The 72,089-nt window shown below is 39.8% G+C and overlaps 1 protein-coding gene and 1 pseudogene across 2 annotated transcripts; both read right to left on the bottom strand.

The window, feature by feature from the left end:
* Positions 1–27,734: 27,734 nt before the first annotated feature.
* On the bottom strand, positions 27,735–38,225 carry Gm14288 (predicted gene 14288). Of its 2 annotated transcripts, none has more exons than XM_017315404.1 (3): positions 29,925–29,952; positions 29,659–29,719; positions 27,735–28,505 (listed from the first exon to the last, which is right to left on the bottom strand). In XM_017315404.1, exons 2-3 carry the CDS (start codon positions 29,663–29,665, stop codon positions 27,994–27,996), a joined length of 519 nt encoding a protein of 172 aa, XP_017170893.1. In that variant the 5' UTR covers positions 29,666–29,719; positions 29,925–29,952; the 3' UTR covers positions 27,735–27,993. The 2 variants fall into 2 exon arrangements, with proteins under 2 accessions (XP_017170893.1, NP_001028295.2); NM_001033123.3 differs by lacking the exon at positions 27,735–28,505 and adding an exon at positions 38,146–38,225 and having other exon boundaries at positions 29,499–29,719; positions 29,925–30,051.
* Rps8-ps2 (ribosomal protein S8, pseudogene 2) lies at positions 42,132–42,819 on the bottom strand (annotated as a pseudogene).

Consider the following 72,089-nt stretch of genomic DNA (forward strand, 5'->3'; position numbering starts at 1 on the left):
AGGAAAATGCAAATAAACAGGAGAAGGAATTGAATAAAACCATCCAAGACCTAAAAATGGGAGTAGAAACAATAAAGAAAACCCAAAGGGAGACAGCTCTGGAGATAGAAATCATAGGAAAGAAATCATGAGTCATAGATTTGAGCATCACCAACAGAAAACAAGTGATGGAAGTGAGAATCTCAGGTGTAGAAGATTCCTTAGAAAACATGGATACAAAAATAAAAGGATGTGTAAAATGCAAAAAGATCCTAACCCAAAACATCCAGGAAATCCAGGACACAATTAAAAAACCAAACCTAAGGATAATAGGTATAGATGCGAATGAAGATTTTCAACTTAATGGGCCAGTAAACATCTTCAACAAAATTATAGAAGAAAACATCCCTAACCTGAAGAAAGAGATGCCCATGAACATACAAGAAGCCTACAGAACTCATAATACACTGGACCGGAAAAGAAATTCCTCCCTACACGTAATAATCAGAACAAATGCACTAAATAGAGACAGAATATTAAAAGCAGTAAGGGAAAAGTGTCAAGTAACATAAAGACAGACCTATTAGAATTACACCAGAGTTCTCAGCAGAGACTATGAAAGCAACAAGATCCTGGACAGATGTTATACAGACCATAAGAGAAAACATGTGCCAGCCCAGGCTACTATACCCAGCAAAACTCTCAATTACCATAGATGGAGAAATCAAAGTATTCCATGACAAAACCAAATTCACACAATATCTCTCCACAAATTCAGCCCTTCAAAGGATAATAAAGAGAAAACTCCAACACAAGGACAGAAACTACACCCTAGAAAAAGCAAGAAAGTAGTCCTTCAACAAACCTAAAAGAACATAGCCACAAGGACAGAATACCAATTCTAACAACAAAAATAACAGGAAAAAACAATTACTTTTCTTTAATATCTCTTAATACCTAACAGACAGGTTACATAAACAGGACCCAACGTATTGCTGCATACAGGAAACCCACCTCCAGGACAAAGACAGACACTACCTTAGAGTAAAAGGCTGCAAAAAAATTTTCCAAGCAAATGGTCCCAAGAAACAAGCTGGGACCATTTGAATAAAATTGACTTTTAACTTATAGTTCTCAAAAATGATAAGGAGGGACACTTCTAACTCATCAAAGGTAAAATTTACCAAGATGAACACTCAAGTATGAACATCTATGCTCCAAATGCAGGAGCATCCACATTCATTAAAGAAACTTTGCTAAAACTCAAAGCACACATCACACCTCACACAATAATAGTGGGAGACTTTAATACCCGACTCTCATCAATGAACAGATCCTGGAAATGGAAACTAAACAGAGAAACAGTGAAACTATCAGACGTTATGAACCAATTTTAACAATTGTCTGTAGAACATTTCATCCTAAAACAAAAGGATTTATCTTCTTCTCAGCACCTCATGGTACCTTCTCCAAAACTGTCCATAAACTTATCAAAACTGACTGGCCTGGTCACAAAACAGGCCTCAACAGAACAAAAATATTGAAATAATTCCATGCATCCTATCAGAACACCACAGATGAAGGCTGATCTTCAGTAACAACATAAATAATAGAAAGCCAACATTCATGTGGAACCTAAACAACACTCTACTCAATAACTTGGTCAAGGAAGAATTAAAGAAATTAAAGACGTTTTAGAGTTTAATGAAAATGAAGCCACAACATACCCAAACTTATGAGGCACAATGAAAGCAGTCCTAAGAGGAAATCTCACAGCTCTGAGTGCCAACAAAAAGAAACTAGAGAGAGCACACCCTAGCAGCTTGACTGCACATCTAAAAGCTCTAGAACAAAATGAAACAAATTCACCAAAGAGGAGTAGATGGCAGGAAATAATCAAACTCAGGGCTGAAATCAACCAAGTGGAAATGAAGAGAACTATACAAAGAATCAACCAAACCAGGAGCTGGTTCTTTGAGGGAATCATCAATATAGATAAACCCTTAGCCAGAATCCAAGAACATCAACATGATCATCCCTCATGATCAAGTAGACTTCACACCAGAGATGCAGGGATGGTTTAATATATGGAAATTCATCAACAAAATACACTATATAAACAAACTCAAAGACAAAAACCACATTATCATCTCATTAGATGCTGAGAAAGCAATTGACAAAATCCAACATCCATTCATGATAAAAGTCTTGGAAAGATCAAGAATTCAAGGCCCATACCTAAAGATAATAAAAGCAATATACAGCAAACCAGTAGCCAACATCAAACTAAATGGAGAGAAACTTGAAGCAATCTCACTGAAATCAGGGACTAGACAATGCTGCCCACTCTCTCCCTATCTATTCAACATAGTACGTGAAATCCTAGCTAGAGCAATTAGGCAACAAAAGGAGATTAAGGGGATTCATACTGGAAAGGAGGAAGTCACTTGATCTTTGACAAAGGAGCAAAAACCATCCAGTGGAAAAAGGAAAGCATTTTCAACAAATGGTGCTACCTCAAGTGGTGGGTAGAATGTAGAAGAATGCAAACTTATCCATTCTCATCTCCTTGTACAAAACTCAGGTGTAAGTGGATCAAGGAACTCCACATAACACCAGAGACACTGACACTTATAGAAAGGAACATGTGCAAGAGCCTCAAAGATATGGGCATAGGGGAAAAATTCCTGAACAGATCAGCAATGGCTTGTGCTGTGAGATCGCAAATCAACAAATGGGACCTCATAAAATTGCAAAGCTTCTGTAAGGCAAAGGACACTGTCAATAAGACAGAAAGGCTAACAACAGATTGAGAAAAGATATTTACCAATATTAAATCAGATAGGGGAATAATATCCAGTATATGTAAAGAACTCATGAAGGTGGACTCCAGAAAACTAAATAACCCTATTAAAAAATGGGGTACAAAGCTAAACAAAGAATTCTCAACTGAGGAATACAGAATATCTGATAAGCACCTGAAAAAGTGTTCAACATCCTTAATCATCAGGGAAATGCAAATCAAAACAACCCTGAGATTCCACCTCACACCGGTCAGAATGGCTAAGATCAAAAATTCAGGAGATAGCATATGCTTTTGAGGGTGTTGAGAAAGAGGAACACTCCTCCATTGCTGGTGGGCTATCAAGCATTTACAACCACTCTGGAAATCAGTTTGGTGGTTCCCCATAAAAGTGGACATAGTACTACCATAAGATCCAATAATACTACTCCTGGGCATATATCCAGAAGATGTTCCAATTTGTAATAAGGACACAAACTCCACTATGTTCATAGCAGTCTTATTTATAGTAACCAGAGCTGGAAAGAACCTAGATGTTCCTCAACAGTGAAATGGATACAGAAAATGTGGTGCATTTACACAACTGAGTACTACTCAGCTATTAAAAACAGTGACTTTATGAAATTCTTAGGCAAATGGATGGGTCTGGAGGATATCATCCTGAGTGAGGTAACCCAATCACAAAAGAACACACAGGATATGCACTCAATGATAAGTGGATATTAGCCCAGAATCTCAGAGTACCTAAGATACTATTTGCAAAACACTTAAAACTCAAGAAGAAGGAAGACCAAAGTGTGGATACTTCAATTGTTCTTAGAAGGGAGAACAAAATAACCGTGGAAGGATTTACAGACAAAGTTTGGAGCAGAGACTGAAGGATCCTGTCAGCAAACTCTTGTTGGCATCTACAGCAGTGTCTGATTTTGGTGGTTGTTTATGGGATGGATCCCTAGATTGGGCAGTCTTGGATGGTCATCCTTTCAGCCTCTGCTCCAAACTTTGTCTCTGTAAATACTTCCATTCAGGAGAACACAAGATGTCTTAGTCAGGGTTTTAATGCTATGAACAGACAACATGACCAAGGAAGTCTTATAAAAAAACAAACAAACAAACAAACAAAAGAACAACATTTAATTGGGGCTAGCTTATGGGTTAAGAGATTCAGTCCATTATCATCAAGGTGGGAGCATGGTGGCATCCAGGCAGTCATGGTGCAGGCAGAGCTGAGAGTTCTATGTCTTCATCCAACAGCTGCTAGTGGAAGACTGCCTTCCAGGCACATAGCTTGAGAGTATTAAGCCCACACCCAACGTGACACACATACTCCAAACAGGTCATACCTATTTTAACAAGGCCACACCTCCAAATGGTGCCACTCTGTGGTCCAAAAATATACAGACCATTACAATATTGCTTTAAAGAATGTCTTCCCTGTTAATATTAATGATTCCATTATGGCTACAAGACCAGGAGGCAAAGGGGTGGCTAATGTCTCAGTAAAATGGTAAATGCTGCAAACTTCAGGACAGCCCTTAGGGCTGTGGAAAAGACCTTTAAAGTCTTAGGTTCCAAATATGTAATTCCTCAAAAAAACAATGATGCAAATTGAATTATGAGGGGCTTCACAAATCTAAAGGAAAGAAAGTAGGTGTGCTGTGAGCCAACTTATCAGACAGATACTAAGGAAGGATATAGAAGATAATGAGACTTAGAGAGTGGTGATCACAAGAGATTTAACCAAGATAAGTTTTTGTTGTTATAGCTGTTTTTTATATTTACAAAGCCAAATAGATTCCTGAGTTCAATATCAGTCTGGAACAGATCAAGGTTAAGTCCAGGTGTTTTGGAAATGGAATTTCAGAACTGGGTTGCACTCAACTAGTTTAGTATCTGTGCTTAACAGAGAGGCATGAAGACCTCTAAATTCTTCTGCAATATTAAAAGAAAATGTGTACTTGCTTTCTGCTAAGAATCAGGTGTGTGCTCAGGGATGCACATTCTTAAGATAATCAAACGGAAACTTGGAGTAAATGACTGGATTGGTATGTAAAATAAAAGACTGGACTCTGATCTCCAAGAGATGACCTACTAAGAGAATTTTTTAGAATAGCAAAAGAGAATTTCTTGTAGAAGATTCTCATGGAGAGCTGCTTGAAGATCTCCAGAGAGGCAGATCAGACAAAATGAGCACAGAACAGAATGAACGCAGGGTAGAAGACTGTTTCCAGCAGAGCATAGGTTGTTACCCTGTAGTGATGATTCAACTGCCTTCCCTTTATTTTTGATGCTCCCAGATACCCCTTCTCTCAGAACACTCCTTTTAGCCCAGGATTGGAACTTGGCAACAGAGGAATATTTTTATGCCACTAAGTTTTTAATCTATATCAGGACTTATAGGAAAGGTCTCATTTATGTTAACATAAATGTTCCTTAGTATCTGTCTGATAAGTTGGCTCACAGCACACCTACTTTCTTTCCTTTAGATTTGTGAAGCCCCTCATAGTTCAATTTGCATCATTGTTTTTTGAGGAATTACATATTTGGAACCTAAGATTTTAAAGGTCTTTTCCAATGCCAATAGTAGCTTATACCCAACTATTTTGATTTATGGTTCTTATGGAAGTGTAATTAAAGACCATGTTGATCAGCTGTGTGAGACCTAGGAAAAGTAATGGGTTTGAACAGTGCTCTTAACCACTGAATGATCCCTGCGTGCCAAGTAACCCACTTTCAATAAAATAAAATAAAATAAAATAAAATAAAATAAAATAAAATAAAATAAAATAAAATACTGAACACGAGATATTAGATCTTCAAGGACCAGCTTTGAGGAAAGCTACAAATGGTTAATGGAGCTTGCTGAAAAGAAGCTATGTTTGCTGCAAGTGACAGAGCTGGAGAAGTGGGAGTACCTAAAACCTTGTGGTTAAGGCAATTTCACCATAATCCCAAGATGCTGAACTGGAAGTTATAAGTTTTGTTGTTTTCACTGTTAAATTTTGGTCTCATTTGGTCAGTTCATTTTTTCCTATGTTCTGATTATTTCTGCTAAGGATTGTTTCTTTTGTGACATTGGATTTATGAAAGATAACAATCTCTCTTAAGCATATGGTACAGTGTGGACAGAAAAAAGTAGTTTTGGCTTTTGAAAAAACATGTGACAGTTAAATGAGAATGGCTCCCATAGACTTATATGTTTCAATACTTATTTTTTAGTTGGTGGGACTGTTTTCAAAGAAGCATAGGTGTGGCCTTTTGGAAAGATGTGTCATATGGGTGCATATTCAGGTTTTAATATCTTCTGACCATGCTCACTTTGCTAGCTACCTCTTGTCTCAGGTTCAAAATATGAGCTCTCAGCTCTACTGGATGTCATGTGTTTACGCTGCCACTAGTGACTCTAATGCTTTGGAACTCTAAGCCCAAAATGATGCCTTCAATTATAATTTCTTTTTTCTGTGGTGTGTTTTATGATATCAATAGAAATAAATATACAAAAGAGTGCATGGAAAATCAGAACACAGAAAACAATCACTTCTAACTTCAGAAAACAGGGAGGAACACTATTCCAACTATCTCTAGGGCACTATGATCTGTTCCATGCCGTTGAAATTATCAGTGATTCCAAGATTGGCAATTATATATTTCTCTTAAAAAGCAACCATTTTAAGGACATTCTCCTTTACTTATAACTCAACCAATACCAAATAACGTCTCAACTCCATCTTGTGTTGAAGATTCATGTAAAGAATTGAGGTCCAAAAGCATAGGATTACATACATACTACTCCTTCTTTTTCTGACAGTTTCTTATTTTTTATTGAATATTTTCTTTATTTACATTTCAAATGTTATCCCCTCTCTCAGTTCTCTCCTCCCAATTCACTATTCCCTACCTCTACCCCTGCTTCTTTGAGGGTGTTCCGCCAACCACTCACTCCTGCCTCCCTGCCCTGGCACTCACTTACACTGGGGCATTATACTAATCTTTATTACACATACAATAAATGTTGTAAATTATGGTATATTTAGTGAATCAAGTTGGGATGACATTCTAAATAAGGCACTCTCTCAAGAACAACAACAACGATAAACATCACAATTATATTTTTAAGGGCCTGTAAAGAACTATTTTTTATTTTCTGTTCCAAATTAATCCTAAAGATAAAGTTTGATTAATTCTATATTGTTAATAATGGTGTTTTCTCTAATCATGTCCCAAGTTAAAGGCCAACTTGTCATTTTGACTTGTTTTTCCTCTATAATCTTGAGATTTACACAGTATAAATTGCTTCGACTGTTCATGGTATGTTTTTAAAACTTCAGATTTTAATTGTATTACTAACTGCAAAGCAATTCCAGTTTGTGATAATTAGTATGCATCTTACCCTTGAATTTGACTACAAAAAGTTTCTCTGTTTGTACTCTAGGCTGAATATCTCTCCTAATTCAGAGGAGAATCCAAGATTGACCTGGAAATAAAATACATTTTTACTTCACATCATTTTGGTCATTTCTTCCTGGTTCTTGACAGTGTAAACATATCTACCCTTTTAAAAACTAGGCCTTTTTGAAATGGGTTATATTATGGAAGTGACTATGGAAACCAGTGTGGCTGGAAATTCAGGAATATGAATTTGCCTCCAAACTTCTGGGATTGATAGCACATACTACCATGCTTGGCAATATTCATTTTGAACATGATTGTAAGGTACTGATTCTAAACACCTGAAATGATTGTAAGAATTATTGTATTGTCCCAATTCTTCAGTGCTTTCATTATCTAATTATTCATTTTGTTTTTCTTTTCCTCTTTATCTTCTCTCTTACCTCTACTCTCTTTATTCTCCTTCTTCTTTTCCTCCCCCCCTCTCCCTCCCTCTCCCTCCCTCCCGCTCTCTCTCTCTCTCTCTCTCCCTCTCTCTGTCTCTCAAAGAATTTTATTTGTATGGTTATTCTGCCTCTGTATTTTGGTTCTCGATCCATGCCTTATACACACGAAGACAAGGAAAGCGAGCAAAGCCACCGTGTCTGTTATATGCTTCCTGCTCTGTTCTGAAGCTTGCTCATAGCCTTCACGTGGAACATACATGCAGTGGACCTGAACCCAGTGGGAAGCCACAGAACAAAATCTTGTTTCCTAAAATCGCTCTTTAATTTCTTTAATTGCTAATATCCTGGCCAACTGTCCACTTGTGGGACAAATTGTTAACTCCAATGTAAGCTGACTGATGGGCTATGCAAGATATTCAGCTTGATTCTAGGAGGAAGAAGAAGTGCCTCCTATCTATCTATCTATCTATCTATCTATCTATCTATCTATCTATCTATGTATGTATGTATGTATGTATGTATATTAGTGTTTAAATCAAGCCTAGTAGAGTCATGCTGTAAAAGTGTCTCTACAGTCTCATATCACTTACCTATTGCAAAGGAACACAAAGTGATTAGGTGACACGTATATGTCTAAAATCTAGTAATAAGCAAATAATCCATAGTATATCTGAGCTTAATGAAATACTTGTAATAACATTGCTAAATTTAGTGAGATGGACAGTTTATAAGATTCAAGAATGGTTTTGTGGTAAAGCCTTTGCTCTGTACCACATCTCTGTGGCGAAAAAAGTCCGCTGTGTGAATATAAAATGGAACTTATTCACTTGTTATTCTCTTTTGATATGGATGTCATAGGTTAGGATGGATACAAGCCTTGTGAGCATTGGGGCATTGAAAGAAGCCACACACCTTTCACTTTTCCAGAACGATTAGAGGATATGCAGTATACCACACTTTGAGTAGACATTCTAAATGTGCTATAAGTTTATAAATAATTAGTTTTCCAACATTATTGGGGACAAATACCAACTCAAACTGCTGAAAATCACAATAAGAATTAGGGTAGTAGAAATTTTCTTCTGTTTGCAGTTGTTCATGTTCCAAATGTAGTATTACTCTCATTATAAAAAAATTTGTGAATGCAGAGTTCTTCCTGTTTTTTTCAAATATGTGAATAACCTTTTAAAAGTATGCTATAAATGTGAGCCAGATAATCAGTACTGTTCCCATTTCATGTATCCTCAAAGATGTAAAACAATCCATAATGAAGGAGAACACCTTTGAATGTAAAAGTCATATTATGATAACATTAGATAGCTCTTTTCAATGAAACCAAATTACAAAAGAATTCATACAGATAAAAAGACTCATCAGTACACTCAATGTGAGAAAGATTTCACGTGTGCTAATTGTATTTGCAGGCATGAAAGAAGTTGTATTGCAGTGCAACACTCTGAATTTATTCAATGTGGTAAAGCCTTTGCATATCATAGTCTTAGACAAAGGCATGAAAGAACACATAATGGGGAGAAAGACTATTACTGTAACCAATGTGGTAAAGCCTTTGTAATAAGCAGTCATCTCCGAATACATAAACGAAGAAATACAGGAGAGAAACCCTATGAATGTAACCAAAGTCTACATTCTTGAGTTCTTTATATATATTGGATATTAGTCCCCTATCTGATTTAGGATTGGTAAAGATTCTTTTCCAATCTGTTGTTGGCCTTTTTGTCTTTTTTACGGTGTCTTTGCCTTACAGAAGCTTTGCAATTTTATGAGGTCCCATTTGCAAATTCTCAACCTTACAGCACAAGCCATGGCTGTTCTATTCAGGAACTTTTCTCCATATCTTCAAGGCTTTTCCCCACTTTCTCCTAGATAAGTTTCAGTGTCTCTGGTTTTATGTGGAGTTCCTTGGTCCACTTAGGTTTGACCTTAGAACAAGGAGATGAGAATGAATCAATTCGCATTCTTCTACATGATAACTGCCAATTTTGCCAACACCATTTGATGAAAATGCTGTCTCTTTTCCACTGAATGGTTTTAGCTCCCTTGTCAAAGATCAAGTTACTATAGGTGTGTGGGTTCATTTCTGGGTCTTCAATTCTATTCCATTGGTCTACCTGACTGTCGCTATACCAGTACCATGCAGTTTTCATCACAATTGCTCTGTAGTACAGCTTTAGGTCAGGCATGGTGATTCCACCAGAGATTCTTTTATCATTGAAAAGAATTTTTCCTATCCTAGGTCTTTTGTTAATACAGATGAATTTGCAAATTGCCCTTTCTAATTCGATGAAGAATTGAGTTGGAATTTTGATGGGGATTGCATTGGATCTGTAGATTGCTTTTGGCAAGATAGCTAATTTCACTATATTGATCCTGCCAACCCATGTGCATCAGAGATCTTTCCATCTTCTGAGATTTTCTTTGATTTCTTTCTTCAGAGACTTGAGGTTCTTATCATACAGAGCTTTCACTTCCTTAGTGTCACTCCAAGGTATTTTATATTTTTTGTGACTATTGTGAAGGGTACTCTTTCCCTAATTTCTTTCTCAGCCTGTGTATCCTTTGTGTAGAGAAAGGCCAATGATTTGTTTGAGTTAATTTTATATGCAGCTAGTTCACTGAAGCTGTTTATCAGGTTTAGGAGTTCTCTGGTGGAATTTTTAGGATCACTTATATATACTATCATATCATTTGCAAATAGTGATATTTTGACTTCTTCCTTTCCAATTTTATCCCATTGACCTCCTTTTGTTGTCTAATTCTTCTGGCTAGGACTTTGAGTACTATATTGAATAGAAAGGGAGAAAGTGGGCAGCCTTGTGTAGTCCCTGATTTTAGTGGGATTGCTTCCAGCTTCTCTCCATTTACTTGGTTGTTGGCTACTGGTTTGATGTAGATTGATTTTATTATGTTTAGATATGGGCCTTGAATTCCTGCTCTTTCCAAGACTTTTATCATGAATGAGTGTTAGATTTTGTCAACTGCTTTCTGAGCATCTAACAAGATGATCATGTGAGTTTTGTCTTTGAGTTTGTTTATATAGTGGATTATGTTGATGGATTTCCGTATATTAAACCATCCCTGATTCCCTGGGATGAAGCCCTCTTGGTCATGATGGATGATCCTTTTGATGTGTTCTTGGATTCGGTTACCAAGCATTTTATGGAGTATTTTTGCATTGATATTCATGAGGTAAATTGGTCTGAATTTCTCTATTTTTTTCCTTTTTTTAATTACGTATTTTCTTCAATTACATTTCCAATGCTATCCCAAAAGTGTCCCCCCACTCCCCTACCCACCCATTCCCATTTTTTGGCCCTGGCATTCCCCTTTACTGGGGCATATAACGTTTTCCTGACCAATGGGCCTCTCTTTCCAGGGATGGCCTACTAGGTCATCTTTTGATACATATGCAGCTAGATTCAAGAGCTCTGGGGTACTGGTTAGTTCATAATATTGTTCCTCCGATAGGGTTGCAGATCTCTTTAGCTCCTTGGATACTTTCTCTAGCTCCTCCATTGGGGGCCCTGTGATCCATGCAATAGTTGACTGTGAGCATCCACTTCTGTGTTTGCTAGGCCCCGGCCTAGTCTCACAAGGGACAGCTATATCACTGTCCTTTTAACAAAGGCTTGCTAGTGTATGCAATGGTGTCATCGCTTGGAGGCTAATTATGGGATGGATCCCTGGATATGGCAGTCTCTAAATGGACCATCCTTTTGTCTCAGCTCCAAACTTTGTCTCTGTAACTCCTTCCATGGGTGATTGTTTCCAATTCTAAGAATGAGCAAAGTGTCCACACTTTTGTCTTCGTTCTTCTTCAGTTTCATATGTTTTACATATTGTACCTTATATCTCGCTATACTAAGTTTCTGGGTTAATATCCACTTATCAGTGAGTACATTTCATTTGAGTTCTTTTGTGATTGGGTTACCTCACTCAGGATGATGCCCTCCAGCTACCTGGAACCATTTGCCTAGGAATTTTGTGAATTCATTCTTTTTAATAGCTGAGTAGTACTCCATTGTGTAAATGTACCACATTTTTTATATCTATTCCTCTGTTGAGGGACATCTGGGTTCTTTCCAGCTTTTGGCTATTATAAATAAGGCTGCTATGAACATAGTGGAGCATGTGTCCTTACCGGTTGGGACATCTTCTGGATATATGCCCAGGAGAGGTATTGCGGGATCCTCCAGTAGTACTATGTCCAATTTTCGGGGGAACCGCCAGACTGATTTCCAGAGTGGTTGTACGAGCTTGCAATCCCACCAACAATGGAGGAGTGTTCCTCTTTCTCCACATCCTCGCCAGCATCTGCTGTCACCTGAATTTTTGATCTTAGCCATTCTGACTGGTGTGAGATGGAATCTCAGGGTTGTTTTGATTTGCATTTCTCTGATGATTAAGGATGTTGAACATTTTTTCAGGTGTTTCTCAGCCTTTCGGTATTCCTCAGGTGAGAATTCTTTGTTCAGCTTTGAGCCCCATCTTTTAAGGGGGCTATTTGATTTTCTGGAGTCCACCCTCTTGGGTTCTTTATATATATTGGATATTAGTCCCCTATGTGATTTAAGATAGGTAAAGATCCTTTCCCAATCTGTTGGTGGTCTTTTTGTCTTATTGACGGTGTCTTTTGCCTTGCAGAAGCTTTGCAGTTTCATGAGGTCCCATTTGTCAATCCTCGATCTTAAAGCACAAGCCATTGCTGTTCTATTCAGGAATGTTTTCCCTGTGCCCATATCTTTGAGACTTTTCCCCACTTTCTCCTCTTTAAGTTTCAGTGTCTCTGGTTTTATGTGGAGTTCCTTGATCCACTTAGATTTGACCTTAGTACAAGGAGAGAGGAATGGGTTGATTCGCATTCTTCTACATAACAACCAGTTGTGCCAGCACCATTTGTTGAAAATGCTGTCTTTTTTCCACTGGATGGTTTTAGCTCCCTTGTCGAAGATCAAGTGACCATAGGTGTGTGGGTTCATTTCTGGGTCTTCAATTCTATTCCATTGGTCTACTTGTCTGTCACTATACCAGTACCATGCAGTTTTTATCACAATTGCTCTGTAGTAAAGCTTTAGGTCAGACATGGTGATTCCACCAGAGGTACTTTTATCCTTTAGAAGAGCTTTTGCTTTCCTAGGTTTTTTGTTATTCCAGATGAATTTGCAGATTGCTCTTCCTAATTCGATGAAGAATTGAGTTGGAATTTTGATGGGGATTGCATTGAATCTGTAGATTGCTTTTGGAAAGATAGCCATTTTTACAACGTTGATCCTGCCAATCCATGAGCATGGGAGATCTTTCCATCTTCTAAGATCTTCTTTAATTTCTTTCTTCAGGGACTTGAAGTTTTTATCATACAGATTTTTCACTTCCTTAGTTAGAGTCACGCCAAGATATGTTATATTATTTGTGACTATTGAGAAGGGTGTTGTTTCCCTAATTTCTTTCTCAGCCTGTTTATTCTTTGTGTAGAGAAAGGCCATTGACTTGTTTGAGTTAATTTTATATCCAGCTACTTCACCGAAGCTGTTTATCAGGTTTAGGAGTTCTCTGGTGGAATTTTTAGGGTCACTTATATATACTATCATATCATCTGCAAAAAGTGATATTTTGACTTCCTCTTTTCCAATTTGTATCCCCTTGATCTCCTTTTGTTGTCTAATTACTCTGGCTATGACTTCAAGTACTATGTTGAAGAGGTAGGGAGAAAGTGGTCAGCCTTGTCTAGTCCCTGATTTTAGTGGGATTGCTTCCAGCTTCTCACCATTTACTTTGATGTTGGCTACTGGTTTGCTGTAGATTGCTTTTATCATGTTTAGGTATGGGCCTTGAATTCCTGATCTTTCCAAGACTTTTATCATGAATGGGTGTTGGATCTTGTCGAATGCTTTTTCCGCATCTAACGAGATGATCATGTGGTTTTTGTCTTTGAGTTTGTTTATATAATGGATTACATTGATGGATTTTCGTATATTAAACCATCCCTGCATCCCTGGAATAAAACCTGCTTGGTTAGGATGGATGATTGCTTTAATGTGTTCTTGGATTCGGGTAGCAAGAATTTTATTGAGGATTTTTGCATCGTTATTCATAAGGGAAATTGGTCTGAAGTTCTCTCTCTTTGTTGGATCTTTCTGTGGTTTAGGTATCAGAGTAATTGTGGCTTCATAGAATGAGTTGGGTAGAGTTCCCTCTACTTCTATTCTGTGGAATAGTTTGTGCAGAACTGGGATTAGATCTTCTTTGAAGGTCTGGTAGAACTCTGCACTAAACCCATCTGGTCCTGGGCTTTTTTTGGTTGGGAGACTATTAATGATTGCTTCTATTTCCTTAGGGGATATGGGACTGTTTAGATCGTTAACTTGATCCTGATTTAACTTTGGTACCTGGTATTTGTCTAGAAATTTGTCCATTTCATCCAGGTTTTCCAGTTTTGTTGAGTATAGCCTTTTGTAGAAGGATCTGATGGTGTTTTGGATTTCTCCAGGATCTGTTGTTATGTCTCCCTTTTCATTTCTGATTTTGTTAATTAGGATGTTGTCCCAGTGCCCTCTAGTGAGTCTAGCTAAGGGTTTATCTATCTTGTTGATTTTCTCAAAGAACCAACTCCTCGTTTGGTTAATTCTTTGAATAGTTCTTCTTGTTTCCACTTGGTTGATTTCACCCCTGAGTTTGATTATTTCCTGCCGTCTACTCCACTTGGGTGAATTTGCTTCCTTTTTTTCTAGAGCTTTTAGATGTGTTGTCAAGCTGCTAGTATGTGCTCTCTCCCGTTTCTTCTTGGAGGCACTCAGAGCTATTAGTTTCCCTCTTAGAAATGCTTTCATTGTGTCCCATAGGTTTGGGTATGTTGTGTCTTCATTTTCATTAAACTCTAAAAAGTCTTTAATTTCTTTCTTTATTCCTTCCTTGACCAAGGTATCATTGAGAAGAGTGTTGTTCAGTTTCCACGTGAATGTTGGCTTTCCATTATTTATGTTGTTATTGAAGATCAGCCTTAGGCCATAGTGGTCTGATAGGATACATGGGACAATTTCAATATTTTTGTATCTGTTGAGGCCTGTTTTGTGACCAATTATATGGTCAGTTTTGGAGAAGGTCCCGTGAGGTGCTGAGAAGAAGGTATATCCTTTTGTTTTAGGATAAAATGTTGTGTAGATATCTGTCAGATCCATTTGTTTCATAACTTCTGTTAGTTTCACTGTGTCCCTATTAAGTTTCTGTTTCCACGATTTGTCCATTGATGAAAGTGGTGTGTTGAAGTCTCCCACTATTATTGTGTGAGGTGCAATGTGTGCTTTGAGCTTTACTAAAGTGTCTTTAATGAATGTGGCTGCCCTTGCATTTGGAGCGTATAAATTGAGAATTGAGAGTTCCTCTTGGAGGATTTTACCTTTGATGAGTATGAAGTGTCCCTCCTTGTCTTTTTTCATAACTTTGGGTTGAAAGTTGATTTTATTAGATATTAGAATGGCTACTCCAGCTTGTTTCTTCAGACCATTCGCTTGGAAAATTGTTTTCCAGCCTTTCACTCTGAGGTAGTGTCTGTCTCTTTCCCTGATGAAGTTCTCTATCTTTGTTGGGTCTTTTTGTGGTTTAGGTATCAGAGTAATTGTGACTTCATAGAATGAATGGGGTAAGCTACCTTCTGCTTCTATTTTGTGGAATAGTTTGAAAAGAACTGTAGTGAGGTCTTCTTTGAAGGTCTGATAGAACTCTGCACTAAACCCATCTGGTACTGGGCTTTTTTTTTTTTTTTTTGGTTGGGAGACTATTAATGACTGCTTCCTTTTCTTTAGGAGATATAGGACTGTTTAGGTTATTATTCTGATCGTGATTAAACTTTGGTACCTTGTATCTGTCTAGAATTTGTTCATTCCATCCAGGTTTCCAGTTTTGTAGTACGATCAGATGGTGTTTTTTATTTCCTCGGGATCTGTTGTTATGTCTCCCTTTTCATTTCTGATTTTGTTAATTAGGATACTGTCCTTGTTCCCTCTAGTGAGTTTGACTAAGGGTTCATCTATCTTGATGATTTCCTCAAAGAACCAGCTCTTTGATGGGTTGATTCTTTGTATAGTTCTCTTCATTTCCACTTGGTTGATTTCAGCAGTGAGTTTGATTATTTCCTGCCATCTACTCCTCATGGGTGATTTTCCTTCCTTTTGTTCTGGAGGTTTTAGTTGTGCTTCAAGCTGCTAGTGTGTGCTCTCTCTGCTTTCTTTTTGGAGGCCCTCAGAGCTTTGAGTTTTCCTCTTAGGACTGCTTTCATTGTGTCTCATAAGTTTGGGTATGTTGTGGTTTCATTTTCATTAAACTCTAAAAAGTCTTTAATTTCTTTCTTTATTTCTTCCTTGACCAAAGTATCATTGGGGAGAGCGTTGTTCAGTTCCCAGGTGAATGTTGGCTTTCTATTATTTATGTTGTTATTGAAGATCAGCCTTATAGTCCATAGTGATCTGATAGGATGCATGGGACAATTTCAATATTTTTGTATCTGTTGAGGCCTGTTTTGTGGCCAATTACCTGGTCGATTTTGGAGAAGGTACCAAGAGGTGCTGAGATGTATTATCCTTTTGTTTTAGGATAAAATGTTCTGTAGATATCTGTTAAATCCATTTGTTTCATAACTTCTGTTAGTTTCACTGGGTCCCTGTTTAGTTTCTGTATCCACGATCTGCTCATAGATCAACGTGGGGTGTTGAAGTCTCCCACTATTATTGTGTGAGGTGCAATGTGTGCTTTAAGCTGTACTAAAGTTTCTTTAATGAATGTGGCTTCCCTTGCATTTGGAGCATAGATATTCAAAATTGAGAGTTCCTCTTTAAAGATTTTACCTTTGATGACTATATAGTACCCCTCGTTTTCTTTTTTGATAACTTTGGGTTGGAAGTCGATTTTATTCGATATTTGAATGGCTATTCCAGCATGTTACTTCGGACAGTTTGCTTGGAAAATTGTTTTCCAGCCTTTCACTCTGGGGTAGTATCTTTTTCCCTGAGGTGGGTTTCCTGTAAGTAGCAAAATGTTGGGTCCTGTTTGTGTAGCCAGTCTGTTAGTCTATGTCTTTTTATTGGGGAATTGAGTCCATTGATATTAAGAGATATTAAGGAAAAGTAATTGTTGCTTCCTATTATTTTTGTTGTTAGAGTTGGCATTCTCTTCTTGTGGCTGTCTTCTTTTAGGTTTGTTTTAAGGATACTTTCTTGCTTTTTCTAGGGCATAGATTCCGTCCTTGTATTGGTTTTCTCCTGTTATTATTTTTTGAGTGCTAAATTCGTGCAAAACATTTTGTGAATCTGCTTTTGTTATGGAATACTTTGGTTTCTCCATCTATGGTAAGTGAGAGTTTGGCTGGTTATAGTAACCCGGGCTGGCAGTTGTCTTCTCTTAGTGTCTGTATAACATATGTCCAGGATCTTCTAGCTTTCATAGTCTCTGGTGAAAAGTCTGCAGTAATTCTAATGGACCTGCCTTTATATGTTACTTGATCTTTTTCCATTGCTGCTTTTAATATTTTGTCTTTATTTAGTGCATTTGTTATTTTGATTATTATGTGTCAGGAGGAATTTCTTTTCTGGTCCAGTCTATTTGGAGTTCTGTAGGCTTCTTGTATGTTCATGGGCATCTCTTTTTTAGGTATGGAAAGTTTTCTTCTATAATTTTGTTGAAGATATTTGCTCGCCTTTAAGTTTAAAATCTTCATTCTCATCTACTCCTACTATCCATAGGTTTGGTCTTCTCATTGTATCCTGGATATCCTAGATGTTTTGAGTTAGGATCTTTTTGCATTTTGCATTTCCTTTGTTGTTGTGACCATGTTCCCTAAGGAATCTTCTGCAACTGAGATTCTCTCTTCCATATCCTGTATTCTGTTGTTCTACGGTTCCTGCTTTCTTTCCTAGGGTTTCTTCTATCTCCAGAGTTGTCTCCCTTTAGGTTTCCTTTTTGTTTCTATTACCTTTTTAGATCCTGGATGGTTTTGTTCAATTCCATCTCCTGTTTGGTATTGTTTTCCTGTAAGTCTCTAAGGCATTTTTGTGTTTCCTCCTTAAGGGTTTCTAGCTGTTTACCTGTGTTTTCCTGTATTTCCTAATTAAAGTCCTCCATCATCATCATAAGAAGTGACTTTAGATCCATGTCTTGCTTTTCTGGTGTGATGGTGTATCCAAGACTTGCTATGGTGGGAGAGTTTGGTTCTGATGATGCCAAGTAACCTTGGTTTCTGTTGCTTCTGTTCTTAAGCTTGCATCCTGCCATCTGATCATCTCAAGTATTTGCTGCCCTCAATATATCTGATTGTAGCCTGTCGTTTCTACAATCCCAGTTGATTCAGGACTGGTAAGAGTCCAGCTTTCTCTGTGATCCTTTGCTTGTGGGCTCCTGTGAATCTGAGATTCTGGGTGTGTCAGACTTTTTGGCAGTCAAGCTTCCTCTGAGACCCTGAAATACTGGTGTGAACAAGCTCTTTTTATTCTAGGATCCTGTTGTCAAAGATCCTGGGCATGTTACAGTGCCTGGAGGTGGTGTTTCCTTTGAGGAGCGTGGAGCTGTCTGGTCAGTGGTCCTAAGTTAGTGTGGACAGTCCTCTAGGGACCATGGGGGTGTCCGCCAACTCTGCACACAAGGTGACCAGGTACTGTCGCCAACAGGAAGGGACTTATAACTCTGGTCAAGCGGGTTTTCTGCATCCCTAATGCTGTCTCAGGTTCCGTGCGCGATGGATTGGAACAGAAGTTGTGTTCCACTTACCGATGGTCCTAAGATCACGAGAAGAGTCCTCTAGGGACCTTAGGGATGTTCGCCAACTCTGAGCCCAAAGTGACCCTGTGCTGGCACCGACTGGAAGGGACCATCTGGTGTAATTCTAATAGCCCTGCCTCTATATGTTACTTGACCTTTGTCCCTTACTGCTTTCAATATTGTATCTTTATTTAGTTCATTTGTTGTTCTGATTATTATGTGTCAGGAGATACTTTTCTGGTCCTGTTTATTTGGAGTTCTATAGGTCCCTTGTATGTTCATGGGCATCTCTTTTTGGTTGGGGAAATTTTCTTCTATAAGTTTGTTGAAGATATTTACTGGTGCTTTGAGATGAAATTTTCCATTCTCATTTATACCTATTATCTGTAGGTTTGGTCTTCTCTTTGAGTCCTTGATTTCCTGCATGTTTTGGGTTAGGATCATTTTGCATTTTCTTTGATTGTTGTATCCATGTTCTCTATGGAATCTTCTGCACCTGGGTCTCTCCCTTCCATCTCTTGTATTGTTGCTGATGCTTGTATCTCCGGTTTCTTATTTCTTTCCCAGGGTTTCTATCTACAGAGTTGTCTCCCTTTGGGTTTTCTTTACTATTTCTACTTCCATTTTAAGATCTTGGATGGATTTGTTCAATTCTGTCACCTCTTTGGTTGTATTTTCTTGTAATTCTTTATGGGATTTTTGTCTTTCCTCTTTAAGGTCTTCTACCTGTGTAGCAGTGATTTCCTATAATTCCTTGAGGGATTCTTTGTGCTTCCTATTTAAGGGCTTCTACCTGTTTAGCGGTGTTCTCCTGAATTTCTTTAAGTGAGTTATTAATGCACTTCTGAACATCCTATACCAACATCATGAGATGAGATTTCAGATTCGAATCTTGCTTTTCAGGTGTGTTGGTGTATTTGAGACTCGTTGTGGTGGGCGTAATGGGTTCTGATAATGCCCAGTGGTCTTGGTTTCTGTTAGGAAGATTCTTTCATTTGCCTTTCGCCATCTGGTAGTCTTTGGTGTTAGATGTTCTAGCTGTCTCTGGTTGAAGCTTGTTCCTCCTGTGTTCTTTAACCCCTGTCAGCACTCCTGGAAGACTAATTCTCTCCTGTGTCCCAGTGGTCAGAACACTCTCTGCAGGCAAGCTTTCCTCTTGCAGAGAAGGTGCACAGAAGTCTGGAGCTCAGATCCACCTCCTGATTCCTGAGGTCAGAGCCCTCCCCAGAGGCCAATTCTCCTCTGGCAGTGAAGGTGTCCAGGAGTCTGGGTTCCAGCTCTGTCTTCTGGCTGAGGATGAAGGCCTGAAGGGACCCTGTCCAAGAAACTTGGTTGCTTCTGCTGCCCATGTACTCTTCTGCATAAACTGGTTTCAGTGATTCCAAAATTCTGGGTGTGCTAGGGCCTGCCTATGTCCGTTGACCCTGTTTTTGCTAGCACAAGACCCTCTGGATTTTTTGGAACTGATGTTGCGTTCCACTCACCAGTGATCTCAAGGAACTGGGTGTGCTAATGTGCCAGCCTTGTGGGGAGTCCTCTGGGGAACATAGGGCCCTCCACAGAGACCGCCTCAAACACTCTTAAACAATTACTTCTGTCTCATTTATCCCTAAAAGCTATTAAACAAATCTCATAGATTTCTATTCTTTTTTCTGATTATAGCTCTGGGCAGCTTCTACTATCGACCTCTATCTCTTCTTTCTGAGCTACCTGTCTGTCTGTACTGCACCTACAAGCTCAAACTATTTGAGACAGATAGAAATCTTTGAGAAGGGCCCATGGTAAATCCAGACCAACAAGGATGTCCGGATCAACATGGAGGATTTTGGTGAGTCCCAGCACATTCCATGAACCCAAGAATTATGCAAACCAATTCAGCTCAACTTTTGTTTTAGTTGTGAACTTGCACAACTTGGTGAGGAACTAGATGGCTCAGCAAAACCAGCAACTCCACTAAGAATCCAATTTTCCCCATCCCTTAATTTCACATCTTAACATTGGTTTTTCATTCGAGAATCTCCAGTAAGTTTTGAATACTGCGTTTCAGCCTATAGGTGTGATGCCTTCTGTAGACTCAGTTGTTACTCTGCTCTACTATAGGATGCCACCTGTGTAAGTTCCTAGCTCAGCTTGCAAATACTTTGGAGTCTGAAATGAAAGAAAAAAAGCTTAATTTAATATGCCAAATCAGCTCATTAGATGGGACACTCCCAATCATCCACATTGCTAATAGCTCCTCTATGGCAGTCCTGAATTACTAAAATCTATAGCCCATCTCTGCTTCCCCAGAACCATTCAGAAGAGGGAACACTGGGACTACTCTTCCACAGCTCTTATGTGGCTGGTATTCTGTCTTTCCCATCTCTCAAGCCAGCATCCAATTCCTTTACTGGCATGGAGATCCTCTTTGTTCCCCTTGTCATGAATCCAAAAATCCTGCCTGTGTCTCCTCCCTAGCCATTGGCTGCTGGCACTTTACTTTCCCAGTTATAATCAGCTTGGGGCAGGGAATCTCAGTGTCTCAAATGCAAGATTATCATGAAATTTGGGAACAATTTAACATGAGTAGCATGAGAACCAATAAACAATTGGGAATAAACAGAAAAACAAGGCAAATCCAAGCACCAGGCCCTAAGTATTGCCTTTTGGTTATTACCCTCCATTTACTCATATGGTGAAACTACGTTCAAGTTTCCAGGCATCAGGTATTGTGGAGATCCAACCTAACTTTACTCATATTTTGTTTTTGAAAACATGACTGTCTCTAACAAAGCTTTCTGCTTTTCATAGTGTGCTTCTCAAAACATAACACCTGTTCTTTACCACCAAAGAAGAAATCCAAATGATTGTTTAAACTATAATACCTATATTCTATAACAGTTGATCCAGTAAACTACATAAGCCCCTGTCCTTAAATCCTGATTGGTGTGAAAATGAAGCTGAAAGAAAGATGAAATTTCAAGACCTGTAAGTCATATAAAGTACTCAGAAATTGCTGGTTGTTTGTAAGCTTAGAGGCTCCTGGGGATGAGAACAAAGAAAAACAAACCAGGGCATTCCTGGGAACAGCTTGACCAAAAAGATAAAGAGCAATATGAGGACATAACAGGGCTATCTGAACTGAGTCAACAACTCACAGAACCCTGACCTGCACGTATTCTTTTGCTGATGTTTGAATAAGCCAATAGTGTGTCACGATGCTGAGTTCCCCACCCCTAAGCCCTTTACCCCATAAAAAACCCCTAGCTTTCGAGCCTCGTGGTCGAATCTAGTGTCTCCTGTGTGAGATTCGTTTTTGACATGGAGCTCTGTCATTAACCTACCGCATGTGTTTACAGTAAGGAAGATTCTTGTGTTTCTTTGGGTGCACTCTCTCTCCCCAGACTAGAGCAGCAGTCCCTGAAAGGGGGTCTTACAAAGCTATAATTTTGAAGGAATGTTTCTGCCTGTCCCTCCCATACATATACATATATATATATATATATATATATATATATATATATATATATATATATGTTTCTTTCTTTTATTGTTTACTCTTTTTTTTAATACAATCCACACCTTCTACCCCTTATCTTATTCAGAGTTTCTATTCCTGCACAAACATCATGACCAAGAAGCAAGTTGGGGAGGAAAGAATTTATTCAGCTTACACTTTCATACTGCTGTTCATCACAATGGAAGTCAGGACAGGAACTCAAGCAGGTCAGGAAGCAGGAGCTTAAGTAGAGGCCATGGAGGGATGTTTATTTACTGGCTTGCTTCCCCTGGCTTGCTCAGCCTGCTCTCTTATAGAACCCAAGTCTACCAGCCCAGAGATGGTCCCACCCACAAGCAGCCTTTCCCCCTTGATCACTAATTGAGAAAATGGCTGTCCTCCAAAAAAGAAAGAGCTTGGTGTGGGGGCACACACCTTTAATCCCAGCACTCAGGAAGCAGAGGCAGGTGGATTTCTGAGTTTGAGGTAAGCCTGGACTACAAAGTGAGTTCCAGGATAGCAAGCACTACACAGAGAAACCCTGTCTCAAAAAATCAAAGGGGGGGGGGGAGAGAAAATGCCTTACAGCTGGATCACATGGAGGCATTTCCCCAACTGAAGCTCCTTTCTTTGTGATAACTCCAGCTTGTGTCAAGTTGACACCAAACTTGTCAGTACAATTGACCCCTTGTCAACTTGACACACAAATACATCACTAGTAAGCCTCAACCCTTAGTTTATTCATCCCCAAGATCTAAACAACTTTAAATGTCCCTGTCTTAGTTAGGGTTTTACTGCGGTGAACAGATACCATGACCAAGGCAAGTCTTATAAAAAACAACATTTAATTGGGGCTGGCTTACAGGTTCAGAGGTTCCGTCCATTATCAATGTGGGAGCATGGCAGTATCCAGGCAGGCATGGAGCAGGAGGAGCTGAGAGTTCTATGTCTTCATCCAAAGGCTGCTAGTTGAAGACTGACTTCCAGGCAACTAGGGTGAGGATCTTATACCCACACCCACAATGACAAACCCATTCCAACCAGGTCACACCTATTGCAACAAGGCCACACCTTCAGATGGTGCCACTCCCTGGTCCAAGGATATACAAACCATTACATTCCACTCCCTGGTCCCCATAGACTTGTTCAAAAACATGAGTCTATGGGGGCCATACTTAAACATAGCATAATGTAAAATGCATTTAATCCAACTTTCAAAGTCCTCATAGTCTATAGCAGTTGCAACAATGTTAAAAGTCCAAAGTTCAAGGTCTTTTCTGAGATTCATTCAACTTATCTGTAATCCCCAAATTAAGGCAGGAAACCATCTGGGCAAACTCCAAACTCTGCATCTCCATGGCTGATGTCAAAGTGGTCTTCAGATCTCCACTCCTTTTTCATCTTTGTTGACTGCAACAAACTGCTTTCTCCTGGGCTGGTTCCACTCCCTGTTAGCAGTTTTCCTCAGCATGTATCCCATGGCTCTGGCATCTTTAACATATTTGAGTCTCCAAGGCAATTTCAATGTTACAGCTTCTTCTTTCAGTGTCTGGGATTCCACTTGATCTTTTGGACTCCTCCTAAGGGCTGGCATCACTTCTCCATCTCTGTCTCTGTAGCACTCTATGCTCAGGTTGATCCACTCCACTACAGCTGCTGTTCTTGATGATCATCCCATGGTACTGACATCTTCAATACACTGGGGTGTTCCACTCCAACTAGGCTTCACCAATAGCCTCTCATAGGCTCTCTTCAGGGTGCCAAGCCTCAAATCCTTTGCATGACCCCTTCAGTCCTGGGCCATCAACTACAGCTGAGGCTTCACCTTCTCCAGTGTCCTTCCTTGGCCTCTCACAGTGCTAAGCCTCAGCTTCTCTCTATGATCCCTTCATTCCTTCACAAGCAGTACCACCTGAGTGACTCTTACACATTACCAAGTCCAGCCGCAGCATGAGGTACAATCTTGGGTATCTTAGGAACACAGCTTCTTTGTGCTCCCAGAAAACAATTTCCAGAAGATTTCACCTCAACGATGCTGGCCTCTTCTTAATCACCACTAATTCCTTAGCTCCAGCTAACCAGCATCAATTTTCCCAGTAGTTCCTTCCATTCTTAACTCTAGAGTCAGTGCCACATGGCTGAAGCTGCCGAGATCTGCTGCTTACAGGAACTAGAACATGATCCCCTTGTACTATTACATTATCACTAGCTTTATGTTTTCTAAATCCTTCACTGCCTAAGCTTGGCTATCCTGGGTCTTGCTTTGTAGATTGACCTTGAATGCAGAGATCAGCATGCTTGTCTCATGGGATTAAAGGTGTGTACCACCATGCCTGGATCTAATTAAGCTGGGTAGAATCTTGCCCCAAGGTCCCACTCCCTTAATCTTTTATCTCCTAGAACACAGTATTTTGCTCCATTTCACTTCCTGGCACCCCTTTAATACTCAAACCATATATTTCAAATTTTGCCTTTCTAAGCTTTCTATACTTGTTCAAAATTCTCTTTGTGAGACTTAACCAGAGAACAGAGACTCTGCTGGGCTTTTTTGAAACTTCCTATGTCAATGCAATTAATGCAATTAATCCAAGTCGCTTCACCTTAGCCTCAGGCAGACATTTCAGACAAGGGTAAAAAGTAGCCACATTCTTCACCAAAATACCACAAAAACAGCCTTTATGTCACATTCTGAAATTCTTCTCCTTTGAAATCTCTTGGGCCAGGTCAACACAGTTCAAATCACTCCCAGCAACAAAGTCTTCCATCTTCCTACTAGGATGACCCATTAAGCCCCATTTAAAGCATTCCACTGCTTCCCAAATCCAAAGTCCAAAATCCACATTATTTCAAATAAAAGCATGGTCAGGCCTATCACAGCATTACCCCACTCCTGGTACCAACTTCTGTCTTAGTTAGGGTTTTACTGCTGTGAACAGATACCATGACCAAGGCAAGTCTTATAAAAAACATTTAATTGGGGCTTGCTTACAGGTTTAGAGGTTCAGTCCATTTTCAAGGTGGGAGCATGGCAGTATCCAGGCAGGCAAGGCACAGGAGGAGCTGAGAGTTCTATGTCTTCATCCAAAGACTGCTAGTGGAAGACTGACATCCAGGCAACTAGGGTGAGGATCTTATACCCACACCCGCAGTGACACACCCATTCCAACCAGGTCACACCTATTGCACCAAGGCCACACCTTCAGATGGTGCCACTCCCTGGTCCAAGGATATACAAACCATCACAGTCCCATAGTCTTTACATATTAAAAGTTCAATCCTTTTAAAATATTCAATATCCTTTAAAATCCAAACTCTTTTACAATTAAAAGTCTCTTAACTGTGGAATCCACTAAAATATTTTCTTCCTTCAAAGGGAAAAATATGAGGGCACAGTCACAATCAAAAGAAAAATTAAATTCCAACTGTCCAATGTCTGGGATCCAACTCATGATCTTCTGGGCTCCTCCAAGGGCTTGGGTCACTTCTCCAGCCCTGTCCTTTGTAGCACACAGCTTGTCCTCTAGACTCCAGATGCCTATACTTTACTGCTGCTGCTGTTCTTGGTCATTCATGGTCCTGGCTTCTCCAAACACTGCATGACACCACAGTCCTGGGTCATCAATTGCATCTGAGGCTGCACCTTCACCAATGGCCTTCCATGGCCTCTCATAGTGCTGAGCCTCAGCTGCTCTGTCTGATCCCTTCATGCCAGCAAAACCAGTACCACCTGGGTAACTCTTACACGTTACCAAGTCCAGCCATAGCACAAGTTAAACCTTGGCTATCTCTGGAACACAGCCTCTGAGCTCTCAGCAAACACTTCCGAGAAGATGTCAGCCCAATGATGCTGGTCTCTTCTTAATTACTGCTAATTTCTCAGCTCCAGCTAACCAGGATCAATAGTCCCAATAATGCCAAGTTTTCACTCTAGTAGTTCTGGTATCTTGTTAATCACAGCTGATTCTTCAGCCCTAGCTAGTCAGAACCCAGAATCTTCACAATCCAAAATAGCAATGGCACTGAAAAGAGTCTTTAATTTTCCCTCTGAAATTTCACAAGCCAGGCCTCCATCTTCTGCACTGTTCTCAACATTATCTTCCAAGCTCCTACACAACATCCCACAGAGTTCTGAAAACTGAATGTGTCCTTTGGCCCAAAGTTCCAAGGTCCTTCCACAGTCCTCCCAAAACATGGTCAGGTTGTCACAGGAATACCCACTCCTCATACCAATTTGTCTTAGTCAGGGTTTCTATTCCTTCACAAACATGATGAGCAAGAAGCAGAGGGGAGGAAAGGGTTTCTTCAGCTTACACTTTCCAAATTGCTGTTGATCACCAAAGGATGTCAGGACTGTAACTCAAGCAATACAGTAAGAAACACCCCTGTATCCTCTTGAATCCTTTGTATGATTATTTTAATGATGATGAAGAATTAGTAATGTTTAAAGGCTTCCCCATATTTAATGCATTCATAGGGTTTCTCTTTCATAATGATAAAGATTTGAGAATCTGAAAAGGTTTCACCATATTATATTCCTAAATTTCTTGGCAGTATGGATTGTTTCATTGTGAAGACTCTAGAAATATTCAAAAAGCTTCACCATATTAACTACTCTCACAGGTATTTGTCTACATTATGATTTCTTTTGTGTCATTGAATATGATTGACAAGTGAAGGCAATACCACATGGCTTGCAAACATAGGGTTTCTCACCTCTATGTCTTCTTTTATTGATTTGAAGATTTTAATGTACAAGGCTTTGTACCTTTAATAATTTTCATAGGGTTTCTCTCAAGTGTGTCTTCCTTTATTTACTTAGAGAATACTGTGACTTATAAAACATTTACCACATTGCTTATATTCATAGGGTTTCTATCCAGTGTGTATACTTTTGTGTTAGGAGATGACTCTTTATAACTGCTTTACCTAATTAGTGATATTCAGAGGATTTTTCTCCACTACATGTTCTTTATGGATTTGAAGATGATTGTGATGTAGAAGGGTTTCAGGACATTGCTGATATTCATAGGTTTTCTCTCCAGTACGTGTTTCCTTATATATTTTGAGGCCACTGTTTTGTGAAAAAAGGTGTAAAAGCACATTGCTAACATTCAAAAATCTCTCTCCTATACGTGTTGTTTTATGATTTTGTTGATGACTGCTTTTGAAAAAGTTTAACCACATTGGTTAAAGTCGAACCATTTCTCTCAAGTATATATTCTTTTATGTATGTAAAGACTATTGGTTTTTGAAAAAGCTTTACCATGTTGGTTACATTTAAAAGGTTCCTCTCTGGTATGTGTTCATTTATATACGTGGAGATCAATGCTTGCTGCAAAGACTTTATAACATTAGATGCCTTCATAGACTTTCTCTTCTGTATGATCTTTTGTCTTTGCAGGTCACTCCTTCCTGCAAAGGCTTTACCACACTAGTTACATTCATAGGGTCTCTCTCCTGTATGTGTTCGCTTATGTATCTGGAGAGTACTGCTTTCTGCAAAGCTTTACCACATTGTTTACATTCATAGGGTTTATCTCCTAATGTCTTCACTTATGTATTTGAAGGTCAACACTTCTTATAAAAACTTTACCACATTTCTTACATTCACAGGGTTTCTCTCATGTATGTGTTCGCTTATGTATTAGAAGGTCACCACTTCTTTTAAAAGCTTTACCACATTGTTTACATTCTTATGGTTTCTCTCCTGTATGTGTTCGCTTATGTATTTGGAGAGTACTGCTATGTGCAAAGGCTTTACCACATTGTTTACATTCATAGGGTTTCTCTCCTGTATGTGTTTGCTTATGTATTCGGAGATGACTGCTATGTGCAAAGGCTTTACCACATTGTTTACATTCATAGGGTTTCTCTCCTGTATGTGTTCGTTCATGTATTCGGAGAGCAATGCATTGTACAAAGGCTTTACCACATTGGTTACATTCAAAGGGTTTCTCTCCTGTATGTGTTCGCTCATGTACTTGGAGAGTACCACTTTGTGCAAAGGCTTTACCACATTGTTTACATTCATAGGGTTTCTCTCCTGTATGTGTTCGCTTATGGATTTGGAGAGTACCGCTTTGTGCAAAGGCTTTACCACATTGCTTACATTCATAGGGTTTCTCTCCTGTATGTGTTCACTTATGGATTTGGAGTTCTCCCCTTCTTACAAAAGCTTTATCACATTGTTTACATTCATAGGGTTTCTCTCCTGTATGTGTTCGCTTATGGATTCCGAGATGACTGCTTTGTGTAAAGGCTTTACCACATTGCTTACATTCATAGGGTTTCTCTCCTGTATGTATTCGTTTATGTATTTGGAGTTCACTCATTTTTGCAAAGGCTTTAACACAGTGGTTACATTCATATGGTTCGTCTCCTGTATGTTTTCGCTTATGGATTTGGAGAGTACTGCTTTCTGCAAAGGCTTTACCACAGTGGTTACATTCATAGGGTTTCTCTCCTGTATGTGTTCGTTTAAGTCTTTGGAGGACACTCCTTGTTCCAAAGTCTTTACCACATTGGTTACACTCACAGTGTTTCTCTCCATTGTGTATTCTTACATGCCTTTGACTATGACTGATATGCAAAGGCTTTACCACATTGAATAAACTCAGAGTGTTGCTCTGCAGAAGAACTTCTTTCATGCCTGCAAATACAATTGGCACACGTGAAATTGTTCTCGCATTGATTATACTGATGAGTCTTTTTATCTGTATGAATTCTTTTAAAAATTGGCTTCATTCAAAAGAGCAATCTAATGTTAATGTAATATGCCTTTGTTTGCATTCAAAGGTGTTCTCCTCGTTATGGATTGTTTTACATCTTTGAGGATACATGAAATGGGAACAGTATTGATTATCTGGCTCACATTTATAGCATACTTTTTGTATAAAAGGTTATTCACATATTTGAAAAAAACAGGAAGAACTCAAAGTCTTTGCACACTGATTGCATTCACAAATTTTGTTATCATGAGAGTAATACTACATTTGGAACATGAACAAATGCAAACAGAATATAATTTCTACTACCCTAATTCTAATTATGATTTTCAGCAGTTTGAGTTGGAAAATGTCCCCAATAATGTTGGGAAACTAAGTACTTATAAACTTACAGCACATTTAGAATGTCACTCAAAGTATGTTATACTGCATATCCTCTTGTTGTTCTGAAAAAGTGAAAGGTATGTGGCATCTTTCAATACCCCTATGCTCACAAGGGCTGTATCCATAGTAACGTATGACAACCATATTAAAAGAGAATAACAAGTGTAAAGGTTCCATATTACATTCACACACGTGACTTTTTTCCTCATAGAGATGTAGTATAGCGATTAAGGTTTTATCACCAAACCATTTTTGAATCTTATGAACTGTCCATCTCACTAAATTTAGCAATGATATTACAAGTATATCATTGAGCTCAGATATACTATGGATTATTTGCTTATTACTAGGTTTTAGACATATACTTGTCACCTAATCACTGTGTGTTCCTTTTGCAATAGCTAAGCGATATGAGACTGAAGACACTCGCACTTGTACAGCATGGCTCTACTAAGCTTGATTTAAATAGTAACATACCTGTTAAGCCATTATTTCTCTGTCTTTGAACTAATGGAATGCCTTGCAAACAATAATTACGTATTTGACATAGACATATATGATTTTATGAAAGTCAGTAAACATCCATAATTGAAAGCAGTGCTTATTGTACCCTATTGGTTTTCTTTACTACTTGTAGCACACGTTAAACTTTCTTCATAGGCATTTTCTCATCAGCTTGCAGAGGAAAATTACCTTCCATGACTTCTAGAAGTTTGGAAATGGTCTTCAATTGTATGTTCTTCCCAACTGTAACCTAAACACAGTACCAGAGAAAGTATGTTACATTATTGGCAATTAGGCAACATTTAAGTTACTAACTCCATTGAACTTTAAAACCATGAGTGATTTATTCACCATATTCTTCCTCATTCTCAATTAAAATTACAAAACAAAAAACAATAACAAAGAAACAGTTGTGCATACATGTTATAAAGTAAAAAAAAAAAATCCAATATTACCTATAGCTGTGAGATTCCTATAGGTCTCTACCATCACACCTTTGTAGAGACTCTTCTGAGAAGCATCCAGCAAAGCCCACTCTTCCTGAGTGAAGTTCACATGCACGTCATCATAGGTGAGTAAATCCTGTAGGATTTGATAAGTGAGCACAAAGCAAAATATACAGACAACAGTGTAAAGATTTATTTCAAAATGAATATTCGCTGACTGCCAGGCCTACCCACATAGTACTTTTTATCCAGTCTTTCACAGTTGGACAACAAAAACTTAAGTAAATAAATGATCTCTGGGAACCTGATGCCTTAGTTTTAAGATGTTCTGTATGGAACCATGTAGAATGCTGGTAGACCTTCCACATTTTTGTTATTGAGATCAAATATGCAAGAGTTCCCTTAAAACTGCAGTTTCCTCTCACCTATCCATGTCACAAAAGACCATTTCCATCTCCCCTTCCCTTCTTGTCACATGTTTCCTTCCCTTCTTAGCCCCCAAGTATGGACAGACACCCCCTTCTCAACCATAGCCAATTCTCCCAAAGACCAAGCAGTCTGTCTAAAGAACAAGCCCACTATCTGTTTTCCTAGACAGAACAGTCTCATAGTAGCCCACAGAACTGCCACACAATATCAGGGAAAGCTTCCTCTGCCCATTTCCTCGTGACCAATTTTCAACTTTTCTTCGATAACTAAGGCAACTACACCAAGAACAATGTGAACCTGACTAATATTACCTGTGCTAGTATGTGTATAGAAATAAAATAAAATCATATTTCCTGACTCCAATAAAAATAACTCAAAGTCACCCCTAAACTGTTATAAATCTGACCCTACAGTTACTACTGATCTGTCTTCCAAACAGAGAGGCCCCATGCTCCAGAGTTCTCTCTGTCATTGTAGATGATCAGAAAGTTGAGCTATTGTTCTATAGCTGTTCATGACCCTTAGTGATTTCAGGCTAAACCAGACCCACAGGAGCCCATATACAAAACAATGCTGAATGATAACTTAATGTCTGCTTCCTGCCATATGCATTATGCTCCAATCTGTCCTATCCACCCACCCAGCACCATCAATACCTGAGAAACTTCTGCATGTCAGAAGCTCCTTTTGTAACAAGAATTGAAGTTCTGTGAATCATGCCATTTTGACAACAGGGAATAACAAGATAAAAGGAATCTAATCAAATATTTCTGAAGGATGATCGCTGACAGCTCTTTACTACTAACTTCTAAAGTATTTATAAAACTAGTCACACAAAACTGAATACAGAAGGGTCATGAATTCTAGAAATCAAACCATTAGTTTTCCAATGTTGTCCTATGGCACACCAAAGGCAATGCCTGTATATGCACACTGCAGAGTGACATTTAAGTTCCATACCTTGCCACTCCCAGGGCTACCGAGCTACCCCCACCCCTGTAAATCCACACTCAGGAAGAGTCAAAGGACAAGGGCCTCTGTTATGATCACTACATGTACCAACAGAACCACACTCTGACCCACAGTCCATTTAGAACCAGCAGATCCGACTCAAATAGCTCTGCAGACTTGCTTCTCCTGTACCGTCAATGGAGATTACTATAATAACCAGGGGATGGCTTGTGGTCTTCCAGGCAGCTTATAACACATGCATCTGAGGAGAATCCTGTAGAGAATCTGCAAGCTACCTTCCCCTAGTGTTCCTGATTGTTAGTCCTGCCCATAGTCCCTCATTAGCATGGAAAAGTCAGCTGGGCCTCAGGGCAACAGCAGCTCCTTCCAATGTGGGATCACAGAGCAAAAGATTTAGACAGCTAAAACCTTCCAAGCTAGGCTGTTACACCCTACATGCAGACATGGCCCTAGTCTGGAAAATTTACATTTATAGGAATGTTCTAGTCCTGGAGACCAAGTAATTTCCACTTAAAGGCCCAAGGTCCTTTCTTTATATATTCAATTATGCATGCAATACCCACTACAGCCACCTCTACTTCTTACTGGGAAAGTCCTGCAGCCAACCTGCAATCAAATTCATACATTGACAATAATTTAAAAGTGAATGTGACTATGACTTTTAAAACTAGAAGCAGTTATTGGGCGAGAAAAAGGAAGAAAAAGAAGAAATAAAATGTAAGGCCATCACTGCTCCTAAGTATGGTGGAGGAGAAAGTATATTATACACAAAAGAGTGAACATAGCCAGACCCAATTATACCTGGGATAGTATAGAGTAGACATGACCTGGGACCTTGTGGAGAGAGGAAGGAGGGCAGAAGCAAGAGCCAGATCAAGATGATTAATAATAGATGAAAAGCCCAGTTCCTAAATGATTGAATTGCATAAGGAATGGCAGCTGGGAGATTAGCAGTCCTATTGCTGGGGTAGATGGCGAGGTATGCCAGCAATATGGTGTCACAACGAGGGCCTGTGATCTCATTTGACATTGCCCTAATCTGAAAAATGCCCGAAGATGACCAGTATGGAATTTAACTGATTGTGCAAAATTGATTACTCGACTCCTCACGGTGAATGTCAACTACTGCCAAAGCAGAAAGGCTTCACCTACCTTATTCCTCCTCCTTTTCTGTGCTGCAAGTAGACCAGCTTCAAAGTTGGTCAGTGAACTCAACCTTATACCTGTCCCTCTTTATTTGTAACCCCCTAATTTGTAACCCTGTAACCCAGGGAGGTTAGACAACACTCATTCCCTGGTGTCTTTTGTCTCACTGATCAGTCAGAACCCAGCCTGAAAGCAGTTGTAGGACTGTTTTCTAAGCCCTGGGCAGCAGAGGCAGGATTAGGAGTTCAAAGCAAGTCTTAACTACATGGCATAAAGAAAGTAGGAGCTACAGGAGATGTTTCTCTAAACAGACAGATATGAAATCTCTTTAAAAACAGGAATGAAATTCTTAATTTTGGGGCAATATTGGAGAACAGAAACACTTAAGAGATCACCCATGTATAGTGAAAATGAAATTTAAAATCTAATACCAAAAATGAACTTTTTAAAAAGAAAAAAATAAATGAAAAAATATATTACTGTACTGATTTGAAAAAGATCATGCCCTTCCTGGTAGAAGGAATGGCAATAATAAGATAGTGTTTGACCTTGCCCCTATGATCTTTGTTAACTACTGAGATCTATAATGTGACACACACAGCTACAGCTAATGGCACGTGTTTATATTTCTGAGATCACTTAAATATGTCACCAAGGTTTGCACATATCTAATAATACAGATCATAAAATGGGAATTCATCACTCACTGGCTCAAGCTAACCTGCCCAAAATAAACACCCACCAATCTAGTTTTACTAATAACCATTCTCTGTTGTAAACTTCTCTCTCAATTTATGATTTGATTTTTTGTGTGAACTTGTAGTGTACTCAGTAACATGTGATCAGGTATTCTGAAAGATTTATAAGTACAGAGGACAAGGAGATATGGAAAAGAGAAAGAAGTTTTTTTGCCCTTCCCCACTTAGGATCTTTTCCCTTTTCCTCTTAGATAGCTTTCATAGGTAACTTTTGACAACTTAGTAAAAACTCCATAAACACTTCTTTGAGTGTCTCATTTTCTTCCTGTGACTTCTGACCTGCAGGCTAAAAGTTAGAGACCAGCAGTTCCTTCTGAGATAGAGCAAAGGCCACACTGCTTAATCCTCTGCTGTTAGGCTACAGGTGTTAATCACCGAAGCCATCAGTCTTCTACCCTCAGAAAGAGCAAGGAAGGTTTTAGGTTCAGGTGCTCAAAGCAAGGCTTAACTACATGGCATAAGGAAAGCCTGAGCTACCGATGTTGCTGTAAACAGTAAGATATGTAATCTCTTTAAAAATAGGAATTAAATTATTGATTTCTGGGAAATATTGGAGAATAGGAAGAAGTAAGAGGTCAGAGCACCTATACATAAAGAAAATAAAAATTTAAAAAATAATACCAAATATTGGCTTTTTAAAAAGATAAATATAATTGAAAAATATGTCACTATACTGATTTGAAAAAGATCAGGCCTATCTTGGTAGAAGGAAAGGCATTTATGAGATAGTGTTTGACCTTGTCCCTAAGTGCTTTGTTAACTACTAAGATCTATAATCTAATACACACAGCTACAGCGAATGGCATTTGTTTTACATTTCTGAGCTCAATTAAATTTGTCAACAAGGATTGCACAAATCTACATAATACAGATCCTAAAATGGGAATTCCTTACCCACTGGCTCAAGCTAACCTGATCAAATAAAACACCCTTCAATCTAGGTTTACTAAATTACATCCATACATGGATACAGTCTGTAAAATTACAAAATCATTCTCAGTCCTTGAATCAGGTCCTTCTCCATAACAGTGACCCCTGCAGCACACTCCCTTTTCCTTTGGTCTGTGACCTAGCTCTTGTCTGCACTGTTTTACCTGACAGTGTACACAGTAAGCTGTTCCTCTGGTTCTCATCCTGCCAAGTATATTTCCACACACAAGCCCCTGACACAAAGGTTTTGACAAGATGCAGTCTTATAATAAAGTTACTCAGAGGACACAGCTGGGACCAAAAGGAGAGAGTAGGTCCACAAAGGACCTCACAGATGTCCCCATCTGTCTGGCTGATGCTGACAATCCAGCCTCTGGGAAGAGATATTACACAATCATCCTTTGCTAAGATGCTTGCTCCTCCTCTTTGTGGGAGATGACATTGCACTTACCATGTCTGAAGTTCTAAGTTTGCCTGAGCTAACCTCACAGCAACCAGCAAAAATAATAAGAACCGATTCCACAGAAACACTGAGATCAGCTGAGTTACACAGAGGAACATGCAGGCTTAGTACCTGGAAGAGTCACCTCCTCTTCTGACTGGCAGCTCCATGTGGAGGCTCTAATTCGCTATTGAGTCTTGAGTGAAGTGAACACCAGGCTTAGGGTTAGAGTGTGCTGTAGAGATGCAGCCCAGTGGTTCCAGTCTGGGCCAATCCTTTTCCAGATCTGCAGATTTGCAGTTCAGTAGCACCAGTGTGTCTCCTCCAATAGTCTGTTCTCTCGCAAGCCCTTGGGAGAGGCTAAGATTCCTGATCCTTGCTGCCTAAGTGCCTGCCTCTCCCCTTTCTGGGCAGTGCCCCTGGGTTCACTGCTTTGAAAGTTTGGAGTTTGCCTGAGCTCCAATTCCAGTGCTCAGGAGGCAATTCCCCTTCTTCCTCCTGGAATCAAGGTGGATAGCTTACATTTCCCCATCAATCAGCTGAAATTGGAGTTACCAAACTGTCCAAAGGTGGTCAGTGCCCGAATATTAGTAACTGAAGAGAGATTTTAGGACATAAGATTTTGTGTTGTGGCTTCAGGCTGGGTCCAGGTAAACTGCAAGTACTTTCACCCAATGGCTATGAGCGAAGGCTCAGAGCAATTAGGACACATGTCAGACACTGTGGAGCACTCTTGTTAATCAGCACATTGTCCTCAGTGGGTTGTCAAAACAAACATAATAACAACAAACCCACACCTATATTGGGAAAATATATCACGGTACTGATATGAAAAAGATCAGGGGGCTGGTGAGATGGCTCAGTGGGTAAGAGCACCCGACTGCTCTTCCGAAGGTCAGGAGTTCAAATCCCAGCAACCACATGGTGGCTCACAACCATCCATAACAAGATCTGACTCCCTCTTCTGGAGTGTCTGAGGACAGCTACAGTGTACTTACATATAATAAATAAATAAATATTTATAAAAAAAAAAAAAGAAAGAAAAAGATCAGACCTTTCTTAGTAGAAGGAATGATATTAATAAGATAGTGTTTGACCTTGCCCCATGTGCTTTGTTAACTACTGAGATCTATAATGTGACACACACAGCTACAGCTAATGGCATGTGTTTTCCATTTTTGATACATTCTATCTATATAGTACAGATCCTAAAAGAGAAATTCATTATCACTGGCTCAAGCTAACCTGCACAAACTAAGCACCCACCAATCTAGTTTTATTTAATCACATGCATTATTTAATACATTTCACGAAATTACAAAAGTATTCATCCTGCCTGACTCTCATCCTTCACTAGAATGGTGACACCTGGAGCAGATTCCCTTAAGCTTTCGCCTATAATCTAGCCATCTCCTGCCCTACTTCACCTGACAGAGATAACAGTAAACCATTGCTCCTGTTCTCTACTGAAGGTAGAAGAAATGAACAGTTCATTATATGACTCAAATGAGCTATTATAAAACACTATTTTGCTACATTCTTTAACTCAAGAATTTAGGAATTTATATCAAGAGGAAAGCAAGGTCATTGCTCTGGGGAGCAGCAGACCAGGATCAAGGCTACCTGAGTCAACATAGCTTGTCTTAGAAACATCTCTATGAGGGGAAGACGAGACAGCTCTCCCAGAATTAACATGTCATCCCAGAAAGAAATCGCTTCATATACAACTAAAATATTAATTGGGAAAAATTTCTTAATGACAGCATGGATTCAGCTGCGGCTAATGCTCAAACACCAGGCAGCCAAAGACAGGTTTTGAATTCCACATATGCTCTCATCCATAAGTTTCTTTCCTGTTCAGTCCCCAGGTTATTTTGAACAATTTAAATATGGACTAGAGATTACAAATCCTACTTGAGACAGCTAGGAGATTTGCACAACAAAGATACCCAGAATCATTTATTAAGTGCCTCAGAGCCCTGAAATAGCAAGCCATTTTCCAGTGATGGGTTTCTGAGTTGGAGTTCCCAGGAGATAAGAAAAATAGCAAAAGTAGAAGGTAGAATTTACAACAGCTGCAGTGGGAAGAGCTTACACAAGCTATGTCTTATGCCAAGTAAACTTTTTAAGAGTAGCATCTTGTATCCTACTTACAGGGATAAGTGGAAAGAAATGGAGACCTCTATGAAGTCTGCAGAAACTAGCATACACTGGGAAAAACTCAGGAGAAGTCTAATAAAACAACCCTGCACAAGGGAACTGCCAAGTATCTGAAGAAAAACATTACTGACCAAGCCCCCAGTGGACTTGGGGACCCTACTCAGTGCAGGGAGGGACAGAATTATGGCATAGCACAGCAGAGACGGAGGTGGAGTTGACTGGCACAGCAGAAGCAGGTTTGCAACTTCCCCTCCTTGCCTGCATTTTTTTGTATTTGCTGGAACCCTCGCACCAAGGCTGGCCAGAAATTTCTGTGGAAAACCTTTGGTACCCAGGCCCATATGATACTAGGGCTACTGAGCTTCCCACACCCCCATTAATCCACACTCAGGAAGGGTCAAAGGACAAGGGCCTCTGCTATGATCACCACATGGACCAACAGAACCACGGTCCTTGGTACCAGCAGATCTGACTCTAATAGCTCTGCAAACTTGCTCCTTCTGGCCTGGCAAAGGAGACACTTTACAATCACCATGACATGGCTTTTGGCCTTCTTCACAGTTTGCAACAGATGGCTCTGAAGAGACTCCCATAAAGAACCGCAAGCTACCTTCCACTAGGGTTCCTGATAGAGAGGCATGGACAGAGTCCCTCATTAGCCTTGAAAACAAAGCTGGGACTCAGACAACAGCAGCTCCTCCACTGTAAGATCACAGAGCAAATGATTCAGACAGCTGAAGCTTTCCTGGCTCAGCAATTCTGCCACAGTTGCAGACAGAGCCCTAGTCTGGGAAATTTAAATTCGATAGACTATTCCAGACTCCCAGAGCACTTATTTTCCTTTTTAAAGTCACAGAGCCTTTCTTTGCAATTAAAGAACATTATTAAATTATACAGGCAATGCCCAGTGCAGCCATCTCTGCTTCATACTTGGGAAGCCCTGCAGCCAAACTGCAATCAAATTCACACAGTAACAAAAATTAAAAAGAAAACCTCCCGCCAGAAGGCCATCCTGTGCTCCAGCCCCGGACCTGACCAAGGACTCTTGCTCGCGTGGGAAGCATTCAGCGACCCCTCTCCCCGACTTCTCCTTTTGGCCCCGAAGCCAGTGCCACCCCGGGGACCCCATTCTGTCCTAAGCTCTTCCGGGGTATCCAGCGTGGGATGCTGGAGGCTGGGAACCTGGTGCCTAGAGCTGCCCTTTTCCACCACCCACGGAGTTGGGTCCGTGCCTTCCCATGGCCAGACAGCCACCCGCGGCCATGTGGAAAGTGTCCTGCAGTCCTCCAGCTCCTGCCTGCCAGGAGCACTGGAACTCTGGCTGGAAGTGAGCTCTCCCACTCTCCTCTTTTCCCCACATCGATGGCACCTCAGGAGATGACCTGGCACTTACCATGTTTGGAGTTCTGAGCTTGACTAACCTCCTCTCACAACACCCAGTAGAGTCACGCAGAACACATCACACAGAAACTCTCATGACTGCTGAGTTACAGAAAGGAGCTTGCAAGCTTGACCTGGAAGAGCCGCCTCCTCTTCTGACTGGCAGGTCCATGTGGAGGTTCTGATTGGCTATTGAGTCTTGAGTGACATGAGCACCACCCTTAGGGTTAGAGTGTGTTAAAGAGACACAGCATAGAGGTTCCAGCTTTGGCCAAAAGTTTTCCAGATCTGTAGATTTGAAGTTCGTTAGCACAAGAACCTCTCGTCCAATTGCTTACCGGTCTGTCCTCCCATCAAGCCCCTGGGAGAACGTAAGACTTCACATCCCTGCTATTCAACTGCCTGCTTCTTCCCCCTTGTGGGCAGTAACTCTATGCTTCCCTGCTTTGCAAATTTGGAGCTTGCTTGAGCTCCAATCACAGCACTCAGAAGGTATTTCCACTTCTTCCTCCTGGATTCAAGTTGGATGGCTCTCACAGTCAATAAATCAGATTAGCTTCAAAAGATTTTGCAATGCCTTTCTTCAAGTGTGGGAGCATTGAGATTTTACTCAGGGAATCTAGACACATTTACACATAGGTTTGCCTACTCCTATGAATGTCAAGTTAAATCCTTTTCTGAAGATGGTCAAATGTAAAAACTGAGATATTGAAGGGCATTCTTACCTCATAGTCATCCAGAATCATCCATAAATTATAAAAATGTAGGATATAAATGAATCTGGAAAGTACATCTTGTAGTACAGGTCTTAGCTGTAAATCAAGGGACAGCTGAGAACTCATATTTTGAACTCCACGAAAGTGGGAGCTTGCAATATTGGCGTGGTCAGAAGATGTTAAAGCCTGAAAATGCACCCAAGTGTCGCACCTCTTCCAAAAAGGCAGACCTGTGTTGCTTCCCAAACATTTTCACAAACTAGGAAACATGTATTCAAACTTATGAGTCTACGGGAGCCATATTAATTTAACAACCATCTGTCTCCTCAAACGTGAAAACACCTGTTTATCTAACATGACTCTACCATATCCTAAAGAGAGACTATTATGCTTTCAACATACAATGTCACAAAAGAAGCCTTACCAGAAAGAATCAGAGCATATAAACAATAAACAGAACAAACAAGACCAAAATTCAACAGGGAATCCATCAAAACTAATAGTTTCTTGTTCAGCAACTTGAGATTATGATGAAATTGCATAAGTCACAAGGTCTTAGGTATTCCCACTCTTTTAGTTCTGTCACCTGAAGCACACACAGCTTTGTTTCCTCAAAGTCACTATCTTCTTTCAGCTTTCCTCAAAGCTGGTGTTTGTATCTCAAATCTATAATGTATAGCACTCTCTCTTATTTTATTGAAAGTAGGTTAGTGGGCTACAGGGATCATTCAGTTGTTGTTAAGAGCACTGCTCAAACCCATTTCACTTCCTAGCACTCAAATGGGAGTTCACTCATCTGTAGCTACACTTCTATGAAAATACTTTAGTATAAGCTGGTACCTGGCATTGACTTGGATGGTTACATAAGTGGTACATTTGCTCTAAATCCTGACATCTACATTTAAGATTAATGATATCAAAGTGTACCTCTGTTGCCAAGGACCAAGCCTGGGCTTGGAGAGTGGTAGAGAGAGAAGGGGTATCTGGGAGCATGAAAACAAAGGACTGGTAGTCAAGTCCTGTGATCAAGCTGTCAGTCTATGCTCTGCAGGAGACAGCTTCCCATCCTCCTTTCGCTGTATTCTGTTTTCTTTCTGATCTGCTTGCTCTGCAGGTCTCCAGACAGCTCTCTGTCTATGTTCTGCTGGAGACTCTTCACCAAGCAGCTATCTCCTGCTATTCTAAAAAATTCACTCAATAGTTCATCTCCTGCATACCATAACCAGAATCTATTATTATAACTCTCAACCCAGCCATTTACTCCAGGTTTCCTTTTGATGGTCTTAAAATAGCATCCTGTGTCCACAGGAACTTAATTCTTATGAGACAGCAAGCACACATTTTCTTTTAAACTTACAAAAGCAGATATCTGCCTGCCTCTGTGAAGCATAAAGGCTAAGCTCAAACTGGCTGGGTGCGACCCAGGCCTGAAATTGCCATTTCTACCACACATGAGACTAAATTTGCTCTTTCCCAGGCTGATCCTGAAATCAGTAATCTGTCAGCCTTTCTGACCCGTCTAGCCGGTCCAGGTATTCGAGGGTCTCGAGGGGACCTCCTCCTAAGAACCAAATGGAGGGTAGAGAGGGACGAGGGCCTTGTGCGAATAACTACACGGAAACCATTCTGGAATGCATCAAAGCCCCCAAATGTATTAGCCAGGCCCGAGGTTTAAATGCACAAGCAAAAGGGGAAGTACAGATACTTATCAGTGGGAGGGGTAGGGCAATACAAGCAAAAGGAGAAGTACTTATGTGAGGGGGGCAATAGAAATTCTTTTGGCAGCTACACGGGGAAGCAGGAACTTGGTGGTATCAGGGTGTGGTCAGGACATCGGTGATGACCTAGGGCTGGAACATCCCCTGGTTCTCGGAATCCATGTGTCGGTGGCCTGCTTTTGACCCCTTTTCTTCTCGGGGGAAGAGGCCCAATTCAGAGATCAAGAGTTGTCTTAATAGCTCCCAACATCTCCCCCGTTTTAATATTTTTATAAACGCATATTGTATAATAAATTTGTAGCCACGTTTTTAACGATCGCCTAAACGTCTGTTTGCTCACTGGGTGATTCTCTAAAACCATGAAGGACCCAAGGACAAGTCATCTATGAGGCTTGAATTAATGGTCCCAGTATGTTGGGTATAACCTGGTCCAGCAAAGGGATTTAGGAACGAAGCAAGCTCCATGGGTAGAGGTAGAGGTGGGATCCCCAGTGTGCAATGTTAGGGGCCATGTACAGGATTGACTCTCATGCCCAGAGATTTTTACCCAGAGTAACCCTGACCTGCTCCTGTGCCATTTTTCTTGGGGGGAGGACCCTAGGGCACTCAACCTTCATGCAATCAGACATGCCTCTCAGAGACTAACAGCTTCCAGACTAATCTCTGTGCAGTACTTAGTCTTACAACTCTCACGGGCGACTGCTTCAAGTTCCAACTTTTCTATGTGTCTAGCCTGGGAGGACTGTTTAGTTTCCAATGTGGCGAGAACGTATATTACCATGTCGGAAGCACAGACTACAGCAATCTATAAATGATTTGTGGCATGAGACTGATGGCCGAATTTAGGGGGAGGGGCATGATCTTACTTAAGCATTTTATGGAAATTGAGTCTCTCTCCCCGAAATGAGGGTGATGAAGCGGTATCTACGTCTGACTCTTTTCTAGTAACCTGCTTGTTATCGCCAACATCCAGCCGATGGTAATGAACTGAAACAAATGTACTTGAAAGAGATGAATCAATTTGAGATTTAACAAATCGGGTCAATTTTTGAAATGCCCAAGGACCGAAGGAGATCAATAATAGGAGTCCCAATAGGGGCCCTAAAAGGGAGGGCAACAAGGTCAGGGGGAGGTTGAAAACCAGTTTTAGTAGTCCACCTTTCTCCTAGGGCATTGTAAATACGTGTGTATGGGTGTAACTCAGCTATCTATAGTTCTAAGTATCTACTCTGGTTCCTCTTAGGTCTTAAACTTCCTTCTTTTTAGGTGATAGTAGATTCCTTTGTAAGGCAGTGACCTAGCTTTTATTCAAAGTGATAGTGTAATGCCAGAGGTAATTCTGAATGTCACTGAATAGGCAACTTTCTTTCTGAATTCCAAGCCCATGGTCAGCTCAAGGACTTTCTAGGATGCTATCTTTTGCCTCCAAATTTTTATCTATATAATATGTTACTCTGACAAAGCTATGGAAATATTTCTATGCTTATCATTAACAAAATGTGCAGTATGTAGCTGCTAATCTAAAGCTGTGGTACCTTTTTTTTTTTTTTTTTTTTTTTTTTTTTTAGAACAGCAGACACCTTTATTACACTACGAGTGAGGCTCATTTGCCTTTCCGGGCTTTGATCTTCCACAGATAGAACTCCAGCTCCTTGCCTTCGAGCACATAGCCGTCTGCTCTGCCACACTGGCCTGGTCGTGAGGCAATACAGGCTAGAAGCTTGCCCTGCTGGAACTGCTCCTCCAGGAGGCTGCTGATTTTGGCATTCTTTTTCCTTTCGTCGTATTTCTTTTGAATTTTCTTTGATCGTTTTTTGTTTAAAATCTCTTCCTCCTCAGGAGTCAGCTTGGCCCCCTTCTTGCGGCCCAGGGGCAGTGCACAGTGGGACTCGTACCACTGTCGGTACGGTGTGCTGTCAATAAGCACGATGCAGTTCTTCACCAGGGTCTTGGTGCGGACAAGCTCGTTGTTGGATGCATTGTAGACAACATCAATGATCCTTGTTTTGCGAGTACAACACTCAGAGCCCCAGGAAAAGTTCCCCACATCCAATCTCAGGGCACGGTACTTCTTATTGCCTCCTCGAACTCGGACTGTGTGTATGCGGCGAGGGCCAATCTTCGTGTTGGCAGCGGGCCGTCCCAGCTCATACTTTCGCTTCTTGTGGTAGGGTTTTCGCTTACCCCAGGTCTTTCGGCGCTTGTGCCAGTTGTCCTGAAAGATGCCCAACGCTCGGCGCTGGCTGGAAAGAGCGGTAGATACCTTTTTAAAGTTTGCATTTTCAGATTATTAAACCAAGGATCATTTTCTAACTCTAATAGGTCGCAAAACATAAGCAGGTCTCTTACAAAAACATAACAGTAGATTTCTTATCTAAATTAGGATCTACACAATAAATTGATTGACAAGAATTATAATGAATATAAAAAGACTTGCCAAGATTGGCGATCTTAACTCTTAAAGTTATCTAACAATAAGCATATAGGTAAGGTACACAAACTTTCATAGCTATAAGGAGCTGGCCTGAATGGCCAAAAACAGTGTCTCTGACGAAAGCATCTTGTACATTCTCTGTACCAGTCATTTTGCCTCATTAGTCAGCTTTTTTAGTTGTTTTTATTTTAAGTTGGCACCAGGTTGGTACTCCTTGCTGCAGCCCATGGTGAAGATACGAAGTTTCTTTATCTGTTTGTAAGTGGCTGCTCTCAGATTTCTCCTCTTTTGTGCACTCAACACAGCTTTCTGGTCACCACTGTCAGGGCACTCACAGGTCACAGGTCAGCCTGTCACATTGGAATGCTCTTGTAAGCATTCTGTGGAAAAAACAGAAACAGTCCCCGTTTTCCCCATATTAAGTATCTGAACAGGATCATGGCATGTGCCAATAAGTAGATCCTTATTATCTGCCCTAGACACTATTATATCCAGTTTTTCCAAAAACAAATATGTGATCCAAATAATGTGCACGGGGATATAATTTCTCCCCTTCTTTGTTTTTAAAGAAGATATAGTTTTTAAAGTTTTATAATACCTTGTCTTTGAGAATCATAAAATATCTCAGTAACATGTGTAACATTAAACTGTTGACAAAACATCTCAAATCTTTGGTTGTAATAGCCAGTTTTAATTTGATTTAGAACACCAAGAAAAAAAAATCAACACAGGCAATGATTAACTATACTTTTAGTTGTTTTTCTTGTTAAAGTAGTTGTAATTAGAAAGACTAAAAAGGTATCAATAGTCATGTGTATATTTTTTTATTAAAAATGAGTATCCTTTTGCAATAATTGATTAAGTATAAGTCCTCGAGAATTAACACCAATGTGTGGAACAGGTAGAAACTGAGGACACTGAGAGCAAATCTTTACAATATGACATGCATATTTATTTATTTATTTATTTATTTATTTATTTATTTATTTTAAGTACCAAATTATTATTTTAAGCCATTACTATTTTGATGATGGAAAGAATGAGATTATATGGCCAATTATTTTTGTATAAGATCTATAATCTACCTGGGATATAAATCTAGCGTGGCATTGTCTTAAGAGCTCTTTTCCAGGCAATCTTTAACATTTTAAAACACCATCTACAGCACATAATTTAATTATCTGTGCTGAAGCAGGCAGAAACTCGAAAGAATAAACATGTGATCAATTCACATATACTTTTTTCCCATAGAAGGGTTGTTTTTAAATACAGTAAATGGGATGCATGCATGCATGAATTTATAGAAGATACAAAAGCATGTATATAAGCAATTTTAACCTATTTTTAGGATGAGTATCAATTTTATTTAAAATGATGGTATGCAATAGGTCAAATATCAATATTTTGCAATAACCAATTGGTGTTTGGAACAAGGAATTCTTAATTAGCACCACAGCAGCTTTATAATAGGATGTTAAAACTTTAAGGTGAAGAAGAATGATTTTACTTTAATGATTTTTCCTGCCAAAGAATAGCTGTGGACACATTTAATAACAATAACTAGAATATGTAGCTAATATTTGATTACCACCAATTATAATCGATACCAATAGATTGTAGAGCTTTTCCTCTACTTTCTCTTAAAGCCTTTTTGGTTCTCACCAGTTAATTTGAATCTCACTTGATAGCACCTAACAAAGGCTTAGGTTCTCCTGTGGTGAGTTTAAGGTAAGGTCTTTAGCCAATTAACATCTCCTGGAAGCTTTTGAAAATAAAATTTTAAAGCAAATTTTATCACAATTTTCCAGTATAACTAAAACCCTAAATATTAAAAATATTGCCTCTGAATCTTATGGAGCAACAATTATTCCCCAGAACTTTAAACTTTCCTTTAGAGGCATTGGCTAATAGAATACTTTTCATTTAGGAAACAATATATACTGAAAGAGTTAAACTTTGTTTCTTGTATTGAAGCAGACAATAAAAATTTCTTACATATTGTAAAGCTATGTTAGCCATACCTACAGGCAAAATTATCTAGTGATCACCAGTTCATTAAAAGCAAAACTCTTCGAATTTAAGCATTATTTTAAACATCTGAATAGATCTGCAACAAAGCTAAAAAGAAATTCCCTTGAACACAGGGCAAACTTTCTCAGGCACTGTTTGCAAGATAAAAGAAGGTTACAAGCTTTTTTTGGGCTGCCTTGAGCCTTGCATTAACTCAAACATAAAATATTTTTTAATCTGAGCATTTTGGCCTTCCTGTAATAAGGACCGATTTTAGAGGAACAATTTAACTGTCTATGACTCTAATTTTTGATACTCTTTTTTAAAGATGATTACTCTTATAATTATCTTAATTACAATATACAGGTGAATTAAAGATCTTAAATTTGAAATCAAACTGCAAGCTGCAGTCAATGGAACACTGGCAATTTTAACCATAATTTTTAAGTTTCCGTTGCAATATTAGAATATAACTTTTGGAAAGCAAGACCCAATTTTAAACAATTTATTCTCCTTAAAATCAATACTAGAAACATCACTATCACGTTACGAAGTTTGGCTGCCAATTCATGAATGCATGACAGTGTAAATTTTAATGTTCTGTTAAAGAGACATTGTTTTAAAAACTTATCTCTATAAGTCTACTTTTTAGGATAAGAATTACATAAAATATTATGTCAATTTAGGAGTATCTTTAGAGGAGTAATTTTCTGGGCGGGTTTATGCCAGGTGCTTTTGTTTGAAAATGACTCTAGCCCTGAGTTACTACTTAAGCTAACTTTGTAACCAGTGTTATACCTTTTTAATCATACCCAAATAACTTATTAGCCAATTCTCTATGACCAAGATATGCAGATTATATTTATACCTTTAAGACCAGTCAAAACCCAAATGAAGTGGCTACACGAATCTTATAAATTTAGATCAACCAAAGAATTTTACTTTTTATAGCTATACTTATAAGATAAAAACACACTTTGTCATTTGCTAAACACAATACTCACAAAATTGTAGAGAATTTTTTAGGGAAAAAAACCAACTATCAACTTATTTGCCTTAGAACTAAGAGTTTGCAGATTCCTTTTCTTTAAAAACAAATTTTTCAGCAGGACCTCTCCTGCTGTGCTTGATGTTTGGCTAAAGGGAGGGGCCTCTGATCCTCAGTTGTGCAAACTGAGAGTGATTTAGCAGGTAAAGTTTTAACCATTTTATTTTCTTTAACATGAAACATAAAACAGCCAGTCATTCAGACAACGAAACAATCATTCAGACAATGAAACAGAAAACTTACAGGAATTGACACATGATTGGTGCACCAAACATAGACAATAGAAAGAGGGTAGAGAACTTCTCCTGTAGGGGCCAGAGAGAATAAAACAGGGCGTCCCCCGATTTCTCTCTGTCCCTGGGAGAGTTCTAAAATCCATTTTCCTCTATCCCTTCCTTTCCTTTCCTGCTTGTAAGAGGCAGCTTGTCAAACCAAGATTAAAATCCAAAATTTTCTAACAGCTCTGGCAAGCATCTAAAACTTCTAATTTATTTAATCTGAGGGCAAATTTTTGAGAAAACACACAATCTCTATACACTAAATGTCTCAAATAGCCTAAAAGTTTACCATGCTGAATCTTTTTTGAAGCCATTATCAGTGCACACTTAGTCAAATATTTTATAGCCATCTGCAAAAACGCTCTCTATTTTTTGCAACCAACAAAAACACCATCGGCAAAATGAATTATATATGTTTTAGGAAATGATTTCTTAACTTCCAATAAAACCTAATCTATGAATTTTTTGACACAATGCAGGATTGGGGAGTTGTAAATAAGGTAACAGTAATAATTGAGCTATATTTTGACCATTATGAAGTCTCTTTAAAACCCATTTTTATTTACTCTAAACGTGTTATTGCAAATCTCTAGCAAGGGCCTCGCAGAAGCATGCCTGGGCCCAACACACAACTTCCTACGCCAGAGAGTTCTGTCAAGGTAAGCTGAACTGACTCAAAGGGAAGCTGCCTAGCATCTGAAAGCAGGGTAAAATTTCCAAATAAGGCTATGCCCTCATAAAAGGGCGCGGGGAAGCAGAAAAGCACATCCAGCAATCTTTAAATTCTGACGCATTATCTCTTTGTGTCTTATCCAACAAGGCTAAAGCAGAAGCATTCAATATAGACCACAGTACATCAGTGGAAGAGCCCCCCCCCCACCTTTGTCCAGGCCCATCGAGGCCTCGGTTTATCCAGGTCTGCGTGCTTGGCCATGGGCGGGCCTGCAATGGCAGAGTGTTCTTGCTCAGACCTGCCGCCTTAGGCCGCAGAAGCCCCGAAGGCCCAGCCTTGGCCTTCAGGCCTACCTGGTGGCTGCCTCGAGGGCGAGGGCACCTGGCGTCTGCCAAGGTAGGGACCTAGGCTGCTCCCGGGCCCCTCGGGCTCACCTGGCACGGCCGAGGCCATGAGGGGCTCGGGGCGAAGAAGGCCGAACTCTCGAGCTTGATGTGCTTTCTGCTGAAACCCTGCACAATCTCCCGTGGGGGGTAGGGGGTTGTCTGCAGTTGTTATTGGGGAGACGGGCCTCGCAGGGGGGCCCTCTGGCCATTTCCCTGGACCTTAGTTACTAGGGTGTTCTGTCTTTGTGTAGGGCATTCTCTAGCAAAATGTCCAGGTTGGTTGCATCTATAGCAAGTTTTTTCTCCTTTATTTAGTTGTAGAGCAGCCCCAATGGCCAGGTTAATAGACTTAGAATCTTGTTGAGAAAACACATCTACCTCATTACAAAGTTTGATCATACCATTTATATCTAAACTTTTAGTTTTACTTCTCAGGGCAGCCCTAAACTCTGACTTCCAAGTTAAATATTTGTCTCTAGTGAGGACAGACTGAACAACTTTATTTCATTCATTGGGTATCAAGTAGCCTTCCCCTGCTAAACCTTCTAATATAGATACTGTGCGCCAGCAGCTTAGTTTCGCTTTTGCGAGATGGCGATCGGGAGTTTTCTAAAAAATCTTCAGTAAGGACTAGGAGGCGAGCACCTTCTCCACCTTCTTCTGCCTGTTTAAGGAGATCTCTGATGATTCCCCAATTGCTAAAAAAAGGACTCAGGGACATCTTCTTGTTTTATCAAAGCATTAATATCTTTGCCTACTTTATTCTAAGTTAAAGGGTGTATTTCTGAACCATTCAATACCAGCCATGGACATCTCTTGTCCACAAAACAAAACAAAAAAAACTTTATTAAATCCTTTTTTTTTTTAACTCTTATCCCTCTCTCCTTAAGAGAACCCTTCATCTCTTGAATAAAGACTGCCTCTTTGGACAGAACCTTCCCCATGGTTAATGGGACAACAACTGAATGCCTAGGCTTACCTCTCCGATGTCCGTCCGTGACACTCTAGTGAAGTGGTGGGGGACTCTCCCACTGTCTCACTGTCTGCGTGGTACCTCTTTAATCCATTGTTCGGAGGGTGGTCGTACCTCGTGCCCCATGTCTGGTGCCACTTGACCGATCCAGCAGGTCCACTTATTCGAGGGTCTCGAGGGGACCTTCTCCTAAAAATCAAATTGGGGTGGTGGTGGTAGAGAGAGAGACGAGGTTCTTGTGAAAATAACGACACGGAAACGTTCTGGATTGCATCAAGACCCCAATGTATTGAGAAAGGCCCAAGGCTTAAATGCACAAGCTAAAGGGGAAGTACAGATAGTTATCAGCGGGAGGAGTGGGGCAATACAAGCAAAAGGAGAAGTACTTATCAGTGCAGGGGGAGGGGGCAATAGAATTGCACATTCTTTTTTTTTTTTTTTTTTTTTTTTTTTTTTTTTTTTTTTTTTTATTTTTTTTTCCATTTTTTATTAGGTATTTAGCTCATTTACATTTCCAATGCTATACCAAAAGTCCCCCTTACCCACCCACCCCCACTCCCCTACCCACCCACTCCCCCCCTTTGGCCCTGGCGTTCCCCTGTACCGGGGCACACAAAGTCTGCGTGTCCAATGGGCCTCTCTTTCCAGTGATGGCCGACTAGGCCATCTTTTGATACATATGCAGCTAGAGTCAAGAGCTCAGGGGTACTGGTTAGTTCATAATGTTGTTCCACCTATAGGGTTGAAGATCCCTTTAGCTCCTTGGGTACTTTCTCTAGCTCCTCCATTGGGAGCCCTGTGATCCATCCATTAGCTGACTGTGAGCATCCACTTCTGTGTTTGCTAGGCCCCGGCATAGTCTCACAAGAGACAGCTACATCTGGGTCCTTTCGATAAAATCTTGCTAGTATATGCAATGGTGTCACCGTTTGGATGCTGATTATGGGGTGGATCCCTGGATATGGCAGTCTCTACATGGTCCATCCTTTCATCTCAGCTCCAAACTTTGTTTCTGTAACTCCTTCCATGGGTGTTTTGTTCCCACTTCTAAGGAGGGGCATAGTGTCCACACTTCAGTCTTCATTTTTCTTGAGTTTCATGTGTTTAGGAAATTGTATCTTATATCGTGGGTATCCTAGGTTTTGGGCTAGTATCCACTTATCAGTGAGTACATATTGTGTGAGTTCCTTTGTGATTGTGTTACCTCACTCAGGATGATGCTCTCCAGGTCCATCCATTTGGCTAGGAATTTCATAAATTCATTCTTTTTAATAGCTGAGTAGTACTCCATTGTGTAGATGTACCACATTTTCTGTATCCATTCCTCTGTTGAGGGGCATCTGGGTTCTTTCCAGTTTCTGGCTATTATAAATAAGGCTGCTATGAACATAGTGGAGCATGTGTCCTTCTTACCAGTTGGGGCTTCTTCTGGATATATGCCCAGGAGAGGTATTGCTGGATCCTCCGGTAGTACTATGTCCAATTTTCTGAGGAACCGCCAGACTGATTTCCAGAGTGGTTGTACAAGCCTGCAATCCCACCAACAATGGAGGAGTGTTCCTCTTTCTCCACATCCTCGCCAGCATCTGCTGTCACCTGAATTTTTGATCTTAGCCATTCTCACTGGTGTGAGGTGGAATCTCAGGGTTGTTTTGATTTGCATTTCCCTGATGATTAAGGATGTTGAACATTTTTTCAGGTGCTTCTCTGCCATTCGGTATTCCTCAGGTGAGAATTCTTTGTTCAGTTCTGAGCCCCATTTTTTAAGGGGGTTATTTGATTTTCTGAGGTCCACCTTCTTGAGTTCTTTATATATGTTGGATATTAGTCCCCTATCTGATTTAGGATAGGTAAAGATCCTTTCCCAGTCTGTTGGTGGTCTTTTTGTCTTATAGACAGTGTCTTTTGCCTTGCAGAAACTTTGGAGTTTCATTAGGTCCCATTTGTCAATTCTCGATCTTACAGCACAAGCCATTGCTGTTCTGTTCAGGAATTTTTCCCCTGTGCCCATATCTTCAAGGCTTTTCCCCACTTTCTCCTCTATAAGTTTCAGTGTCTCTGGTTTTATGTGAAGTTCCTTGATCCACTTAGATTTGACCTTAGTACAAGGAGATAAGTATGGATCGATTCGCATTCTTCTACATGATAACAACCAGTTGTGCCAGCACCAATTGTTGAAAATGCTGTCTTTCTTCCACTGGATGGTTTTGGCTCCCTTGTCGAAGATCAAGTGACCATAGGTGTGTGGGTTCATTTCTGGGTCTTCAATTCTATTCCATTGGTCCACTTGTCTGTCTCTATACCAGTACCATGCAGTTTTTATCACAATTGCTCTGTAGTAAAGCTTTAGGTCAGGCATGGTGATCCCACCAGAATTGCACATTCTTTAGGCAGTTACTCGGATAAGCAGGAACTTGGTGGTATCAGGGTGTGGTCAGGACATCGGCAATGGTGTGTAGGTGGCCAGCTTTTGTCCCCCTTTTCTTCTCAGGGGGAGAGGCCCAATTTAGAGATCAGGACAATAGTGTTGTCTAAATAGCTCCCAACAGATGTGAAGTAAAAATTTATTTATTTCCAGGCCAATCCTGCAGTCTCCTCAGAATTAGGAGAGAATAGCAGCCCTGAGTGAAAAAACAGGAAATTTTCTATTTAAACTCAAGGCCAAGGTTCATAGTAGGTGATTACAAAACTAGAATTGCTTTGCAGTCAGTAATTTAGTTAAAAACCTGGCAGCTCTAAAACCATACCACGAACACTGGAAACAATTTACACCATGTAAATCTCAAGATTATTGGGGAAAAACAAGTCAAAACGAAAAGTTGTCCTTTAACATAGAACATGATTAGAGAAAATACCATAGTAAACATAGGAATTATTGAATGTTTTTCTTTAGGATTAATTTGGAACAGGAAAAAGAATAGTCTTTAACTGGCCCTTAAAAAATATAGTTTAGAGCTGGGCGGTGGTGGCACATGCTTTTAATCCCAGCACTTGGGAGACACAGGCAGGCAGATTTCTGAGTTCGAGGACAGCCTGGTCTACAAAGTAAGTTCGAGGACAGCCAAGGATATACAGAGAAACCCTGTCTCGAAAAACCATATATATATATATATATATGTATATGTTTGGATTGTTTAGAATCCTTTTTATTTTGAGACAGGCTCTCATTTAGAATGCAGCTGACCTTGACTCAGTAAATAAACTACAATTTAAAACACTTATTGGATCTGTAATAAAGAGTAGTATATATTTAATCCTGTGTTTTGGGCCACCATTACGTAAATGAGAGTCTTCAATACAAGATGGACCTGATTCATGATTTGGTATTGGGTGGTTTAGAAGTAAAGGAGAATGTTCATAAAGGGGTTGCTTCTTCAGGGAAGTCTATAATTGTCAATCTTGGGATTATTCCTAACTTCAAAGACACAGGACAGATTATAACTGCTCTAGAGATAAAGTTTGAACAATATTCCATCCTGGTTCCTATAGTTGGAAGGGGTGACTTTCTGGGTTCTGACCTTCCATACAACACGTGTGTGTATATTGACTTTTCTATTGTTATCAAAAAACACAGCATGGACAAACAAATTATAACTTAAGATATAAAATCAGGCTTACAGTGCCAAAGTGTTAGAGTCAATCATGGCAGCATAAACACATGACATCAGGCAGAGATGAGAATTCATATTTTGAACCACAGGCAAGAGGTAGCTAGCAATACGGGCATGGTCAGAAGATGTTAAAACCTGAAAATGTACCCATGTGACAGACCTCTTGCAAAATGGCCACATGTATTCTCTCTGTCCCAAAGAACTCCACAAACTAAACGTAAGTTTTCAAACATATGAGTCTATGGGAACCACTCTCATTTAACTACTACAAGTTTTTCCAGAAGTAAAAACTATTTTTATCTGACCACACTGTACCATATCCTTAAGAGAGCCATTATGTTTCCAACATACAGTGTTATAATAGAAACACACCTTACCAGAAAAAAGTCAGAAGATAGGAAAGAATGAACAGACCAAACAAGACCAAAATTCAGCAGGGAAAACACCAAAACTTATAGCTTCTTGTTCAGCAATTTGAGATTATGATGAAATTGCCCTGAATCTATGGTCTTAGGTAGTCCCACTCCTCTAGCTGTGTCACCTCCTGCATACATAGCTTCTTTTTTAAAAAAAAATAAAAAAAGATTTATTTATTATTTTTATGTAAGTACACTGTACCTGTCTTCAGACACCCCAGTAGAGGATGTCAGATGTCATTATAGAAGGCTGTAAGCCACCATGTGGTTGTTGGGATTTGAGCTCAATGCCTTCAAAAGAACAGTCAGTGTTCTTAACTGCTGAGCCATCTCTCCAGCCCCAACATAGCTTCTTTCCTACAAACGCCACTACCTTCCTGCAGTTGTCCTCAAAGCTGGTCCTTGTATCTTGAATCTTTTGTGTATAGTATTCTCTTTTATTCTATTGAAAGGGGGTTAGTGGACTGAAAGGATCATTCAGTTCTTTTTTTTTTTGGCAATTTTTTAAAGATTTAATTACTTATTTTATGTAAATGAGTACACCATAGTGGTCTTCAAACACACCAAAAGAGAGCATTGGATTCCATTACAGATGGTTGGGAGGCACCATGTGGTTGCTGGGAACTGATCAGGATGTCTGTAAGAACAGCTAGTGCTCTTAACCACTGGGCCATCTCTCCAGCCCACAAATGCCATTTTAGCATTTGAAAATCTATTAAAAACAAATTAATTAAGTCATTATCTAGGCTCATATACCTCAAATTCCTGTTTATTAATTTTCTGTATTTTTCTTGAGCATTGGTCATAGTACAAAATAAATAGTATTTCAATCTGATGAATGCTTATACTGGAAACACCAGCTTTCTGACAGTATGAAGTCACCGGAAAACTGAGTAATAACTAAGCAAAAGTGTTAAATAAAATAATACTCACACCTACATTAAGAACCTATTTGTTGTCAGATATTATCAAATGGATATACAGAAAATACTCATAGTGAAGAAAACGAAGTCCTCTGTGTAACATAATATATAAAACTGAGAGACAGTCCCTAAAAACAGAAATGCTAAACTTATCCATGTAATATTAGAACTCATTTAGGCACAATTGTTTCAACAAAGAGAAAAAACTAGAAACATTGTCATATGGCAACAAAGAGAACAAAAAATTTGGATGGCACCTCCATAAGAGACAAAGAACAGCACTTGCCATTGACACCAAAAATTGAAGGTAAAATAGCCAAGCTCTCCAATACATTCAACAGTCAATCCCTGGTGAAAGACTTTTTTTTTCCTTCCAATTTTTCATTAGGTATTTACTTTATTTACATTTCAAATGCTATCCCGGAAGTCCCCTAAACGTTGCTTCCCCCCTGCCCCCATGCTCCCCTACCCACCAACTCCCATGTCTTGGCTCTGGTGTTTCCCCTGTACTGGGGCATATAAAGCTTGGAAGACCAAGGGGCCTCTCTTCCCAATGGTGGCCGACTAGGCCATCTTCTGCTACATATGCAGCTAAAGATACGAACTCTGGGGGTAGTAGTTAGTTCATTTTGTTGTTCCACCTATAGGGTTGCAGACCCCTTCAGCTACTTGGGTATTTTCTCTAGCTCTTCCATTGGGGGCCCTGTTTTCCATCTAATAGCTGACTGTGAGCATCTACTTCTGTGTTTGCCTGGCACTGGCATAGCCTCACAAGAAACAGCTATATCAGGGTCCTTTCATCAAATTCTTGCTGACATATGCAATAGTGTCTGCGTTTGGTGGATGATTATGGGATGGACCCCCGGGTGGGGCAGTCTCTGGATGGTCCATCCTTTCATCTCATCTCCAATCTTTGTCTCTGTAACTCCTTCCATGGGTGTTTTGTTCCCAATTCTAAGGATGGGCGAAGTGTCCACACTTTGGTCTTCCTTCTTCTTGTGTTTCATGTATTTTGCAAATTCTATCTTGGGTATTCTAAGTTTCTGGGATAATATCCACTTATCAGTGAGTGCATATCATGTGAGTTCTTTTGTGATTGGGTTACCTCACTCAGGATGACTTTGTTGACAGGACCCTGACTTAGCTCTCTATTGTGAGTCTATGCCAATGCCTGGGAATACAGAAGTGTATGCTCACAGACATCTATTGGATGGAATATGGGGCCCCTACTGAAGGAGCTAGAGAAAGTACTAAAGGAGCTAAAGGCGTTTGCAACCCTATAGGAGGAACAACGATATGAACTAAACAGTAACCCCAAGAGCTCTATGCCTCTAGTTGCATATGTATTAGAGGATGGCCTAGTCGGCCATCAATGGGAGGAGACACCCTTGGTATTGTGAAGATCATATGCCCCAGTACAGGGGAATGCCAGGACCAAGAAGTGGGAGTGAGTGGGTTGGGGACCAGGATGTGGGGAATGTATAGGGTACTTTGGGGATAGCATTTGAAATGTAAATGAAGAAAATATCTATAAAAAATTGTTTTTGGAAAAAAAAAAGAAATGTTCAAAGTCCTTACTCATCAGAGAAATGCAAGTCAAAACAACTCTGGGGTTCCATTTTATACCCATCATAATGGTTAAGATCAAAAAACTCAAAAGATTACACATACTGGCATGGATGGGAAGCAAGGAGAACACTCCTTCATTGATGTTAGGATTATAAACTTATATAACCACTCTGAAAATCAATTTGGTGGTTTCTGAGAAAACTTGACATAGTTCTACCTCATGACCCAGCTCATGACATTGTATTTTAAATGCTTTATGTTCATCAAATACCACCAATTGTGTGCAGAATTTCATTCAAATATTTGTACTGAAAAGGAATTCCCAAAAATATTTCTAAAGAAATTCCAATGATCAAGTTTTTCTGCTCAAAATGAATCATAGAGTCAGATGAATATGTTTGATTGTCAAAGGTATTTTTGTTGCTTCCTTCTCACATCAAAATTTGGGAAGATGCTGTAACCACATGTATAACCTTCCACATGCAAAGGTTTCTCTGTGTATTAAAAAAGGCTGTTATACTAAGTGCTTTAGAAAACATCAAAATGATTAGTCATCATCATCAAGGAAGCTTGATCTCTAGATTGTACTTAAAGTCCTGGTAGAGGTGAGAGAATCCCAAGACACAAAGGGAGGGACCATAGATGAAATGACCAACAGTGGGGAGAGGGAACATGTAGAATCCACCTACAGTATAATGACTGGACATTACATGGACGGATGGGATTGCCATCCAAAAGTCAAAAATTCTGACCCAGAATTGTTCCTTTCTAATAGAACTTCAGAGACAAAAAAGGAAAAGAGACTGAGGGGAAGGCGGTTCAGTGACCAGAACAAATTGGGATCCTTCTCATGGGGGGTCTCCAAGGCCTGACACTGTTACTGATTCTACAGTGTGCTTATAGGGTGGAGCCTAGCAAGGCTGCCTCCTGAGAGGACCAACAAGCAGCTGACTAAGCAGATACTTACACCCATCCAATGGTTTGAAGTCAGGGGCTCCTGTGGTTGAAGTAGGGAAAAGCTGAAAAAGGCTGATGACCCTGAAAAGGTCAGCTCAGGAACTTTGGGAAGGTCATGAAACACTTCCCCTTACAGAAGGGAGAGGCCATTAACATTCCTCAGACCACAGGGCAGGGACCAACCTAGGGGTGGGGACACATTCCACAGGATAGACCTTTGTACACCTTCAGATGTGGGACATTCTAGTTACCTCATTCCCTAAAGACCAATCAGTTTAAATGGTGCACTATTTTACCAATAATATTGTGCCTAGATGTTGGTGCTCAATTTTTTTAATTTTTTTTTTTTTGAGACAGGGTTTCTATATATAGCCTGACTGTCCTGGAACTCAGGCTGGCCTTGAACTCAGAAATTTGCCTATCTCTGGAAGGAGAAAAGAAGGAAGAAAGAAAGAAAGAATGAAAGAGAGAGAGAGAGAGAGAGAGAGAGAGAGAGAGAGAGAGAGAGAGAGAGAGAGAAAGAAAACAAGTCAAATCAAATCAAATCAAAACAATAATATGTACATATTCCTTTAAGGAATGTCCAATGTCCTCCCAGTTAAAGCTAATGACTGCATGGTGATCACAAGTCCAGGAGGCAAAGGTGTGGCTAATGTTTCAGCAAAATGGTAAATGCTGGGACCTTTGCGACTTCCCTTTAAAGCTTGGAAAAGACATATAAAAACATGGGTTCAAAACATGTTAATTCCTCAAAAAATAATGATGCAATTTGAATCATGAGGGTCTTCACAAATCTAAAGGAAGAAAAGCACTTGTCTTGTTGCTAACTTGTCAGAAAGATACTAAGGAAGGAGATAAAGAGATTTAGGGAGTGGTGATCACAGGAGATCCCATTCTCCCATTCAGCTTTTTTTTTTAATGTTTTTAAAGGCAGACAGATTCCTGAGTTCAGGATCAGACTGGGACAGAGCAAGCAGAGCAAGGTTAAACCCAAATGTTATAGAAAAGGTAACTTCAGAACTGTTTCAGCTAGTTTAACATCCCTGCTTAACAAATGTGGGTTCATTTCTGGGTCTTCAATTTTATTCCATTGGTCTACCTGCCTGTCACTCTACCATTACCATGCAGTTTTTATCACAATTGCTCTGTAGTACAGCTTTAGGTCAGGCATGGTGATTCCACCAGAGGTTCTTTTATCATTGAGAAGAGTTTGCTATCCTAGGTTTTGTGTTATTTCAGATGAACTTTCAAATTACCCTTTCTAATTCATTGAAGAATTGAGTTGGAATTTTGATGGGGATTGCATTGAATCTGTAGATTGCTTTTGCAAGATAGCCATTTTTACTATATTGATCCTGCCAATCTATGAGCATGGGAGATCTTTCCATCTTCTGAGATCTTCTCTGGTTTCTTTGTTCAGAGACTTGAAGTTCTTATCATACATATCTTCAGTTCCTTAGTTAGAGTTACACCAAGGTATTATTTGTGACTATTGAGAAGGGTGTTGTGTCCCTAATTTCTTTCTCAGCCTATTTATCCTTAGTGTAGAGAAAGGTCATTGATTTGTTTGAGTTAATTTTATATCCAGCTACTGAAGCTGTTTATCAGGTTTAGGAGTTCCCTGGTGAAATTTTTAGGGTCATTTATATATACTATCATATCATCTGCAAATAGTGGTATTTTGACTTCGTCCTTTCCAATTTATGTCCCGTTGATCTCCTTTTGTTGTCGAATTGCTCTGGCTAGGACTTCAAGTACATATCGAATAGGTAGGGAGAAAGTGGGCAGCCTTGTCTAGTCCCTGATTTTAGTGGGATTGGTTCAAGTTCCTCTCCATTTACTTTGATGTTGGCTACTGGTTTGCTATGTATTACTTTTATTATTTTTAAGTATGGGACTTGAATTCCTGCTCTTTCCAAGACTTTTATCATGAATGGGTGTTGGATTTTGTCAATTGATTTCTCAGCATATAATGAGATGATCATGTGGTTTTTGTCTTTGAGTTTGTTTATATAGTGGATGATGTTGATGGATTTCCATATATTAAACCATCCCTGCATTCCTGGGATGAAGCCTAATTGATCATGATGTATGATCCTCTTAGGAATGCTTTCATTGTGTCCCATAAGTTTGGTTATGTTGCGGCTTCATTTTCATTAAACTCTAAAAAGTCTTTAATGTCTTTCCTTATTTCCTCTTTGACCAAGTTATCCTTGAGTAGAGTGTTGTTTTCAGCTTCCACCTGAATGTTGGCTTCCTATTACTTATGTTGTTATTGAAGATCAACCTTAGTCCAGTGGTGATCTGATAGGATGCATGGGATAATTTCAATAATCTTGTATCTTTTGAGGCTGTTTTTGTGATTGATTATATATGGTCAATTTTGGAGAAGGTACCATGAGGTGTCAAGAAGAAGGTATATCCTTTTGTTTTGGGATAAAATGTTCTGTAGATATCTGTTAAATCCATTTCTTTCATAACTTTTGTTAGTTTCTCTGTGTCTGTGTAGTTAGTTTCCAGGATCTGTCCATTGATGAGAATGGGGTGTTGAACTCTCCCATTATTATTGTGTGAGGTGCAATGTGTGCTTGGATCTTAAGTTTCTTTAATAAATGTGGATGCCTTTGCATTTGGAGCATAGATATTCAGAATTGAGAGTTCCTCTTGGAAGATTTAACCTTTGATGTGTATGAAGTGCCCCTCTTTGTCTTTTTTGATAACTTTGGGTTGGAAGTTGATTTTATTCGATATTAGAATGGCTACTCCAGCTTGTTTCTTCAGACCATTTGCTTGGAAAATTGTTTTCCAGCCTTTCATTCTGAGGTAGTGTCTGTATTTTTCCCTGAGATGCGTTCCCTGTAAGCAGCAAAATGTTGGGTCCTGTTTATGTAGCCAGTCTGTTAGTCTATGTCTTTTTATTGGGGTATTGAGTCCATTGATTTTAAGAGATATTAAGGAACAGTAATTATGCTTCCTTGTATTTTTGTTGCTAGAGTTGGCATTCTGTTCTTGTTGCTATCTTCCTTTAGGTTTGTTGAAGGATTACTTTCTTGCTTTTTATTGGGCATAATTTCCCCCTTGTGTTTGGGTTTTCCCTTTATTATCCTTTGAAGGGCTGGATTCGTGGAAAGATAATGTGTGACTTTGGTTTTGTAATGGAATACTTTGGTTTCTTCTTCTATGGTGTGATGGTTTGTATATTCTTGGACCAGGGAGTGGCACCATTTGGAGGTGTGGCCTTGTTGGAATAGGTGTGACCTGGTTGGAGTAGGTGTATCACTGTGGGTGTGGGCTTAAAACTCTCACCCCAGTTGCCTGGAAGTCATGCTTCCACTAGCAGCTTTTGGATGAAGACATAGAACTCTCAGCTCTGCCTGCGCCATGACAGCATGGATGCTGCCATGCTCCCACCTTAATGATAATGGACTGAACCTCTGAACCTGTAAGCTAGCCCCAATTAAATGTTGTTTTTTATAAGACTTGCCTTGGTCATGGTGTCTGTTCAGAGCAGTAAAACCCTAACTAAGACATATGGTAATTGAGAGTTTGGCTGGGTATAGTACCCTGGGGTGTCATTTGTGTTCTCTTAGTGTTTGTATAACATCTGTCCAGGATCTTCTGGTTTTCATAGTCTCTGGTGAGAAGTCTGGTGTAATTCTACTAGGTCTGCCTTTATAGGTTACTTGACCTTTCCCCTTACTGCTTTTAAAAGTCTATCTTCATTTAGTGCATTTGCTGTTCTGATTATTATGTATCGGGAGGAATTTCTTTTCTGCTTCAGTCTATTTGGAGTTCTATAGACTTCTTGTATGTTCATGGGCATCTCTTTCTTTTGGTTAGAGACGTTTTCTTCTGTAATTTTGTTGAAGATATTTACTGACCTTTTAAATTGAAAATCTTCATTCTCATCTACTCCTATTATCCGTAGGTTTGGTCTTCTCACTGTGTCCTGAATTTCCTGGATGTTTTGAGTTAGGATCTTTTTGCATTTTGCATTTTCTTTGATTGTTGTGCCCATGTTCTCTATGGAATCTTCTGTCCCTGAAATTCTATCTTCCATCTCTTGTATTCTCTTGCTGATACTCCCATCTATGGTTCTAGATTTCTTTCCTAGGGTTTCTATTTCCAGCGTTGTCTCACTTTATGTTTTCCTTATTGTGTCTACTTCCCTTTTTAGGTCTAGTATGGTTTTGTTCATTTCCATCATCTGTTTGGATGTGCTTTCCTGTTTTTCTTTAAGGACTACTACCTGTTTGGTTGTGTTTTCCTGTTTTTCTTTAAGGACTTGTAACTCTTTAGCAGTGTTCTCCTGTATTTCTTTAAGTGAGTTATTAAAGTCCTTCTTGATGTCCTCTACCATCATTATGAGATATGCTTTTTAATCTGGGTCTAGCTTTTCGGGTGTGCTGGGGTGCCCAGGACTGGCTGAGGTGGGAGTGCTGGGTTCTGATGATGGTGAGTGGTCTTGGTTTCTGTTAGTAAGATTCCTACGTTTGCCTTTCGACACCTGGTAATCTCTGGAGTTAGTTGTTATAGTTGTCTCTAGTTAGAGCTTGTTCCTCTCGTGATTCTGTTATCGTCTATCAGCAGACCTGGGAGATTAGCTCTCTCCTGAGTTTAAGTGGGTAGAACACTCTCTGCAGGCAAGCACTCCTCTTGCAGGGAAGGTGCACTGATATCTGGCATTTGAACCTGCCTCCTGGCAGAAGATGAAGGCCCAAAACAGGGCCTATCCCAGAAGCTGTTAGCTTCTGTAGTCCACACTCTCACCTGCTCATACTAGTCTCGGTGGGTTATTCTGAAAGTTCCCAATACCCTTCCTCAGCTCTGCTTCCCTACCCACCCACTCCCACTTCTTTGCCCTGGCATTCCCCCGTACTGGGGCATATAAAGTTTCCAACACCAAGGGGCCTCTTTTCCCAGTGATGGCCGACTAGGCCATCTTCTGTTACATATGCAGCTAGACATATGAGCTCTGGAGGTACTTTATACAGGCACTTAGCACTATATACTTTACTCTTAGGGCTGCTTTCATTGTGTCCCATAAATTTTGGTATGTTTTGCCTTCATTTGCATTTAATTTTATACAGTCTTTAATATCTTTTTTTTTCTTTCATTTCCAGAGATCATTGAGGTGTTCAATCTCCAAGTGTATTTAGGCTTTAGGTTTTCTGTTGTTATTGAAATCCAGCTTTATTCATATTGTCTGATATGATACTATTACTTCAATTTTCTTTCTTTTTTGAAGATTTATTTATTTTATGTATATGGGTACAATGTCGCTGTACTAATGGTTATGAGCCATCACCTGGTTGCTGGGAGTGAAGGTTGCTTACTTTGATCAGCCACGATGGCTCAGGATCTGCTTGCTCCAGCCTGAAGTTTTATTGATTATTATATGTAAGTACACTATAGTTGTATTCAGATGCAACAGAAGAGGACATCAGGTCTCATTCTGGATAGTTGTATGTTGTGGTAAATCTCCAACCCAAATATGCCCTGTCAATGATAACACAACACAGTTAATATGAATACAAGCTGTATGCTTAGACTGGGCAGATCTACTGCTACACAACCATCTTCTCCATCTATGAGACCCCTTAGAACTTGGGTTTCTCTAGGCCATGTGCTTTTCTGCTCTGCTTTTCTTCTTCCTCCTCCTCTGCATCCTCTCCCTCTCAAATTTTCTCCTTCTTCTCTCTCTCACCTTCTGCTCCACCTTCCCTTTGATCTGCCCAATCATCAGCTCTCCTTTATTTTACAAATGAAGGTGGGAAGCAGGTTTACAGGAAATCACCTGAGTGCTGACTCATTCCTTATTCACAACCACTCACAGGAGAATGGAATTAACATCTAATATAATTAGCTCCAGGGCTATTCACAACAGTTGGGAGCCACCAAGTGGTTGATGGGATTAGAACTCAGGACTTTCAGAAGAGCAGTTAGTGTTCTTAACTGCTGAGCCATCTCTCCAGCCCCACTTCAATTTTCTTTATCTGTTGAAACTTGCTTTGTGGGTGACTACATGGTTCTATTTGGAGAAGAATTCATGAGGTGCTGAGAAGAAGTTATATTGCATTGTGTTTGGGTGGAACATCCTATAGATGTTTGTTAAGTCTATTTGATTCATAGTGTCTGTTAGTTTCATTATCTCTCTGTTTAGTTCTTGCATGTTCACATGCATGTAGGGATCAAGGCTGGGTGCCTTCTTCATTCAGACCCCACCTTCTGTATTCAGCCAGTTCTCTCTCTGAACCTGAGTAGACTAGCTTGCAGGCAAGCCCTGAGGTTGCTCCTGTCTCTGCCTCACCAGTGCTGGGATTACAGCAAGTGCTACCACTCTCAGATTTTATGTGAGTACTTGGGATCTGAACTTGGGTCCCTGTGTTGATGCTTGTGAAAGAACCACAACGTGAGGACTCCCCCACGTTCTGACTCAGGAGAGGTGACACCCCAAATCACTCATGAGTAAAGGTCTTACTGCAAACTGCAAGAGGACTTTTATTATCAAGAGTGCTCTCGGGCTCACGGTCATAAACCACACAGGGGTAGAGAACCGTGGCTCCCCGAGTATCTGGGTAAGGGGGTATTTAAAGGAAGAAACCACAACTCAAAGGGGTGGGGAGAAAAACACCAAAAATACCAGTTAAGAATTACAAGGAAGTGGAAAGTCAAGACAGTTACAATGAACCTCTAGCAATAGCACTTTTGGATAGTGGGTTCCAGCCATGGTCAGGGTGGGTCATGGTGATTTTCTTTGAATGAACACTCTCAGAACCCAGGAAGCAGGTGCGTCACAAGGAATGTTGCTATCTGTTTTATGATTAGCATACCTGGGAGCATTGAATCACAAAGGTCACATTCTCAAGCCTGGGCCTAAGGCCTAGTTTTTATGTTATGCTCTTTCAGTGCAAGAGCTTTATATAAAGAGTAAACTCTCTAGCTCCAATATACTCTGTACTGTGTAGAGAATGCCCAATCTCTGAGAAGACTTCAAGAAGGAAAAAGAAAAATTCTAAAAATTATGTTAAAACATCAACATGGAATTAATAGACAAGAATTGGAAATGTCTCCTCACCACTGGAAACAAAAGATCTTCATGTTTACCATGTGAGAAGACCAAGTTCAAAAGGAGGTCAGCATGTTTCAATGTATGGATACAGAAAAAGATGGGGTTATTTGTAGGGGTAAACATGTTTGAGAAGAAGAGAGGAATTATAGACTACAGTTAAGTATGGTTTGCCCATATATGCATGATGGGCTCTGTGGTGTTTGCATAAGCTTAGCTCAAAAAGCAGCACTGTTAGGAGGAATAGCTTTGTTGGAGGAAATGTGTTACTGTGGGAATGGGCTTTGAGAACTATCCTGAGCTTATCCCTGTTCCACAGGAAATAAACACAGGACACGCCAGGTTCTTCCGTGGTTAACTTTACTTCAATAACATAGTGAGGTAGACAAAGAAGGCTCAGAAAGTGTGTGGCTTAAATACTTTTTGGTGATGTGTCTAAACTAGGACTGGTAGCAACACCCACGATTCTCATGCACCCTAGGGATAGGCTAAACACCCCAGGGGTTGGGCTAGTGCCCTGGGGGATGGACTGGTGCCTGGAAATGGGCTGGTAACTTTTGGCGGGTTTTTGCTTTTAGCACATGTGCATATAGCTTGTTCTTTGTTTAGGTGGCATAAGGCACTGCGGAGCCAGCGCCATCTTAAGATGGTAAATGTTATTGCAGCTCTCCACAGAGAACATCCTCCTAGTTGCCTGGGAGACAGTCTTCTGGATAACTTTCATACAAGATGGAGAACTCTCAGCTTCTTCTCTAGCATCATGTCTGCTTGAATGCTGACATGCCTTTTGCAATGATGATATTGAATTGAACCTCTGAACCGATTAGACACCCAAATAAATTCTGCCTTTATCAAAGTTGCCTTGGTCATGGAGCCCCTTCACAACAATGGACACCCAACTAAGACTGCCTTTATATTGAATCTGTGGAACTATTACATCGGTGATTGAGGAGGAGCCTTAGCAACAAATGCAAAATAAGCCTTTAATAAAATGAAGCAAAAGTTCATAACTGAAAAGAGCCATGCAGCACACTGTGAATAAATGGGAAGGTGCAAAACTAAAACAAAACTTTGCATTACTTTGTAAGTAAATAGAGGCTCCCTAAATTAATAGGGCCTTTGGGTGTCAATAGGAAAGCCAGGGTACTACTCAGATGGTGACAGAGATGACAGGCTGCCCACATGAAGTGTGAGGGCATATTGGACATCTTGAAAATCACTGTGTAGACCAGAGTGGCTTCAGATTCACAGATATCCATCTGCCTCTAGCTACAAATTGGTGGGATTAAGGAATGTGCCACCATGCATGGCTAAACGATTATTTTAATACTAAAACAAGAACAGTGAGATGTGGATTAGGCAACAGGATTCAAATGTTATAAAAAATAAAGGAGAGCTGCACAGTACTTCTACTGTCCTGTTGCTATTTCATTACATGTGCCCATGATGGCTATTCCTGTTTGTCAACTAGACTATAAATGGAATGAACTAGAACCGAGAAATGGAGGCTACATATGTGACCCAGATCCTGAGGCAAGAAGGCATAGGTTTCAGATTGCATCTTGACATGAAGAGTTTGAGGCATAGTGACCATGAAAATCTTAGGCCCAGGAAAAGTAGTTCATACCTTCAATCCCAGAAGATTGAGGCAAACAGATCCCAGAGTTTAAGGCCAGCATGTTCAAAGAAAGTTCCAGATTCAAGCAGGGTGGTACATACCTCCATGTGATCAAGACTTAAGTTATTTATTCAACTATATACTTAAATTTTCCTTTCTATAGAGATTAATGTATGTGTCACTAAATATGTCCCCTTTATGATTATATAACTTGAATTAACATAAATTTCTATCATCTGTCTGAGATAAGGTTTTTCAATTATCCCCTGTTAACATTTGACCTATAATTTAAGTTCAAAACCTTTAAATTTTTTCTCACCCATGTACTTTCATTAAATTCCTGTGTCCTTATTGTATAATCCTATTTCCCAGGTCTAAAATTGTCATATGTGCATGAACAATCCCAGAATTCTGTATGGATCACATTCAAAAGAATCTAAGTGTTTGCTCTGCCATAAATGTGTTCAAATTTTCTTTAAAGCATTTTTTTTTCATTCCAGACTAGGGTTTCTCTGTATAGCCCTGACTGTCCTGGAACTCACTTTGTAGACCAGGCTGGCCTCGAACTCAGAAATCCCCCTGCCTCTGCCCCTCAAGTGCTGGGATTACAGGCATGCACTGCCAAGCCTGGCAAAAGAACACTTTCTTGCTTTTTCTAGAGTGCACTTTCCCTCCGTGTGTTGGCATTTTCCATCTATTTTCCTTTGTAGACCTGGATTTGTGGAAAGTTGATGTGTAAATTTGGTTTTGTCACAGAATATCATGGTTTCTCCATCTCTGGTAATTGAGAGTTTTGCTGCGGACTGTAGACTGGGCTGGCATTTGTGTTCTCTGAGCATCTGTATGAGATTTCTAGGATCTTCTAGCTTTCATAGTCTCTGGTGAGAAGTCTAGTGTATTTCTGATAAGTCTGCCTTCATAAGTTACTTGACATTTTCTCCCTGACTGCTTTTATTACTACTTCTTGGTTTAGTGCATTTGGTGTTTTGATTACTATGTGACAGGAGGAATATCTATTTTGGTCCAATCTCTTTGGAGTTCGGTAGGCTTCTTGTATGTATATGGGCATCTATTTCTTTAGGTTAGGGGCGTTTTTTTATATAATTTTGTTGAAGATATTTACTGGCTCTTCAATTTGGGAATCTTCACTCCCTTCTATACCTACTATCTTTTTGTTTGTTTGTTTGTTTGTTTTGTTTTGTTTTGTTTGGAACAGGGTTTCTCTGTGTAGCCCTGGCTGTTCTGGAACTCACTCTGTAGACCATGCTGGCCTCAAACTCAGAAATCCACCTGCCTCTGCCTCCCAAATGCTAGGATTAAAGGCGTGTGTGTGTGTCACCACTGTCCAGCTATACCTCTTATCCTTAGATTTGGTTTTCTCATTGTGTCCTAGATCTTCTGGATGTTTTGTGTTAAGAGCTTTTTGCATTTTTGCATTTTCTTGAATGTTGAATCAATGTTTTCTGTGGTATCTTCTGCACCTGTGATTCTTTTTTGTATCTCTTGTATTATGTTGGTGATGCTTATATCCATGACTCCTGATCTCTTTCCCGTTTTCTATCTCCAGCGTTGTCTCCCTTTATGATTTATTGTTTCTATTTCCAGTGTTAGATTATGGGCAGTTTTGTTCCTTTCCTTCACCTGTTTACCTGTTTGGTTGTGTTTTCCTGTAATTTTTCTTTTCTTTTCTTTTCTTTTTTCTTTTTTTCTTTTTTTCTTTTTTTTTTTTTTTTTTTTTTTTTTTTTTTTTTTTTGGTTTTTCAAGACAGGGTTTCTCTGTGTAGCCCTGGCTGTCCTGGAGATCACTCTGTAGACCAGGCTGGCCTCAAACTCAGAAATCCACCTACCTCTGCCTCCCAAGTGCTGTGATTAAACGTGTGTGCCACCATGCCCGGCTTCCTGTAATTTTTTAAGGGATTTTTTTTTCCTCTTTAAGGGCTTCCTGACAGAAACCACAAGGCTCCTGTCCCAGGCTGCTTCTAGGTTTCTGTGTCCTGAGGCTTTCAGGAGGGTCCCTGTGACCAGTAGTAATGGTTTTACCTGTACTCACAAGTGTTTCAGTACTCCTGGGAGACTAGCTCTCTCCTGGTGCTATTTTGGTAAGGATCTTACCAAATGTGAATCTTAAAGCAGCCAGATTCTTCTGCAGGTAGCCAGAAGTTGATGGTCTTCTGTCCTGGGAAGAGCCTAAGCATAGGAGTTGATTTTTTTCTTAATTACAAATATGGGTGAGTTAACACTCTTGAGCTTGTGATCAAATTGAATACTGTAGCTAATGGGACATTGGCAGTGAATCTCTATTGTTAAGTTTCTTTTTAATATTATAGCATAACCATAATTTTGGAAAGCAAAACCCAGTTTTTATCAGTGCAAACCATCTGTTCTCTTTAAAATCAATACCAAGAGCATTACTTTGCCATTACAAAGTTTGTTTTCAAGTTCATATATATGAATGCATGACAGTACAGTTTTAATACCTCATAAAAGAGATATTCTTTTTAATCCATTTTTATTAGTTTAGTTCTAGGATAAGAATTACATAATATATTACTTTCATTTAGAAGTATGTTTAGAGACCTGCTTTCCTGGGTTGGCTCATGTCATTAGTTGTTGTTTAGAATGACTCCATCCCTGAGTTACCAGTTTTAAGGTAACTTTCTCTTACCAGTGTTCCAAATTTTTAATCATACCCAATGAGTTATAAGCCAATACTCCATAATGGAGACATGGAGTAAATATATTACTATTAAAACCAGTAAGTATCAAACATGATGTGGCTACACACATCTCATATAATTAGAACAGAAAAAAAGATATTAATTTATCCCTTAAAATGACAACCAAACCATAATTTATAAAATAACCACACCCAAAAGTCAGGGATCAGCATGACAAGACTGCACAATGTCGTCCTGCTGAGTTTAAAGGGGTGAGTAGGGGTGCGAAAATTAGAAAACCTGGTTAGAATTAAGAAAGCATTTGTTTTCCAGTCTCTGCATGCTTAGAACACTCAGGTTTTGACTGAAGTTCAGTTATCTGTCTGAAAGGTTGGATGAATCAAGTCCATTTTGAATCAGCAGCAATTTCTGAAACTGTTCTGGAAGCAAGTCTCTGAAAACAGTATAAGGAGATAGGTACCTGGAAAAAGAGGTCAACTCAACATCCCAACTAATGAATCTAGTTGGCGGGGCACATTCTGCAAATGTGAATCTTACAGTAATGATTTCAGTTCTATTAAGATATTCATATGGAATGTGAAAGGAGCACAGATCAGTTAAGAATTAATTTTTGCTCCTCGTTAGAGCAGGTGAAAGACAACTATTCTTTTATGTGTTAATTTAATCAATAATAAATCTTCATTCATGTCATAGGATGGATGACGATGAATATTAAGTGTTCCATAACCAATAATATATATGTTCTAATTTTAGCTGAAGTTTTGGCTAGCGACTTTACATGTCTAGGCTAGTTACAGGGCTGTTCCCATGTGTAGGAAACAGCAAATCATGATGCCTGCCTGTTGGATTTTCTCAAACATTAATTTTTGGTAGCCAAGATCTTCAGGGGGTCTTCCCCTGTCACATCTGAGCTATATCACTCTGGAAGAGGTCCAAGGCAATTTCTTCCTTGCTATTAGCACAAATATAGATTCTCTCCCATAATACCATAGACTTTTAAATTTTTCTTTAAGGCAGTTTTTCGATTCATTTTCCATTGTGTAGAAATTAACACCTCTAATTATTTATTGTGGTAAGTTATCACTCTATCTTCATGCCTTTGTTTCCTACATTTGAGATCAAAGCCTGGATTACCTTATTCCATGTATACTCAACCACTTTTTTTATTAGATATTTTTTCATTTACATTTCAAATGCCATCCCCAAAGTCCCCTATACCCTCCCCCCCCCCGCCCTGTTCCTCAACCCACCCACACCTGCTTCCTGGCCCTGGCATTCCCCTGTAATGGGGCATATGATCTTCACAATACCAAGGGGCTCTTCTCCCATTGATAGCCAACTAGGTCATCCTTTGCTACATATGCAACTAGAGGCATAGCTCTGGGTAGGGGGTACTGGTTAGTTCATATTGTTGTTCTGCCTATAGTTTTGCAAACACCTTTAGCTCCTTGGGTACTTTCTCTAAATCCTTCATTATGGGGCCTGTGTTCCATCCAATAGATGACTGTGAGCATCCCCTTTTGTATTTGCCAGGCATTGTCATAGACTCAGAAGAGAGAGCTATGTTAGGGTCCTGTCAGCAAAAGCTTTCTGACATAAGCAATAGTGTCTGTGTTTGATGGTTGTTCATGGGATGGATCTCCGGGTGGGGCAGTCTCTGGATGGTCTTTTCTTCTGTCTTAGCTCTAAACTTTGTCTCTATAACTCCTTCAATGGGTATTTTGTTCCCCTTTCTAAGAAGGTTCAAAGTATCCACACTTTGGTCTTCCTTTTTCTTGAGTTTCATGTGTTTTACAAATTGTATCTTGGATATTCTACGTTTCTGAGATAATATCTGTTTATCAGTGAGTGCATACCATGTGTGTTCTTTTGTGATTGGGTTACCTCACTCAGGATGATATCCTCCAGATGCATCCATTTGCCTAAGAATTTCATGAAGTCACAGGGCAGTGGTGGAGCCCACCTTTAATCCCAGCACTTGGGAGGCAGAGTCAGGTGGATTTCTGAGTTTGAGTCCAGCCTGGTCTACAGAGTGAGTTCCAGGATAGCCAGGTCAATACAGAGAAACCTTGTCTTGAAAAACCAAAAAGAAGAAGAAGGAGGAGGAGGAGGAGGAGGAGGAGGAGGAGGAGAAAAAACTCCAAAAAGAATGTCATGAATGCATTGTTTTTAATTGTTGAGTAGTACTCCATTGTATAAATGTACCACATTTTCTATATCCATTCCTCTATTGAGGGACATCTGGGTTCTTTCCAGCTTCTGGCTATTATAAATAAGGCTGCTATAAACATAGTGGAGCATGTATCCTTGTTATATGTTTGAGCATCTTTTGGGTATATATGCCCAGGAGTGGTATAGCTGGGTCCTCAGGTAGTACTATGTCCAATTTTCTGAGGAACCACCATACTGATTTCCAGAGTGGCTGTACCAGCTTGCAATCCCCCCCAACAATGGAAGAATGTTCCTCTTTCTCCACATCCTTGAGAGCAGATGCTGTTGCCTGATTTTTTTTCTTAGCTATTCTGCCTGGTATGAGGTGGGTTGTTTTGATTTGCATTTCCCTGGTGGTTAAGGTTGTTGAACATTTTTTCAGATGCTTCTCAGCCCTTTGGTTTTCCTCAGTTGAGAAATCTATGTTTAGCCCTGTACCCCGTTTTTTTTTTTTTTATAATAGAGTTATTTGAATTTCTGGAGTCCAACTTCTTGAGCTCTTTTTATATATTGGATATTAGTCCTCTATCTGATTTAGGATAGGTAAAGATACTTTCCAAATGTGTTGATGGCATTTTTGTCTTATTGACAGTATCTTTTGCCTTACAGAAACTTTGCAATTGTATGAGGTCCCATTTATCAATTTTTGATCTTACAGCACAGGCCATTGCTGTTCTGTTCAGGAATTTTTCCCCTGTGCCAATATCTTTGAGACTTTTCCCCACATTCTCCTCTATAAGTTCCAGTTTCTCTAGTTTTACGTGGAGTTCCTTGATCCACATCGACTTGACCTTAGTAGAAGGAGATAGAAATGCATCAATTCACACTCTTCTACGTAATAACCACCAGTATTACCAACACCATTTGTTGAAGATGCTGTCTTTTTTCTACTGGATGATTTTAGCTCCCTTGTCAAAGATCAAGTGACCATAGGTGTGTGAGTTCATTTCTGGGTCTTCAAATTCATTCCATTCATCTACCTGTCTGTTGCTGTACCAGTACCATGCAGTTTTTCTCAAAATTCCCTGGTCGTACAGCTTTAGGTCAGGCATGGTCATTCCACCAGAGGTTCTTTTATCATTGAGAAGAGTTTTTGCTATCCTAGGTTTTTTGTTATTCTGGATAAATTTGAAAATTGCCCTGTGGGGAATTGCAGGCTGGTCTCCAGTCTAGCTGAGCTCTGAACCCTGATGGTCATAATTCACCTACATGTTATGGTAGTCGGTAGTCTTTCCCTCATGATCCTGGTACTCTGGCTCCTGCCTAAGGTACCACATCCCACAGCCCCCACAACAGAAGTATGGTCAGTAGTCATGTAAGCAATGGCCCAAGCTTCTGACCTTCAGGCTAGACTCTTCTCCAGTTACCTAGCAACAGTGTAGACCATAAAAAGGGATGCTCAGCCCTCACCTCGCTCATTTAACCTCTTATCCCTTTGTCCTCTCACCTCTTTCACCACTTCTCTCTCCTCCTTTTGTCTTCTTTCCTTCTCTCTCTCTCTCTCTCTCTCTCTCTCTCTCTCTCTCTCTCTCTCTCTCTCTCTCTTTCTCCCTCCCTCCCTCCCTTCCTCCCTCCTTTCTACCTTCTTTCTTTCCCCTGCATTTCTATAATAAAGCTCTTAAAACATAGAGTCTCTGCTCTGCTCTTTCAAGTTCCTCTGTGCACTTTAGTCAGTGTTGGGAACTTCTTCCCCTTCCCTCTATCCTACAACCCTGGTGGCTTTAGCAAACTAGCTCCAGGGGAGTACCCAGGCAGGGCTGTCCCTTGACCACCCCCTGAAGAGTGGGATAGAGGAATGCCTACACAAGGATGAATGGATAGGTAGATAGGCACCCTCCCATGCCTGACTGACTAGAGAATAGGGAAACTTTGGCGGGACAGTGGGCATATTTTTCCTATCCCACTTTCTCCCTAGGGCCCTGGAGGGCCCTCCATACCCTTATTATTTTGCTCCCAACATTGCCCTTTCTAATTCACTAAAGAATTAATTTGGAATTTTGATGGGGATTTCACTGAATCTGTAGATTGCTTTTGGCAAGCCATTTTTACTATAGTGATTCTGCCAATACATGTGCATGGGAGATCTTTCCATCTTCTGAGATCTTCGTTCACTTCTTCAGAGACTTGAAGTTCTTATCATACAGATCTTTCACTTCCTTAGTTAGAGTCACACCAAGGTATTTTATGTTATTTGTGACTATTGTGAAAGGTGTTGTTTCCCTAATTTCTTTCTCAGCCTGTTTATCCTTTCTGTAGGGAAAGGCCATTGAATTTTTTGAGTTAATTTTATAATCAGCTACTGCACCGAAGCTGTTTATCAGGTCTAGGAGTTCCCTGGTGGAATTTTTAGGATCACTTATATATACTATCATACCATCTGCAAAAAAGTGATATTTTGACTTCTTCCTTTCCAATATGTACACCATTGACCCCCTTTTCTTGTCTAATTGTTCTGGGTAGGACTTTGAGTACTACATTGAATAGGTAGGGAGAAAGTGGGCAGCCTTGTCTAGTCCCTGATTTTAGCAGGATTGCTTCCAGTTTCTCTCCATTTACTTTGATGTTGGCTACTAGTTTGATGTAGATTGATTTTATTATGCTTAGGCATGGACCTTGAATTCCTGCTCTTTCCAAGGCTTTTATTATGAATGAGTCTTAGATTTTGTCAA

The sequence above is a fragment of the Mus musculus genome, chromosome 2 (genome assembly GCF_000001635.26).
Source record: "Mus musculus strain C57BL/6J chromosome 2, GRCm38.p6 C57BL/6J".
In the NCBI taxonomy this organism is placed as follows: Eukaryota; Metazoa; Chordata; class Mammalia; order Rodentia; family Muridae; genus Mus; species Mus musculus.